At 36.6% G+C, this 72,089-nt stretch overlaps 3 protein-coding genes and 1 non-coding gene across 4 annotated transcripts; 3 read left to right on the forward strand and 1 right to left on the reverse strand.

The window, feature by feature from the left end:
• Positions 1 to 10,501: 10,501 nt before the first annotated feature.
• LOC127127417 (ammonium transporter 2) lies at positions 10,502 to 16,210 on the forward strand. Its single transcript, XM_051056597.1, has 4 exons — positions 10,502 to 11,386; positions 11,990 to 12,275; positions 12,948 to 13,051; positions 15,574 to 16,210. The coding sequence occupies exons 1-4, from the start codon at positions 10,742 to 10,744 to the stop codon at positions 16,000 to 16,002; spliced, it is 1,464 nt and encodes a 487-aa protein (XP_050912554.1). The 5' UTR covers positions 10,502 to 10,741; the 3' UTR covers positions 16,003 to 16,210.
• Positions 16,211 to 17,867: 1,657 nt separating this feature from the next.
• LOC127127418 (uncharacterized) lies at positions 17,868 to 19,451 on the forward strand. Its single transcript, XM_051056600.1, has 2 exons — positions 17,868 to 18,391; positions 18,534 to 19,451. The coding sequence occupies exons 1-2, from the start codon at positions 18,069 to 18,071 to the stop codon at positions 18,622 to 18,624; spliced, it is 414 nt and encodes a 137-aa protein (XP_050912557.1). The 5' UTR covers positions 17,868 to 18,068; the 3' UTR covers positions 18,625 to 19,451.
• Positions 19,452 to 47,008: 27,557 nt separating this feature from the next.
• Positions 47,009 to 47,114, forward strand: LOC127133959 (small nucleolar RNA R71). The gene has a single exon (XR_007807751.1). It is a non-coding gene; the product is annotated as a small nucleolar RNA R71 (small nucleolar RNA).
• A 14,984-nt stretch (positions 47,115 to 62,098) lies between these two features.
• LOC127127419 (BAG family molecular chaperone regulator 4) lies at positions 62,099 to 65,816 on the reverse strand. Its single transcript, XM_051056601.1, has 4 exons — positions 65,496 to 65,816; positions 63,679 to 63,935; positions 63,447 to 63,593; positions 62,099 to 62,361 (listed from the first exon to the last, which is right to left on the reverse strand). The coding sequence occupies exons 1-4, from the start codon at positions 65,689 to 65,691 to the stop codon at positions 62,269 to 62,271; spliced, it is 693 nt and encodes a 230-aa protein (XP_050912558.1). The 5' UTR covers positions 65,692 to 65,816; the 3' UTR covers positions 62,099 to 62,268.
• Positions 65,817 to 72,089: the final 6,273 nt, after the last annotated feature.

Below are 72,089 nucleotides of genomic sequence, written 5' to 3' on the forward strand. Positions count from 1 at the left end.
CCGACGTGCCAAAATAGGATTGTAGTTAATCCCACCACATGTACCAAGAAGAGGTACATTGGAGAATTCGCCACAAGAGTCAATAATCTTCACACCATCATACACACGGTTATACCAAGAGATATCATCATTAGTGAGAGACATGAGTCTCGTGGACCACCATAGACATCCCTTATTCTCCTTGAAGGCGATCCTCTGCGGTAAGTGAGAAATAAACCACTTATACAACAGAGGCAAACAACACACAATGGCGCCACCACCCTTTGCATTCCTCATATGCAAAGAGAAATAGGTATCGCCCAACAGAGTCGGAACGGGATTAAGAGTAAAGAAAATCCTAATAGCGTTCACATCCACAAACTTGTCGATGTTGGGGAATAATACTAGCCCATAGATGAGAAGTACAAATATGGCCTCAAAGGCGTCCTCACTCATGGCCTTCCCATACATAGTAGCTTGAGCAATGAGGAACTCAGAAGGGAGACCTTGAATTCCACCTTTGGTAGTCATATGAGCACCAACCAGAGATTCAATTATGTGTAACATGTCAGCTATCTCTTGAGAAGTAGGAATACTCTCCAAGCCACTGAACGGCAACTGGTCTAGAATAGGTATACCCACAAGGTAAGCATACTCCTCAAGGGTAGGCAAAAGCAGGAAATCCGGAAACGTGAAGCAACGGTACAAGGGATCATAAAACTGCACCAATACACTCATCAATCCTTCATCCACCTGGGTGGTCAGAAGAGGAAGAAGCTTCCCGAAACGAGCCTTGAAACCCAAGGGATCTAATACATAAGATGTCAAATTCCTTAACTCTTTCAAGTCTGGTTGTTTGAAACTGTACTTCTTTGTATTCCTTCTTTGTCTTTCCATGTCTGAAAATTTTGCAAATAAACCCCCTTAAGTTCCTTGAAAATTTTCTTATTATTTATGATATGAATGCAAATGGGTGCATGAATGCATGAATGCAACAATCACACTCAAGGATCAAGCAAAGCACACCAAACAAAGGTCATGGGATGGATCATGTTATCCTTAATATCAATCATCCATTTTGGTGGATTATGATTTACACCTTATCAACACCCAAGTTCCATTGATATTAAGGATACCTGAACGGATCAACCATGAATCAAGGGTTTGTTGCAAGTCACGAGCATGGAGTTTAGGTTAAGAACCACCCAAAGGGAGTGTACTAAGGTTTAAACCTGCCAAACATGTTCTACAAGAGGTTCCCATAGTCATCATCCCATCTTTTGGATATTATCGGAGAAACGACTACTCGTATTCCAAGAATATTCTCAAGAGAGACTCTTATGAGTGTAGTATCACGTAACAATCGTATCAAATCTTACACTTGAACGACCTTCGCACTACATCCTAAGCATAGGTCAAAATGGGTTTGGTAAACTAAGGTCCTTGGCTTCTAAGGTCTATATTGGAAAAGTAATGTCTAACCACAACTTACTTGTGTGACATTATTGATCCCAACATAACCTCCACCAAGTGAATGGACTTGCAAGTCAACTTGCTAAGGAATAACTCCACACAAGTCGACAAGACTATGCCATTCTCCTATCCTAAGTGCACTCGAGTTCGGGTATAGAACTCATCTCACGAAGATCACCAAGCATACAAGGAATTAATATTCAAACAATTCAATCATTACATACAATACAGTAATCCCAAATTGCACAAAAATATGTCACACAAAAAATATACAATACAATACAACAAATATGAAAAGTAGGCAAAACCCACTAGGCAAATTATTTGTCCCCAGCAGAGTCGCCACTTTTCTGTAGCGGGGTATTCGTTACCATTAGAGATATTGACTAAATCCAAGGTAAATCATACAAGTCGAGTCGCCACCGCACTTCTATTTATCCAAAGGAATGGTTAGAAAGCGAACAAAAACCTAAAAGTTTTATCGAATCAAAAACTAGTAAAAATGTCAGAGATCTGGGTAAGGGGGTTGGTTATGCAATGGGAAGGTGTTAGGCACCCAAAGCATCCTAGGTACTCCTAGGGAGCCCTTTTCACATTTGTTGTAAGGTTGTTATTTTTTTTTTGTGAAAATTTATTTGTGCAAACATGATTGAAGGGATGAGAAAAGAATATACAAATTTATTTACATTTTGTGTTTGAATGGATGAACCCATTGCCTACGTACCATCTTAAAAAAAGATTAGGATCAAAACCTCGTAGATCGGGGTAAAAAAATTCAAAAAAGAGTTGGTGAATTGATTGGTCCAAAAACCTTAAGGTCTTTTGTTATCAAAGGGAGAAAACTCAACCTAAAACCACAAATCCACCATGTGAGGATAGCTTCAACATGCTAGCGAGGGGTTAACCCTATAATAAGCATGGAAGACTCATTGTCCATCACTAAGGATAAAGGTGAGTATTATATCTACCTCAAGGATAATTCAAACTTAATAGCTAATGGTTATAAAAAAAAGGGTTTGATTAAGAAGGTGACCATTGAAACCACAAAAAGTATTTGAATGGGTTATATTTACCAATTAAAAGTATTTACAAAAATATGGTTAAAGTGGATTAAAAGGTTCAATTCAGAATAAGTGTTATGAAAAATAAGTTTTGAAAATCAAAAGCATAAGGCTTAGGTTTCTAATGTTGAAAACAAAAGTTATTGTTTGCACAAAAAGTTTTGGCTTGGGTTAGAATGGGGAAAAAAAAGAAAAGGGTTAAATTCCTAAACATACAAGAGATAAAGGAAAAGAAAATAAAACCACATTAGGAGTTCCCCTCTTGAGATCATATTGATGATCCAAGTAGCTCCCATCCTTTGGAATAAGCAGTCACAAACAAATATCTCAAGCCATTAAGCACAGGTAATCGGAATAAACCTCCAGGGGGTATCCCACAAATAAAGTGGAACACCAGGCCATCTCTGCAAGAGTCATGTGAGCCCTCATAAAAAAACTCAACAAAAAGGTTAGAGAAACAAGATAGGGTAATCAAGAGTTGCCCCCAAATCAAAATGTAACCACATGAATCATGCCATTAAAATTCACAAAAAAGCTCACAAAAAGCAACCAAGGGCAGGAGGCCTAAACCTCTTGTCAAACACATACATTAAAAGGGTATCAAAAAATTTCAGGTTGAAAGTATAAAGTAGTGGAAATAGGGCATACCTGATTGGGGAGGATCGATTGAAATTGAGTTGCACCCGTGAGGTTTGCAGAGCAATCTGAGGGTTTGCCTCTGGAGGTTGCTCTGAACTCTGTCAGCTCTTCTCTCACTTTCTTTTTCCTGCCAGGGTAATAGGAAATGGAATCTCCTTTTGTTTCACTGAAACTCTGAATTTATAACCTGGTTTTTGTGGACCTGTGGGCTCAAATGAGAGAGGCCCAAGTCCAAAAAAAATTTTTGTTATATTTTATTTATTTATTTATTTATTTATTTTTCGTTTTTTTTTAGTAAACAAAAGTAAGAGAAACAATGATGTATAATTCAAGCATGCTTGGTGATCTCAAACCAATCACAAGGAGTCCCACCCAGAGGCAAACGGAACCAAGATGCTCATGATCCTTGAGGCTATGCAAATGCAATGTTATGATGCCATGAGGGATCTTAGGGTCAAAATTGGGGTCTTACAGTGGGGGGTGTGAACAAAATTCATTGATTATATTTTTGTGTTTGACAAGACCTTCGGTCTTGTGCTTACGTGCCAACATAAAAATGAGGGATCAAACCTCGTAGTTCGTGGTAAAAAGTTAATAGTTGAAAAGATCTAACGAATGGGATGCGATCCAACAGACAAGAATGTCATATAGAAACCAATTTTCCTTTAGACTTTAAAGATAGCCACATCCAAGCAAATAATCCCAAATGCTAGCAGTCTTATTTGTCTTCTCATGTATTAGATGAAATATTCCTTGATCAACTTAGAGCAAAGCATCAGACACAAGATCAAAATAAAAATTAAGCATAAAGACAGAGTAGCATATGAATTCAAACATATCCCCACGCTTGTATCAGATGAAGGCTCAGTTCTCAATAGCTTGGTCTCAAAATGTTGGCATTGACCAAGTCCTTTTTGCACAGGAAATATTGCCTAATCCTAAGTCCAAAAGTTCAGATCAAGATCAACAGTCCACCAGATGTTTTTTAGGGTTTTTATTATTATTAGGTATCTTAAGGTCCTAAGACCACAAACAAAATCAAAACACACAAACAACATATATACAATCACAAGATATGGCTCAAATGAGCAAAGTGAAAATGACATAATCATAAACAAGTTATATGAAATATAAATGGCAATGAATGATAAATGACGGGAATTTAAATTTGCATAAAGTAAATGACTTGAAAGTAAAGAAATATTAACAAGAATTAGTCAAATGTTAGTTAAATGTTAGTGAAGTGTTAATGGTGATTTTAATTGATTAAGTCATTCTTTGGAGAACACTCAACCACTCACTCACAAGTATGAATCCTTAAACCAAGACATCTTCCATGAGAAGGGCTCCAACTTGGATAATTCAACAAGTATGCAACTAGATCTCATGAAAGGAAAAAAGGTCAAGTCTCCACACAATACCAGGAAGAATGAGAGACTTACAATCTCACTTACTAGAATGTTATGCCTTGAGTGTCAAATTTAGCTCTATGTTAAGCAATCGTAATTAGACTTATGTAAAAGTTACAACTATCTGAGGTCGGGCAATAAAAATTTAGGTGTTAATGCATGTTAGAGATTTGGTATGAAGAACCAAACTCCTAAAACATACCACACACTAAAAGAAAAGATCAAAAGGGAGGGACCTATCTTAATCATACTTGTATTGGTTCATCTGACACAAGGTCATTGATGAACCAATTAGCCTTTAGACATTAGAGATTTCATTGGTCAAATGAGGGAATGAGGAAGAATAAGGATGAAGATGAAGAGGGGGAGAATAGAAACACAAATTGACCAAGGGAGGACTTTCATCAAATCAAAACCATCCATTCATTTTGGGAGATGAAATGTGCATTTCATCAATCCCCTAAATCCAATGGTTTTGATCCAATAAAAGTCAAATCAATCTTGACGAAGGCCCAAACAGAAAAGTCAAACATCACAAGACCATAAAAATGGCTCCACAATATTTTTAAATGTTTAATCAATTAAAAATCCATTTAAAAATGAATTAAAATGCATTTTAATTTGGTCAAAACCTAAAATCCCTTCAAAACACCAAATAAATGGCCAAGGGATTTATCCTAGGTCAAACAAGTTCGAAGGACCTTAGACAAAAAAAAATCATGATTTTTGAAAAGTTAGAAGTATTTTTAAACAATTAAAAATATGCACAAAAAATAGTTAATTCATGAAATATTCAAAATTAATCCAAAAAATAATTTTAATTCAGAATATGGAAGAGAAAAATATTTAAAGATTTTTGTGAAAGTCCCATATTTTTTGGGTTAAAAATGAAATTTCTATGAATTAAATAAAATAAAAGGATTAAACATAAAATTAGAAATTAAAATAAAATAAGAAAAAATAAGGGTCATCAAATCTCCTCATTAATTGAGGTGGCAGATCTGATGGCCACACGCGCGCTATCCAGGTGGACTCAAGTCAAAGCAATGTACGTGTGGTAATTCAAACCAAAGGCCAAGATTATATCATTGGACCAGGATCAGATGGATGTGAAGCTGCCAACACACCACTAGAGCTAGGGCTCCGTTCTTCTTCTCTGGTGGACCTCACCGGACTGGTCCACCACCAACCACCACAAAAATGAAAAACAAGGACATGGATTTAAAGGAAAAATGCTCAAGAGCCCGAATCTGGCCTCAATTTTCACCAATTCCAAGTACATAAAAAGATACAGGGATTTGAATTTTGAGGATCATGTTGCCTACATTGGTAGGACTTCAGCCAACCAAAAATCAAAGAGAATGGTGAAGAATTGAGAGAGAATCGAAGATATGAAGTTTTTGAAAAATCACCTTCGAGGGAGCTTGAAACATGCTTGATCTTGCTTCCAATTGGCCTTGGCTTGACTTCAGATGCTTGCAGGAAGTGAATTGGATCAAGGAAGGGCTTGGATTATTAGAGTTTCAACTTCAAAACTGAAGTGAAATTGAAACTCGATTTTCAATTAAAAACCTTCAAGTTTATCCTCTAATGGTGAGAGTTATAGTTTCAGGATCAAAGCTTGGGCAAGGTGTCCCCATTTCTGAGCATGAGGGGTCTTATTTATAGGTTATGTACTTGCTTTTCACACACTTCCTTCAAAATGCCAAAAATAGAAATTTACCCTTGCATGGATGAATGGGCGTGTGATAGGACCATCAAATGATGCCAAATGATCCACAATTATGTGTTATCCAACCTCGAATGATGTCATATAACCATGCATAAAGGAAATGAATGTTAACCATAAATCTTACCAAATGAAACCTTATGAATAACACATGCGCAAGTCCCTCAATCTTGGTCCAAATGAGGTGATCTTAGACTTATTGTAAATGTGAGATAAAGGGGAACAAGTTTCATGCTGGCCACTTTTCCATTTGAAACTTGGATCATGATGAATTTTGCGGTGGAAGTTTGGAAAATCAAACATAAATGAAATTTTTCTAAGTACCAAGCCAAAATGTTCACTTCTTCCACCTTGAATAACTTTTGCTATGGGATTTAAATGGAAAACGTTCCTTCAACAAAGTTGTAGCTATTTCAAACCTCTTAAACTTTGTCACAAATTTGACCTCATTTGGATTTGACATGAAGCAGTTATGCATTTTAGAAGTTGAGGAAAATCTCTTATTCAATGGTAATGGCCCAAAGTGACATATAATGGTTCCTCTTGGCTCATGCATTTACAAGTTGAATTTGAATTTATTCAAAGAATAAAAGTCGGATAGGACATCTTGAAATTGATCATTAAACTTGGATGATCTTCATCTCATAAAAATTGAGCAAGTTATGGTCCTTGGAAGTTGATATCCTAACTAGGGTTCAGACAAAATGACCTATAATCTTTCACCATAAAAAATGACTTTCCAAGAAAACATAGATCTTGACCTAAACATGAAAGTTGTTTGAAATATCATAAGGAGTAACTTTTCTCTTGGAATGACTTTCATATAACAAAAATTATAGGAGATGGGGTCTATGGAACCCCAGTTTTGACTAGTTGACTTTCTCTGGTCAACCACCATGAACCCACTTGCAAACTTGAAGTTCTATTGATATCTTGGACTCATGGAGGATAATATATGTATAATATTATGTAATATTAAGTATAACTTGAAATATTTGATCAAATGTTGAAGAACTTGCTAAGGAAGTCACACAAGATACCCAGATGAATTAGGGCTTCCAAGGCAAACAAGCTTCAAACTCTTGAAGAATTCTTGATCAAAATGATAAATGAAGATCATGGGGATCCAATATAATTTCTAGAACCATTGTGAATCATCTCTTGATTGATCTCATTCCACTAAGGGTCTCAAACCCTATATATGAGCTTGATGAGGAGTTGGTGGATGCACACACTACCTACAAAAGAAGTCAAACTATACATGAACATATTTTTGGTGTTTTGGTTAGTAAATAATGAAAAACAAAGTATGATACAATCAAAAGTGCTTGGTGATCTCCCCCAATGCAAACCCAATGAATGAGGGGTAAGGAGGATGTCAAGGTGTGATCCCAAAGTCAATGAAAATGATGAGATATCATGAAGGATCTTAGGTTCAAAATTGGGGTCTTACAACGTCTCCATGTTGCTGGGTCTATGTATCGATGGTAAGGCCGTAAATGGTAGAGTTAACCAAGATAACTCTATATGCGATGAATTGTTGGGTGTCACTTTGTGTGAAGACACAACTACGGGAGAGACTTTTGGTCAAGCTAGGGGTCAAGGTATTAATTTAAAATATCTTAAATAATATTATGCAAGTATAACATTATTCGAAGAAGCTACCGAGTATGAAAAAATAATTAAAACTCTGTGTTATATTATGATTCTATCTGGTAATTTTTTTTCCTGAAAGTACTGGTAGTACAATAAATATCATGTATTTGTCGTTGTTACGAAACATAAATAAGGTAAGTACATATAGTTTGAGTTCAACTGTTTTGTCCCATCTATATAGTTCATTGTGTAAAAATGCCAAAAAAATACTTGTACTTTTTATTCTTGCGCCTATTTGCTACAAGCATGGGGTTGGTCAAGAATGTCGTCACTCGCCCCGGTCAACGAGAAGTCATTCATATTCCCCTTTGCAACAAAGTAAGTTTAAATTTTTACCATCTAATTTATTAGACTTTATATTACAACTAACTATAAATATTTTTTTTTCAAATCTGTTCTATCTAGGTGGTCAGTTAAAGGGATGAACTACAACAGGTGTCTAAAACACGTTGTAGTAGTCTATCACAATCTATTACACCATATTGGACCAGACGATGTAATACTACTACACAACTCTACATTTGTATTAAAAAAAAGTATCCAATTACATATCATCTAATCATGTCATATTCTTTTGTAGTTTATCTAGGGGCCATGTAAGGGTCTTGATCATCAGGTTAACCATGACGATGATGTAGTTTGGACAACAAAAACATCAATTATCCGGTTCACTATTGTGGAGATGCACCAAAGTAACCGTGTAAAACTTTAGTTCGGCATGCAACAACAAATTCCAGAACCTCTAACGTGTTTGGGAGATTGGCATCAACAAAGAGTCGATGGTCAATGGGATTATTCCGACTGGAGAGACTTCGCAAAAGAGATGTGTCGTCATTGGAGGAATCGATGACAACACATCTTAAACGGACCAGTCATACAGGGTGCTAGACCAACTCAACATTATATGGCATGGTTTAGGTCAGTTACAATGCCATAATTTGTGTCTGATCCAAGGTATTTGATTGATCCACGCCAACGAGCTTCCTCATCATACGCCCAACAACAAATCCCCGTCCAAGAATAATGTCAACCCACCCAAACCCAACGACCAACCCCACACCATCACCCTGTCATATACACCCAACAACCAAACACCCAACCTTCCATCCAATTCATGCCACACACTCAAACTCAAAACCAAGAATCAAACCCTAACCACCAACAACCATACACAGCCATCACAATAGTCTATAGCCCAGAGGATTCATACGATTCAACATCATGACATCGTAGTCCCCCATCATTGTACACCTAAACATCTCATTGTCACAACACCCTGCCATTGTTTGACTTTAGTATACCCCAGGAACCATTGCTTCGTTTCCAAAACGATTCAAGGTCCCAATTCGGCCAACCATACCGTTCACAATTCACCTAATCACAACGACCCAACTACGACAACATGGGCACCGAACTCAATTACGAAAGCACCGTTGGCGACAACGTCCATAGCTATTTGGGACAAATGATGAAAAATCTATCAAATACCGTTGGATCTTCCACATGACCTTCACACCAACCACCATTGGATCATGTCAACACTCAAAGACCTCAAACACCTCAGAAAAATCATGGGAGACCTCGAAGACAGGCTAATGCACCTGGATGTGGAACATGGGGGCGTTTCAATCAAGCGGGTCATTGAATTTCTTGTCAATTCTATGCATTTTTTCTTTATAATATAATATAATTTTTAATTTTAGTATTTCATTTAATTAATTATAATTATAACATTTAAATTTTTTTTAAATATAGATATATGAAAGGAGCATGTGTCACATGCATTGACGCATACACTATGTAGTGTATGCATGCGCCAATGCATGTGGCATCAAGGCATGCATGCGCTAATGCATGTGGCGCCTACATGCATTGACTTTTCAAGCATGCGCCAAGGCTCTAGGCGCCTCCTTTTGTAGGTTAGTTGGATGCGCCAGTTCAACTGGCGCATAAGTAGGGAAATTTTTTTTTTGAAAAACTAATTATTTTGGAATTTAATGTGAAAAAACTAGTTATTTTTATTTAAAAATCATTTCATTTGGACATTTTCTTTGTTTCAAAAAATTATTCTTTTACAATATCAATGCAACATTTATTATTTTTTCCACTATTCTCCTATTTATTAACTTTTATTTTTTCAAATAGTTTATTAACTACAATTAATAAGAATATTCTAGTAGATATACTAGATTTATCATTAAAATCAATATAACTAATCTTTTTTAAGAAGTGCGCATATATCAAATAAAATATTTTTTATGAAAAGATATTATATAAATTATTCTATATAAATGTAACAGTCATGATGAGAGTTGGAGTACAAGTTATGTCTGATAATGTCGCAATATATTATGTTATTTGATGATATAATTTGATTTTGAATAAATTAATTTTGCATTTTAAAATCAATTATATGTGTAAAACAAAAATATACTTAATATCTAAACATAAGTTTTTTTGCACTCTTTAATAAGTTGATTACAATTCAAATTCCCCTCCTAGTCTTAAACCACATCCATCATTCTCATCAAAAAGTCAAAAGATTTAGAAACAAAAAACAATAAAAACTCTACTTTCTAGATTGAGTTAAACTACTCCAACTTGTTGTGAGAACCCACCAAGAGTTTACACGTAGTTTCCAAATATTCAACCAAGTATTCAAGTTTTCAACTCCATGTAAATCAATTTCACTACATAACAATTAGCCATATATATCCCACAAAATCAAACACTAATTCATCTGAAACGATTACTAAATTTTCCACCTACCTTTTCGAGAACCAAAGTTCAAAACCATGGCAACAATAGCACCAGCATACCAAGCAAATCTTGCATCACCAGAATGGCTAAACAAAGGAGACAACGCATGGCAGATGACAGCAGCAACACTTGTTGGTCTTCAAAGCATGCCAGGACTGGTGATTCTCTACGCCAGCATAGTGAAAAAGAAATGGGCTGTGAATTCAGCTTTCATGGCGCTTTATGCTTTTGCGGCGGTTTTAATCTGCTGGGTACTCGTTGCTTATAGAATGGCCTTTGGTGAGAAGCTGTTACCGTTTTGGGGTAAAGGAGCACCAGCTTTAGGACAGAAGTTTCTGGTTAGAAGAGCAAGAGTACCTGCGAGTACTCATTATTATAAGAATGGTGTTGATGTTGAAACACCTATGGAAGAACCGTTTTTTCCTATGGCTTCGCTTGTTTATTTTCAGTTTACTTTTGCGGCTATTACTATGATTTTGTTGGCGGGTTCTGTTCTTGGGAGGATGAATATTAAAGCTTGGATGGCTTTTGTTCCTCTTTGGCTTGTTTTTTCTTATACTGTTGGGGCTTTTAGTCTTTGGGGTGGTGGCTTTCTTTATCATTGGGGTGTTATTGATTACTCTGGTGGATATGTTATTCATCTTTCTTCTGGAATTGCTGGTTTCACTGCTGCTTATTGGGTACTTCAATTTTTTCTTTTTTCATTGCCCTTGATTTTATTTTGCTTCAAAAACTTGTCTTTGTTTTTTACTAACCCTCCAAATTGAGATCCAATCCGAAATTCGGCCGAGAATTAACTAAAGTTGGACTAAACCTCCGAGAGTTGGCTTGTTGGCGAAGATCTGGAATCTGAGAATTTGTTTTTCTCAAAACGCTAACAATTTCTGCGTTGAGTTATGAGTCAGTTTATACAAAAAAAAATTCTTTGAGTTTAAATGCTACCAAGAGATTTGTCATCTTGGATTAGTCATCGTATATAAAGCTTTCAACAAAAAAAAAAGTTATGTTTGACTAAACTCTCAGGAGTTGGTCTACCGGTGAAGATTAGGTGTCAGGTTCGAATTTTGTTAGATGCTAACAATTTTTGTGTGACCAGTCCATACAGAGCTAACGGTTTCCAAATAAAGTCTCACTAAAGATTGTTCTAGACCGGATTTAAACTCGAGTTCTCCAAATTTATGTAGCTAAATTTGCAATTACATTGTGATTATTGAAGCTACGAATTGCAATTTCTGTAGCTAAAGAGTGTGCAATTTAATTGTGGTGACAAATTGTATGTGCAGGTTGGACCAAGGATAAAGAGTGACAGGGAAAGGTTTCCACCAAACAATGTGTTGCTGATGCTTGCAGGTGCCGGATTGTTATGGATGGGGTGGTCAGGGTTCAATGGCGGAGCACCATATGCAGCAAATGTTGCATCTTCAATTGCTGTGTTGAACACAAACATTTGTGCAGCAACTAGTCTTCTTGTCTGGACAACTCTTGATGTTATTTTCTTTGGGAAGCCTTCTGTGATTGGAGCTGTTCAGGGTATGATGACTGGACTTGTATGTATCACACCAGGAGCAGGTATGTTTATATGCATTACTAACAAATTAACTAATTTATAACAAACTCTAACTAACTTGTAATAAAATGTAACTAATCAATCAATCTATGGAACTAACTTCTACTCCTATATTCTAAGTAGGCATCATTCCGGGATACATGTCCCGGTCCCGGACTTTATTTTTATATTATTACTCTTTTTAGAGTAAAATTTATAGTTTTCTCACATATGATAGTTTTTTTTGTTATAATAAATTAACACAATTTTTTATAATTTAAACTCTTTTGTAATATTTTATTTTGAATTGACCAATTTAATTATCTATTTATATTGTTTTAGTTATTATTTTTTATTTAGTTTTGTACCTATATCTTAATTATTATTTAAAATATCTTCATTCTAGTACAAGGCCATATAGAATAAAAACAAAAAGAATAGGTTTTGAAGAGATTGAAAAAACACATATGAATGGTTGAAATGAGTGCAAAATGGGCAAGATAAGATAGGATTAGGATGATGAATTTTGTGTTAATGAAATCTAAGTATATGGTTGGATTTGAACATTTATTACTGAAACAATGTTTGTTGGGCAGAATTATATTATGGAAACAAAAAGTACTAGTGTCATAATGAATCCATTAGTGAGCATAGTTGCAGTTTTTGTTGACAATAAATGCATGATGATGATGTAGGGCTTGTGCAATCGTGGGCAGCTATTGTGATGGGAATACTATCGGGGAGCATTCCGTGGGTATCCATGATGATCTTGCATAAAAAATCAAGTCTTCTACAAAAGGTACATTCTCTTCACATTCAATTTTTGTCAATTTTAGTCACTCACTATGACTTAATCATGTTTAAACTCTAATGTGAACAAACACAAAGATTAGTTGAAAATAGAGAACTCACCTTAAAGTCAAAAGTTTATTTTTTAAAATATATGAATGTTAGTGAAATGGTGGTGGCTACTACTTTTACTTCTTTTCTTCTAGATTAACTTTCGTTATAAGTTTTTCTCCAGCTTAAAAATAATTATAATTAAATAAATCATGAGTCTCATGTGGTATATATATATATATATATATATATATATATATATATATATATATATATATATATATATATATATATATATATATATATAATATATATATATATATATAATATATATATATATATATATATATATATATATATATATATATATATATATATATATATATATATATATATATATATATATATATATATATATATATATATATATATATATATATATATATATATATATATATATATATATATATATATATATATAAAGGTAGGTCAGTTACGTGGACTAAAACTACTATAATGTTTTTAGTAAAAATCATGTTTTATTTAACTCTTAAATTTCTATAGTTGTTTGATTACCCTTCATCCAGTATATTCTTCTTATTACATAATTCACAGGCATTCGAGTAAATTTAAAGACTCTATTTAATATTGTCTTTTTAATTTTATTTCGTCTATTCTTAACACATATCTAATGTAACATCCTCATTTTTGTTACACTTATTTTATTTTTGTATTGATTCTTTACCATCCAACATTCTATTATGTACAACATCGTTGGTCTTATAACTGTCCGATAAAAGTGTTTCTTCAATTTGAGCAGTACTTTCGTGTCACATAAAATCCATAAATCGCTCATCCATTTCAACCACTCAACTTGAATTCGAAGATTTACGTTTTCTTTTATTTTCCCATCATTTTTTAATTAAGGATCAAGATATTTAAATTGTGTAACACATGATATAACATGATTTCTAATTTTCACCTCTAGGTTAAAAACACTTTTCCTTTAGTTAAACTTATATTTGTTAAAAACACTTCTCCTTTAGTTAAACTTATATTTGATATACTTTATCTTACTTATGATCATGTGAAAACCATACACTTCTAAGGGTGGTCTCCAACCTCTCATTTAACTCCTAATTTGAGTCTCTAGGTAGAATTATATCAATATGCAAAAAAAACACATATCGGTGTTAGCTCTTAGATTTGTTTTGAAAGTACATCCAAAACTAAAGTAAAAAATATAAGAGCTTAAGATTGAAATTTAGTGCAATCATTAGTGGAAAATCGTCTTTCTCTCCACATTATATCCTCACACTAATCGAAACCCCCTCATACGTATTTTCTCATAAATATCTTAGGAAGCTTGAATATAGGCAATCTTAATATTTTTCTTCTCTAGGGATTTTCGCAAAATCTCTATAGAAACTCTATCATACAAATTCTACAATTCAATCAAAACTAAGTGCAAGTCTGGTTGATTCATTTGTTATCTGCCCATCACACGACGTAGTAGAACGATCACTTCCATGGTCAACTTCTCACAAATTGAATATTAGTAACTTGAATCTCACTCTTTAGTCTCCAATCAATAATTATTTTTTATAACTTCACGATATGACTCATAAATTTAGGCTATTTATAATTTGCACTATTTTTGTATATCCCCTATTCTTATATGTTGTAATTAAAATGTTTCTTTTTAATTCATCCAACATTTTCTTTTTACCTCATTATTTCTTTAAATGGTTTGGTAATCGTATCTTCATGACTTTTCAACATTTAAATAAATATGTTGTCTGTCCCAACCGTCTTACTATTACTCATCATTTTCAACATTTTTTTTATCTCGTATTTTTGAATCCGCCGATAATAATTATATTTTCAATCCTTTTCTCTAATATATAGTATGTTAGAGTATGATAACATCTCATTTTCTTTACTAATAAATTATAGAAATATTTCTTCCATCTATTATTTATATTTTGTTTTTCTTCTGAAAGAGTTATCTTTTAACACACTTCAACTTTTGTCTCTTGCCATTCTTTCATTTATAAAAGTATATATGTTTCAAAAATATGTGATTCAGAGTAGATCACACCACCATTGATATTTTATTATTTTTGACCAAACACCATTGATATTTTTTAAAATAATGGTAATTGTCATTCATTTTATAATAATACATGAATAGTCTGATAAGATATTATATTCCCAAGTTAATGGATGAAGTTTAGGAGAAGGTCCCTTTTGCTAGCTCACGTGTTTGTATATCCTCATTCAATGTTGGAAAAATCGACCACTGGCCCCAGGATATACCATTTGATTCCAATTTTCAACTACCATTTTTTTTGCCTAATATATTATTTTAAATCAATATACTCCAATAATTTTCCTATAAAAATTTATGTGAAAAAGATATATGTATTATAATAAACAAATTGTAATGAAAATGACACTTTGCTTATTCTTTATATTAAGGTTGATGACACTCTTGGAGTATTTCACACACATGCTGTGGCTGGCCTATTGGGCGGCCTCCTCACCGGACTCTTCGCCGAGCCGGCCCTATGTCGACTACTATTGCCGGTGACCAATTCAAGAGGCGCATTCTACGGTGGAAGTGGTGGTGTACAATTCCTAAAGCAACTAGTGGGAGCCATTTTTGTTATTGGATGGAACATAGTCTCCACCACAATCATTCTCCTTGTTATACAAGTGTTCATACCTTTGAGAATGCCCGACGAGCAGCTCGAAATCGGCGACGATGCGGCTCACGGTGAGGAAGCTTATGCTCTTTGGGGCGATGGAGAAAAATATGATCCAACTAGGCATGGCTCCTTAAATATTGGAACCACTGGAGTTTCACCTTATGTAAATGGTGCAAGAGGTGTGACAATAAATTTGTGAGACATAGCTATAGGAAATTTATTGTGTGTGGAAGGTGTAGGAGAGTTTCGATTTTTTTAAGAAAGAATAGTTCTTAAGTTTTGAGATTAATTTGATCGTGTTTTTGTTCTTCTAATCACCTTGATTTTTCTTACATTTTGTATTTGAAAAGTGTTGTAAAGAATAATATCTTAATGTATGTATACTAATTTGTCATTTTTTTGGTTGAGTGGAAAGCATAAGAAAATTCCGTGTAGAATATTTTTTATGTAATGAATACCGAACATAATATTTAGAGTCTGAGAAAATTAAAATAGTCGATAAAACTCTTTCAAGAATATTTTTACATTATCTAGTAATTAATTTTTAAAAAAATATTTTTGTTGGTCCCTTAACTTTATCTCGGGGTCATTTTGGTCCCTTAATTTTAAAAAGTTCTAAGTTGATCTTTTAATTATTCAAATAGTGTCACGTTCATCCTTTCCGTTTGTTCTGTTAGTCAAAGTCAATATCAGTATCCAAATGGTGCACACGTGTAGCTGATGTGGAATTATTTTGCCATGTGGATAAAAGTGAGCAGCCTTAAAAAAGAAAGTCAAATGGATTGAGACATTCATCCCAACGTGCGATTTGAGGAACAAACCGTCAAACCCTAGCGAAGTCATTGTCGTTTCTTGAAGGTACACCAGCTGCGATTTGAGGCAAAGACGTTCGTTCAAAGTGAACTCAAAGTCATCATTGCTGATTAGGGGATGTTTGAACTGGTTATTCTGCAAATTTTTAATGTTGTCATTTTAGGGTTTATGGAAACTTTCTAAAATCCATCTTTTTCTTGGCTTATATTTTAGGGGATAGTTTGAAATGGATGAATATTTACATCTAAAAATCCATCACATTGGTGAATTTGTAGATGAGGAAGATACTGTGTACGAGGGGGGTGAGGTGACTAACTTGAAAATAGATGTTGATAGGTGGAGTTATTTTGACTTGTTAGGTTGTTTTAAGGATTTAGGTTATAATACTATAGAGAAGATATCATATACTACATAGATCCCACGTTTGGAATGAATGTGTTGGTTGATGACAATGGTGCTAAGTTGGATGTGAGTGGGAAGCTTATTATGCTAAGTTGCCTAATGAGGAAACTTGACAACTAAGGAAGGTAGTTGACATTCATAGTTGCAGTATAGAGTATAATATAAAGATGATGAGTACTAAATGGTTGAGCAAAAGGATTCAAAGTTCATTGAAAAACAATCCTAGATTGAAGCTTAATGACATAAAGGAAAAGGTGCAAAAGAAGTGGAATGTAGGGGTCAACAAGACCAAAACTATAAGAGTTAGACTTGCAGTTAGAGATATGGTTTATGGTTCTTTCCTAGGGAATTATACAAGGATTTATGACTATTATCATGATTTATTAACATCAAACCTAGGGTCAATAGTAAAACTAAATGTTCAACCTGCTAAAAAAGGTACTACTGATCAAAGACCCCATTTCAAAAGGCTTTACATATCCTATGCAGCTTGTAAGGAGAGCTTCAAGTTATGCAGATATTTCATAGGCCTTTATGGTATTTTTTTGAAAGGTATTTGTGGAGGTCAAATCCTGGAAGCCATAAGTAGAGATTCCATTGATCAAATTCTACCAATAGCATTTACAGTTGTGGAGAGTGAAAATCAGGATAGTTGGACATGGTTCTTGGAGCTTCTTATTGATGAACTTGGTGGAAGAGATGAGTGCCTTACATAGACTTTTATTTCTGATCAACAAAAGGTATATTTTATGTGTTTATAAATTAATTGATGTTCTATTTGTTATGTTTACAATTATTATGTTCTAATTATGTGTTTATAATATTGATGTTCTAATTATGTGTTACAAGTCTGATGTTCTAATTATGTGTTATAATTCTGATGACATGGGGATTGTTGCCTTCAATGGATGAGCTCCTGCCTAGAATTGAACAGAGATTTTGTGTCAGGCATCTTTCTAACAACTTTAGGAAGAGGTTCCTTGGTAAGATGTTGAAGGAAATCATTTGGAAGGCTGCAAATTCAACATACTCACAAGTCTGGGAAAGAGAATGAAAGGAATGAATGATGTCAATGTAGATGCATACAAACACATGATGAGCGTCCCACCAATATTTTGGAGTAGATCATACTTAAAGACACACAACAAGTTTGATGTTGTTCTCAATAACATGTTTGAAGCTTTCAATAGTGTCATTCTGAAGTCTATGGCCAAGCCATTGATAACCATAATGGAAGATATAAGTAACAACATGATGGAAAATGGTCCACTAGTAGGACGAGGTTTCAAAACATGGCAGATGTTGAAGTGTTACCAAAAAATTAGAAGGAAAATTGAAAAAAATAGCACATACAAAAACTGGTGGCTTGTCAGGTAATATACACAAGTTTTATATAACTTAACCATAATTTTTCTATTTTAGGATGTCTGGTGAACACATCTTTGAAGTGAGGCACCTTGAAAACCCAGCTGATAAGTTTATAGTTAATTTGAAAGAACACTTATGTTCATGCAGGAGATGGGAACTAACAGGCCTACCTTGTGTTCATGCACTTTCATCTATGAATAGTAGAAACTACAATGTGGATGACTACATCCCTGAGTAATACAGGAAATCAAGATATATGGAAGAATACAAACAAGTCATTTTTCCTGTTAATGGCTCAAATTTGTGGGTTAGAACAGAGTATCCTGATGTGCAACCACCTAAGTATAGGAAAATGCCTGGAAGACCTAAAAAGAGGAGGAATCTAGAGCAAGGTGAGATTGATGGATCAGATCGTAAAATGAGAAGAACTGGCTTCATTGTTAAGTGTAATAGATGTAACAAACCAGATCACAACAAACTCGCTTGTAAGGTGACACCAGCTAGTCAACAAGCACCTACTCAAGCCTCCCGATAAGCACCTACTAATGTATCCCAACAAGAATCACAACAAACATCCCAACAGGCATCCCAACAAGCATCACAACAAGCAACCTAGTGATTTACTCAAGCAGTTACTTAAGCATCCCTCCAGTCAACTCATGGAAGGGAAAACAAGAAACCATTTAAGATGGCATCTCAAACAACTAATGAAACATCCCATCACTCAACTCATGGAAGGGAAAAAGAAGCTACCAGTCAGAAGGACAACAACACCATTTGTACCACTTTGACCTACAACTAGATTGAGTGCAGCTAAGATTGCATTGGCCCGACAACAAGGAGGACAACACCAACTAAGAGATCCACACCAAACTGTAAAATTTAGTTTAACATAGAGTTGTTGTTTGTCATGTGTTTTGTAAATGTAATGTGTTTGTCTGTTGAACTCAGTTTAGAATTGTTAGTTTAAGTTTGAACATGTGTTTTGGAAATGTAATGTGTTTTGAATCTATGTAATGTGTTTTGTACCACAGTAGTAATGCTGAATATTAGTGGTTTATACCACATTAGTAATGGTGAATATTAGTGGTTTAAACCACATTTGTAATGTGTAATGCATAATATTTAAGTGCCTCATTTTATCTATTTTGGTATACAAAATTGTGCCTTGTAATGCAAAATATTAGTGGCTTCTTTTATCTGTTCTGATATAAACCAACTAATACATAATGGGCTAATACATAATGAACTGATACATAATAAACTAAAACACATTAATTGATACACAAATTAACTGATGCCAATTGCTAACATTAAGAGATATGTTCTTACAAACAGAATAAAAAATTTATGACATTCAAACTGATACAGACATATTCAAATTAATTCAATCCCATACACTTATTACAACATTATAAATACAACAACACCTAAAACAATACAAAACATGTTCTTCCAAAAAAAATCCATTTCACCATGGTCTTCATTTGAATTTGTAATTCACTCAACTGTAGCTCCAGACCCTCATTTGTAGCCCTGAGATACTCTACCTCCATTTTTGTTGCATCAAGTTTGTTTTTTAGCTGCTCCAACCTACTATTTTTCTTCTTCATAAACTGATTTTTCTCATCTACCACATCCTCATAGAACCAATCAAAATATCCACAACAACTTGTATTGGACCTTGTGTGTTTGACAAATGGTCTATATTAGAATACCCAGCAAAGAAGAAAATATTCAAATTTGTTCTTACTTTATAATGACAACATCCCCAAAACTGTTTCCCAAAGTTTGTAGCAGTTGAGGCCTTGAAAAAGGTGTTGCTTTCAAAAGATTGGAGAGATGGAAAAAGAAATATTTTTTTCAACTTTTGTGTTTGCCCAGATTTTTGGAGTCTCATGCCTACGTACCAACAAAGTGAAATGGAGGATCAAAACCTCGTAGTTCGTGGTAAAAGTAACAAAAGACGTTTGTTTTGATTCATTTTTAATGAAAAAACATTTTGTCATTTTTAGGAGAATACTCAACTAGTCAATCCACAAGTATGAGAACTTTGCATCATCATGAGAAAGGCTTCAACTTGGATAAGGATCAACAAGTATGCCACTAGCTCTCGCAGATGGAAAATAATTATCATCAATGCTATGGGGATAGGATAATTATATCTAAACTATGGAAATGACTCATGTCTACACTTTGAGAAAAAAAGTTTTAAAAGGAAAAGTGCACAAAGGGCACAAACTGATTTGAACGAGTTATTCATTTTTTTAAGTCTTTTGAAATTGATATGAATATGCTTAAGATGGATTAGCATTTATTAAGAAAAGGTTTTGAAAAATCACTCGACAAAAGTCAAGGTTTGTTGAGAAAGTGATTCAAGTTTAAAAACAAGAAGGTTTAAAAAAAGAGAGAAAATTTTGAAAATTAAAGGAGAGAAGAAGAAAAGACTATCCTAAAGCATGAAGTAAAATCTAGGGAGGAAAGATCTAACCAAGAGATAGCAAGCTTTATGATATAAGTCAAGCAATAATTCCCTCCTTTGGATTAAGTCTCAAGCAAGCTCAAATAAGCAAAAAATAATTATGCATCAGATGAAATCAAAGTAACCAAACCAAGTCTTTACAAAGAAGTCCAAAGTCAAAGGTATCAGATGAATCACAAGGTCTCAAAGCACAAGCTCCCAAAGCAAAGGTCAAGATCTTAGTCCTAAGTTCATAACTCTACAACAACGCTAAGGATATTAACCATAAGTCCATGAATCAGGAGAACCAAGTTCTTTTTTAGGTTTTTCTTTATTAATGTCTTTTTTCAATAAAATGGGAGTCCAAATGGACAAAGAATAAATAACATAAGTACAAATAATATGATATGAGATGTTAAAGCATAAAGTAAATGACATTAAAGTAAAGAGCATAAGGTAAATGACATTAAAGTAAAGAGCATAAGGTAAATGACATTAAAGTAAAGAGCATAAGGTAAATGACATTAAAGTAAAGTCAATGCAAAGATAGGTTATTAAATGTTACTGATCAAAAATGAAAAAAAAGGTTTAGTCATTTTTTGGAGAACACTCAACTATTCACCCACAAGTATGAAAATATGAACCTCTACATTACTTATGAGAAGGGCTCCAACTTGGATAAAATCAACAAGTATGCCACTAGCTCTCATAAATGAAAAGGAGGCAATATTTTCAAATAATACCATGAGGAGTAGGAGAATTACAATCTCACTTATATAAATGACTTACTTTTGGGACAAATTTAGCGCTATGTTAAGCAATCATAATTGGACTTATGTAGAAGTCACAACTATCTAAGGCTGATCAATAATAATGTTTGCGTTAATACATGCTAGAGACATAATATGTAAATCATTCCCCTAAAGTCATGCCACACAAAAAAGAAAAGAGGATGTGGATCAAACACAAAGGCTATGAGGATATTCCATTACTTCAAGCCATACTTCATAGCACATAAGACAAACTTATGCATCAATCCAAAGCACCTTAAATGATTCATGATCAATTAAGAGGTAGATTTGAAATGATGAAAGTTCATCAAGTACCAATCCATACATCATGAACAAGATGGACATAAGTCATCCAATTGATCAAGAGGAACAGAAAGAGATGAAGAAGAAGAGGACAAGAGAGATAAACACCCAAATTAGATCAAAGATTTCATCAATTCATCATCAAAATCAATCATCCATTTTTGGTGGATTAGGGTTTTCACCCATCAACACCCAAGATCCATTGAGTTTGATGAGACCTATGATCAAAACAACAATGATCCAAGGCCAACATAAGTCCATCAAGGTTAATAAAATATAAAATAAAATTAAATGAAATAAAAATGAAACAAAGGTATTTTTAAAATGAATTTTAAAATAGAAATAAAGTGAAAAATCCATAAAGTCCTTCAAAACACCAAATAAATGGCCAAGAAAATTATGGAAGGTTAAAAACAAAATAAGAAGCATATATTAATTTTTTCAGAATTTATAAATGCAGAAAAGTATTTTTAAATCAATTAAAACAAATGAGAAAAGAGAAATTCCATAAAAAATAGAAAATCAATAAAATAAAATATGGAAAAATAAAAATCAGATGGAGAAAATAAAAGAGAATTTTAGAAATTATTTTAGGATTTTTTGGATGTAAAATGAATTTTCTATGAATTTTAAAAGAAAATGAAATTAAAAATAAAAATAGAAAAAGAAATAAAATCAGAAAAAACACTGAGCGTTGGATCTGGCTTCTTTAATTGACGTGGCATATCCAACAATCCTCAGGCTGGGATGCACAGTGGAATTTAGCCAAAATAAAATACAGGATCTAATTCAAATTGGACCAATCAAAACATTCCAATTATCCAATGTGTCTTTCAAACTCAAATAACCTGAGATAAACTTCGGTCGTCTTCTCCGATGGTCCCTCACCGGAGTTTCATCATTTGGTAAATTCAGAATATGAGGCCACCACCAATGTGATCGGCTCCTCATCACGAATTCAACCTCGTGCTCCAAATTCATTTATCTAAACTGAGCACGGGGAATTTTAGAGAAGTTTTCAGAAATAAGCAAGCCACGAAAAATAAAATTAACGATGAACACGATCAATCAACACCAGATAAGTTAGGAGAAAGCATCAGAGAGTGAAGGACTACATTGTGGTAACTTGTTTGAGTTCAAAATAGTGCTCAAAAGTACCTTGTCCAAATGGTGATCAGAATTTGATGAAACTCGATCTAGTTAGAGCACTTCAGAAGGTCTCAGAGCTTGGTAATTGTTGCAAAAGCTTCAGAGGAGGCTGAAGATGCTAATAGAATCAAGAAATTAGATTTAAAATAAGTTGGAATTCAAAACATGATAGTTGAATTTTTCTGGAAAATTTCAGATTGTGGTAGGGGTTTCTTGGCTCTCCGAAACTTGGAAATGAATGCAGAAGCTTCCTCTATTTATAGGGAATGTGTTTGGATCCAAATACGTGTGAAATCAAGCTTAATTCGTCCAAAACAAATTTGATCAAGAAGTGAGAAAAGTGTAACTTGTAATCCATCAAAACTCAGCCAAATGATGTGTTTCAAGGGTCAATTAACTTCTAGAGACTTGGTTAAACATATTTAGGTCCAAAACGCGTGCTAATTTGGCTTGGAATTTAGATTAGTGAAGTTCAAATTTCGGGCAACAATGATTTCTTCAGTTCCAAGTTACCATGTTCAACTCAATGAGGCATCTTGCTTATGAGGCTTTTTGGTCCCATTCTTTTTGCAATGTGTTGATATCATAACAAAGATTACAATGTGCCAACAAAGATTTCATTTGGATGCTTGAGCACAAAGTTATGGGATGTTGAAGTTTTCATGAAAAACTGGTCATGTAACTTAGAAAAATCTAAGTCTCAAATGCTTGAAAAAGACCTGTAATGTTTCAATGAATTTCATGGCTTTCCAAGCATAATTTGATTTTGATCCTTGAAGCTAACTTATAGAGGGCATCACAAATGATATTATGCAAAAAGAATCAGACTCAAATGTTGAAAATTGAATAAGTTTTGATCCTTGAAAGTTGAGTAAAAGTCACTTGAAAATAGGTCAAATTTCACTAAGTCCACAAATGACCTATAATGTCTCCAAACTTTTGATGATCCTCCAAGCATAATTGACTTTTATCATGTAAATAGAAGTTGTATAGGATAATGAGAGGAGTCAAATTTAAATAGAATCATTCAAAAATGTTGATAATTAAAGGAGATGTGATCCTTGGAACTTTGACTTCAAATGTTGACTTTTGGGGTCAAACCACTTGGAACAAGCTTGTGCACTTGGACTTTTATTGCATTTCAAGGTACATGGATGATCATATGAACTCAAAATAAGGTGTCTTTGAATGTATCTTGATTATAATTCTCAAAGCTTGAGGTAACTTATTGAAGAAGGCATGGTAATAAACACATGAACCTTTTACTTTCTTTGAGAAGTTAGCAACAAAACTTTGAGATGTTGTAATACCCCAAAATTTACCCTTCATTTTTCCTGGAAGCATACACTTTACACCTCATGCATGCATTCATTTTTAGGACATTTCATATTGCATTTCATCATGTCAATCGGAATCGGATCCAAGAAGCTTGAACATCAACCAGGACACTTTGTGGGCTCTATTTAGATGACCAGTCAACACAAGGGAAAGACTTGAGTTACTTCCGACAGGGGTCTATTCGTCAGTCAAAACGTTAATCTTGAAGGAGCAAAGGTTTGTTCATGAGTTGTCATGCTCGCTAGGCGAAGCCCACGTGTTTTGGAAAAAAAACGAAAAAAAAAACGAAAAACGAAAATAAATAAATAAATAAAAGAAAAAAAATTTGGACTTGGACCTCTCTCATTTGAGCCCACAGGTCCACAAAAATCAGGTTATAAATTCAGAGTTTTAGTGAAACAAAAGGAGATTCTATTCCTATTACCCTGTCTGGGAAAAAGATAGTGAGAGAAGAACCCTGGGGAAACAGATAGTGAGAGAAGAGCTAACAGAGTTCAGAGCAGCCTCCAAACCCTGAAGGGAACTCAACTGCACAAAATCACCTCTGCCTCACATAAACCCTAAAGATTGTTTTGTAAACCTCACGGGTGCAACTCAATTTCAATCAAGCTCTCCAATCAGGTTCGCCCTTATTCCCATTACCTTTGAGCTTTGAATTTGAATACTCTAAATGTATGAGGTATTATGGGTGAATTTGATACCTTTTTGATGCATGTATTTGACAAGAGGTTTAGGCCTCCTACCCTTGGTTGCTTTTTGTGAGCTTTTTGTGAATTGAAAGGGCATGATTCATGTGGTTATATTTTGATTTGGGGGCAACTCTTGGTTACCCTATCTTCTTTCACTAACCCTTTTGTTGAGTTTTTGTGAAGGCACATGACTTTTGCAGGGATAACTTGCGTGGTTTCCCACTTTATTTGTGGGATAACCCCTGGAGGTTCATTCCGATTACCTGTACTGACCCACTTTCTTTGATGGTGTTTAGCTTGGAAGGATCTCAGGGTTTATCGTTCCTTTAATTGTTGTTACCTCGGATCTTCATCCGTGTGGTACTTTTACATTTTTCCCTCATTTTACTGCTTTCCTAGCTGGGAGACCTCGATAGGAGGCAATGTTTTTGTGTTTACTTTATGCAAGTTCCTTCGTCCAGGACTCCTTTTGCATGAACATCCCAAACCCTAACCCTTCATTGATTTTTCTTCTCCTAAACACACGTTTACTCCTTCTACTACAGGCGAGTAAGTCTCCAAAGGTCAAGCATCCGGTAGATTGCGTAGTAACGTCGTTCGTCCAAAACCCAATCCATAACCCCGTAGTTAGCCGAACTATGGCTTGCTCTGATTCTCATTCTAGATGAGATACGTAGGCATAAGACGCGATGTCTTAGCGAGCACACATCCCCCCAACCCATAGGTCAGCCGAGCTACGAAGACTCTGATTCTCATATTCATATGAGATACGTATGCAGTGGATGCGACATCCGCGCGAGTCATTTTCATTTAACCCCTTTTTTTAGTAAACAGCACAAGATAAACTCACACCCTTTAGACAAGAACTACAAAAGTGGATCCCGTAGAGTACTACGGATGCGTAGGGGTGCTAATACCTTCCCTTCGCATAACCGACTCCCGAACCCAAGATTTGGTTGCGAGACCTTGTCTTTTCCTTTCCTCTTTTCAGGTTTACTTCGAGCGTTTCCTTTCCCTCCTTTGGGATAAATAACGCACGGTGGCGACTCTTCTGTCATTTTCTTTCGCCGGTTGTTTTTTCGCACACTGTATTTTTCAGGTTGCGACAGCTGGCGACTCTGCTGGGGAACGAACCCAGAATCTCTGGTTTCCCTAAGCGAGTCCCTCCTAGCTTTTGTAGTTTGTTTGTTTATTGGGTGTTCATGCTTTTGTACAGTTATTTATTTACCTACTTTACCTTATTGCATTGTGTACATATCATTGTTGTATCTGTTGGCTGGCTATGGCTGCTTGGTGATCTTTGTGAGATGAGTTCTATACCCGAACTCGAGTGCACTTAGGATAGGAGAATGGCATAGTCTTGTCGACTTGTGTGGAGTTATTCCTTAGCAAGTTGACTTGAAAACCCATTCACTTGGTGGAGGTCATGTTGAGATCAATAATGTCACACAAGTAAGTTGTGGTTAGACATTACTTTTTCCAATATAGACCTTAGAAGCCGAGGACCTTAGTTTACCAAACCCATCTTGGCCTATTCGTAGGATGTAGTGCAAAAGTCGTTCAAGTGTAAGATTTGATATGATTGTTACGCGATACTACACTCATAAGAGTCTCTCTTGAGAATATTTTTGGAATACGCGTAGTCGTTCCTCCGATAATATCCGAAAGATGGGATTATGACTATGGGAACCTTTTGTAGAACATGTTTGGCAGGTTTAAACCTTAGTACACTCCTTTTGGGTGGTTCTTAACCTAAACTCCATGCTCGTGACTTGCAACAAACCTTTGATTCATGGTTGATCCGATCAGGTATCCTTAATATCAATGAAACTTGGGTGTTGATAAGGTGTAAACCATAATCCACCAAAATGGGTGGTTGATATTAAGGATAACATGATCCATCCCATGACCTTTGTTTGGTGTGCTCTTAATTTCTCTCCAGACAGTGCAACCTGACAGATGTTCAAGCAGATACAGTGATCCTGATTCCCATGCCACTGCACTGCATTCACATCATTTTGCATCACATCATTTTACATTCATAATCATTCACACATGTTTATCCATTTCTATGGGGTTTATATCTTCTACTTGATTCTAGTCGGAATTTTCTTGGTTCTCATCAACGGCTTAGTCTTTTTTTTTACATCGTTTATCTATTGAGAGACTGGAATCAAGGGGGTAGAATACCTTTGGAATTGATAAACATGTCATTGCATTTACATATTCATTAGCATGTCTTGCATAACAGGTACCGCCACAGTGTTCTCAGCTTGTTTGGTGTTCCATCAGCAGGATAGCTGACCCAGGCATTCACCGGTACGGTACCCGCAGAAACCAACAGAGAGTAATGGAAAGCCTACAGGCAGAGTTCGCCGAGATGAAAATCTGCATGAATCAATTCATGGATGTGGTTCAAGGGGTGGCTCAGGGACAGCAAGAGCTCAGGGAGATGATACAGAGGAATCCCCCTGCTCAACCAGAGACGGTGACTGATCCTCCAGCTGGAGAGGCTAATGGACCCAATGGACCGGGGCCTATCCCAATCCTACATGTCACCTCCGGTCAACAGCCCGTTCATGATGATCAGGACGATCAGTTCCCCCTGCTGCAGGAAGACTTTGGTATGGGTCATGGTGTGGACCCCATGTTTAGAAGATTGGAAGAGAGGTTGAAGGCAGTGGAAGGACAGAATCCTCTGGGAGTAGATGTTGCTGACTTGGGGATGGTCCCAGGTGTGAGAGTGCCACCGAAATTCAAGGTCCCGATATTTGACAAATACAATGGCAACTCTTGCCCGAAGACCCATGTGCAAGCCTATTTCCGTAAAATGGTTGCATACTCCGATGACGAAAAGTTGCTTATGTACTTTTTCCAGGACAGCCTAGCTGGGGCATCCCTGGAATGGTATATGAGGCTGGACAGAGCCCACATCCGTTGTTGGAGGGATTTGGCTGAGGCTTTCGTGAAGCAGTATCAGTATAATGCAGACATGGCTCCGGACAGAACTCAACTTCAAAATCTGTCTCTTAAAAGCAATGAGTGCTTCAGAGAATACGCTCAACGCTGGAGAGAAACAGCTTCCCGTGTTCAACCTCCTATGTTGGAGAAGGAAATGGCTAACATGTTCCTGAACACTCTGCCAGGACCTTATTTGGAGCGCCTGGTGGGTTACAATGCCTCCAATTTTGCTGATGTAGTCTCTACCGGAGAGAGGGTGGAGAATTACCTGAAGACATACAAGACCCATAGTGGAGATGGATCCTCATCAGGGGTGAAGAAGCCGTTCATTCAGGGACAGAAGAGGAGAGAAGGGGATGCAAGTGCCATATCTTCTTATCAGAACAGGGATAACCGGAGGAATAACTTTCAGAACTATCATCAGCAACCGTATGTTGCGGCTGTGACCATTCCAGCTGCAGCACCACTACAACAACAATAACCACAGCGTCAACTAGCTCAGTACCAACCACAACAACCGGGTAACAGACTCGCCTATCAACCGAGGCCAAGGACGATGGACCGGCGTTTCGAGACTCTTCCAATGTCGTACGCTCAGTTGCTTTCTAGTCTTCAACAACTACAACTTGTGTAGTTGCGCACTCTGGCTCCTCCCGTTGGTAGGCTTCCGGTGGGTTATGACGCCAACGCTAGGTGTAGCTTCCACTCTGGGGCACCTGGCCACAATATTGAGAATTGCAAAGCTTTTAAGCACGTAGTTCAGGACCTCATTGATTCGAAGGCCATTAACTTTGCACCAGCTCCTAATGTCGTCAACAATCTCATGCCCCAACATGGTGGAGCCAACGTTAACATGGTTGAAGGAGAAGTCAAATTAGTCTCTGCGGTCAACAATGAAGATGGGGATAGTGATTGCGACATCGATAACTGGGTGCGTCCGAGGATCCCGGGTGAAGTTCTCAACAATTGGTCTTCTGAGGAGATTGTCCAAGCCACTTGTATGGAGGAGTAATTTTCTTTGTTTATTCATGCATATCCAAGTCTTACGTTCCGTCAGGGCGTAATGACTCATTGTAGGGCTCATCTATGTGACACTTGCATTTTTTATCATAAATAAAGGACGTCTTTTTGCATTCAAATATTTTGTTCCCTGTCTTTCTATTTTTGCAGTTTTTCAAAAAAAAATGGCAATGTTTTGTTTAGTTTCCACTTTTTTTTTCACACTCATAAGCACATACCATCACTCATGCAGATGCACATCACCGGATCCTATTGATAACGGTTCTGCTATGGCTCGCTTCGACTTTGAAAACCCAATCTTTCAAGCTGAAGAAGAGGGTGATGAAGACTGTGAACCCCCTGAAGAACTTACCAGGTTATTAAAACAAGAGGAAAGGGTCAATCAACCGCATCAAGAGTTGGTTGAAGTGATTAATCTCGGCATCGAGGGCATCAAGAGAGAAATCAAGATAGGGGCTGCTTTGGAAGACAATGTGAAGAAGGGGTTGATTGAATTGCTGCAAGAGTATGTTGACATATTCGCTTGGTCTTATCAGGACATTTCAGGGCTTGACAGAGACATCGTGGTACATCGCTTGCCGCTCAAAGAAGGTTGTCCTCCGGTCAAGCAGAAGATCAGAAGAACAAGACCAGAGATGGCTGTCAAGATAAAGGAAGAAGTGCAAAAACAGTTGGATGCAGGGTTTCTAGCAGTCACAAATTATCCGCCATGGGTTGCAAATATCATTCCGGTACCTAAGAAGGATGGAAAGGTACGGATGTGTGTTGACTACCGGGATCTGAACAGGGCTAGTCCTAAAGATGATTTCCCCTTACCTCACATTGACGTTTTGGTGGATAACACGGCTCAGTTCTCGGTATTCTCCTTCATGGATGGCTTTTCTGGCTATAATCAAATTAAGATGGCACCAGAAGACATGGAGAAGACAACATTCATAACCCCATGGGGCACCTTCTGCTACAAGGTGATGCCGTTTGGTCTGAAAAATGCCGGAGCAACATATCAGCGAGCGATGGTGACTCTGTTCCATGATATGATTCAACATGAAATCGAGGTTTATGTTGATGATATGATTGCCAAATCTCAGACAGAAGAAGAACATTTGGTGAATTTGCAGAAACTGTTTGAACGTTTGAGGAAATTCAAGTTGAGGCTTAATCCGAACAAGTGTACTTTTGGGGTGAGATCTGGAAAACTGCTGGGTTTTGTTGTTAGCGGAAAAGGGATTGAGGTGGATCCGGCCAAAGTGAAAGCGATACAGGAAATGCCTGAGCCAAGAATAGAGAAACAAGTTCGTGGTTTCTTAGGGAGGTTGAACTACATTGCAAGGTTCATCTCTCACCTAACAGCCACGTGTGAGCCAATATTCAAATTGTTGAGAAAAGATCAGGCTATCAGGTGGAATGATGATTGTCAAAGGGCGTTCGAAAAGATAAAAGAGTATTTGCAGAATCCTCCTATCCTTGTGCCTCCGGTCCCGGGGAGACCGCTGATTATGTATTTGACAGTACTGGACAATTCCATGGGTTGTGTTCTCAGTCAACACGACGAGACAGGTAGGAAAGAGCATGCCATCTACTACCTGAGTAAGAAATTCACAGATTGCGAGTCGAGATACTCAATGCTTGAAAAAACATGTTGTGCACTTGCATGGGCTGCGAAGCGATTGAGGCAATACATGTTGTCTCACACAACCTTACTGATCTCCAAAATGGATCCAGTCAAGTATATAATTGAGAAGCCAGCTCTCACCGGAAGAGTTGCTCGTTGGCAAATGGTACTGACAGAGTACGACATCCAGTATACTTCCCAGAAAGCCATCAAGGGGAGTATTCTGTCGGACTATCTTGCTCAATAGCCGGTTGAAGATTATGTGCCGATGAAGTTTGATTTTCTAGATGAAGACATCATGTTCCTTAAGATGAAAGACTGTGAAGAGCCAGTTGTTGAAGAGGGACCTGATCCAGACGAAAAGTGGACTTTAATGTTTGATGGGGCCGTCAACGCCAGAGGAAGTGGAATTGGTGCTCTCATTATAACTCCGAAAGGTGCCCACATGCCTTTCACCGCTCGTCTGACTTTCGAGTGCACCAATAATGAAGCTGAGTATGAAGCATGTATCTTGGGTATTGAGCAAGCCATTGATTTGAGAATCAAGACTTTGGACATCTTCGGAGATTCATCTTTGGTAATCAATCAAGTGAATGGTGATTGGAACACTCTCCAGCCTACTTTGGTCCCCTACAGAGATTACACGAGAAGACTGTTGACTTTCTTCACGACAGTAAAGTTGTATCATATACCTCGTGACGAAAACCAGATGGCAGATGCTCTTGCTACTCTATCCTCCATGATCAACGTGATTCGGTGGAACCACGCTCCCAGGATCAATGTGATGCGCCTTGATAGGGCCGCGTATGTGTTTGCTGCTGAACCGGTAGTTGATGACAAGCCCTGGTATCACGACATCAAGTGCTTTCTGAAGAATCAAGAGTACCCTGCAGGGGCATCCAACAATGATAGAAAGACTTTGAGAAGATTGGCAGGCAATTTCTTCTTGAACAAAGACAATGTTCTGTATAAGAGGAACTTCGACATGGTTTTTCTCAGATGCGTGGACAGACACGAAGCAGACATGTTAATGCAGGAAGTTCATGAAGGCTCCTTCGGTACTCATGCCGGCAGACATGCAATGGCTAAGAAATTGTTGAGAGCAGGTTATTACTGGATGACCATGGAATCTGATTGTTTCAAATATGCTCGGAAGTGCCATAAATTCCAGATTTATGCTGATAAGGTGCATGTGCCGCCGAATCCTTTGAATGTGATGTCTTCGCCGTGGCTTTTCGCTATGTGGGGCATCGATATGATTGGAAAGATTGAGTCGACCGCTTCCAATGGGCATCGCTTCATCCTTGTTGCCATCGACTATTTCACCAAGTGGGTCGAAGCAGCATCGTTCGCGAATGTCACCAGACATGTGGTTGCCCGATTCATCAAGAAAGAAATCATTTGTCGCTATGGCATTCCCAAAAGAATCATTACTGATAATGGTTCTAATCTCAACAACAAAATGATGAAGGAGTTGTGCCAGAACTTCAACATTCAGCATCACAATTCTTCCCCTTACCGCCCTAAGATGAACGGTGCTGTTGAAGCGACAAATAAGAACATAAAGAAGATTATGCAGAAGATGGTCGTTACGTACAGAGATTGGCCTGAGATGCTACCCTTCGCCTTGCATGGGTACCGTACTTCAGTACGTACATCGACCGGGGCAACCCCTTACTCCCTTGTGTATGGTATGGAAGCAGTCCTACCTGTTGAAGTGGAGATTCCTTCTCTAAGAGTCCTGTTGGATGTCAAGTTAGACGAAGCTGATGGATTCGGACAAGGTTCAATGAGTTGAGTCTTATCAAAGAGAAGCGAATGGCAGCCATTTGTCATGGGCAGTTGTATCAAAGTCGGATGAAGAGAGCCTTTGATCAGAAAGTGCGTCCTCGATGCTTCCAGGTCGGAGATTTGGTGTTAAAAAGGATCCTTCCTCCTCAGACATATCACATGGGCAAGTGGACTCCTAACTATGATGGACCGTATATTGTCACCAAGGTTTTTGATGGTGGGGCCTTAATGCTTGCAACGATGGATGGCGAAAACTTCACTTCCCCGGTGAACTCAGAAGCAGTTAAAAAATACTTCGCATGAAATAGACCCGTTGGACAATAAAAAGAGTAGTCCAAGCAAAAATGGGCATCCCGGTGAACCAAGAAAATGAAAAAGGTTCGGGCAAAAATTAGGGATTAAAAGTGAAAAGATTGTACACCTGGTAAGTTGAAAACCTGAAAAGGCAACTTAGGCAAAAATCAGAGTTCGAGGCCAGATCGATAATCCCAATGCCAGATCCATGGTTTCTTTCCTTGACGCAGAACCTCGGTACCGTATCGGTGTTTGCTTCCCTTGCTGAGTCATCTCTCGCAGATCGTGGTTGCCAGAACCACTATCACTTTCCCCAACAACAGGTTTTCAGTGTTATTCTCTCCCCAGTCAGAATCTCGGTATTTCGTCATTGCTAGAACACCGTGTGGCGGGTCATTTCCCCACAGAATTCTTTGCGTTGTGCATCTCCAACAGCCTTGCCAGGGTCCAGAAGATGGTGATCATTTCCCCAGCGATCCCTTTGCCTCAGCTTGGCATTCTACCCAGCATTTCGCATCCCTGCATGTAGAATCATATTGCACTGCATCCTCCCAAATCACGTAGCATTTCCATTTTCATGGAGCATTACGCCATTGAAAAATTCAAACATACGCATGTAAGCATAAAACATTCTCGGTATCCCAAGTGATAAGCCAGAAGTTGTTTCCAGTACTCAGACTGAAGATTGTTCATGACTTACCTTTGTTATCCCTAGCAAGTGTCATTGGCCCATGCGCCGCCTCTATTATCGTTCCCTATTTTTGCCGATGCTGACAGGCATGAAGTTTCCGGTATTCAGACCGAAGTGGCGTTCAGGCCAGTTTTCCGATGTTCAGGTCGATGCAACTTGTGGCGTTCAGGCCAGTTTTCCGATGTTCAGATCCAAGAAGTTTCTGACGTTCAGGTCGATGCAACTTGTGGCGTTTAGGCCAGTTTTCCGATGTTCAGATCGAAGAAGTTTCCGACGTTCAGGTCGATGCAACTTGTGGCATTCAGGCCAGTTTTCCGATGTTCAGATCGAAGAAGTTTCCGACATTCAGGTCGATGCAACTTGTGGCGTTCAGGCCAATTTTCCGATGTTCAGATCGAAGAAGTTTTCGATGTTCAGGTCGATGCAACTTGTGGCGTTCAGGCCAATTTTCCGATGTTTAGATCGAAGAAGTTTCCGACGTTCAGGTCGATACAACTTATGGCGTTCAGGCCAGTTTTCCGATGTTCAGATCAAAGAAGTTTCCGACGTTCAGGTCGATGCAACTTGTGGCGTTCAGGCCAGTTTTCCGATGTTCAGATCGAAGAAGTTTCCGACGTTCAGGTCGACGCAACTTGTGGCATTCAGGCCAGCCTCTCGGTGTTCAGACCGATATTAATAATCTCATATCTCCCGATGTTCAGATCGAAGTCATTTCCAGTATTCAGACTGATGAGCGGCATTCAGGCCATGGTTATTTCTGTGTTACCATTTATTTTGGTATCCAGGTTAACATTCTTTTTCGGTATTCAGACTGACTCTCACCGTACCAGACAGATTCTTCTTTCAAGACCACCTCTTTGCCGATTCTGACAGGCATTGTTACTTCACTTCACTTCAATGCAAATTTTCGGGTTTTTATTGTATTCAATCCCTTGATACCTCGAAAGCACGAAAGTCGCTGCTATCTTCTTTCCAGGTCTCCAGTTGATTGAATAGGGGCAGTTGTAATACCCCAAAATTTACCCTTCATTTTTCCTAGAAGCATACGCTTTACACCTCATGCATGCATTCATTTTTAGGATATTTCATATTGCATTTCATCATGTCAATCGGAATCGGATCCAAGAAGCTTGAACATCATCCAGGACACTTTGTGGGATCTATTTAGATGACCAGTCAACACAAGGGAAAGACTTGAGTTACTTCCGACAGGGGTCTATTCGTCAGTCAAAATGTTAATCTTGAAGGAGTAAAGGTTTGTTCATGAGTTGTCATGCTCGCTAGGCGAAGCCCACGTGTTTTGAAAAAAAACGAAAAAAAACGAAGAAAAAAAAACGAAAAATGAAAAAAACGAAAAATGAAAAAATAAAATAAATAATTAAATAAATAAATAAAAGAAAAAAATCTTGGACTTGGACCTCTCTCATTTGAGCCCACAGGTCCACAAAAATCAGGTTATAAATTCAGAGTTTCAGTGAAACAAAAGGAGATTTTATTCCTATTACCCTGTCTGGGAAAAAGATAGTGAGAGAAGAACCCTGGGGAAAAAGATAGTGAGAGAAGAGCTAACAGAGTTCAGAGCAGCCTCCAAACCCTGAAGGGAACTCAACTGCACAGAATCACCTCTGCCTCACATAAACCCTAAAGATTGTTTTGTAAACCTCACGGGTGCAACTCAATTTCAATCAAGCTCTCCAATCAGGTTTGCCCTTATTCCCATTACCTTTGAGCTTTGAATTTGAATACTCTGAATGTATGAGGTATTATGGGTGAATTTGATACCCTTTTGATGCATGTGTTTGACAAGAGGTTTATGCCTCCTACCCTTGGTTGCTTTTTGTGAGCTTTTTGTGAATTGAAAGGGCATGATTCATGTGGTTACATTTTGATTTGGGGGCAACTCTTGGTTACCCTATCTTGTTTCACTAACCCTTTTGTTGAGTTTTTGTGAAGGCACATGACTTTTGCATGGATAACTTGCGTGGTTTCCCACTTTATTTGTGGGATAATCCCTGGAGGTTCATTCTGATTACCTGTACTGACCTACTTTCTTTGATGGTGTTTAGCTTGGAAGGATCTCAGGGTTTATCGTTCCTTTAATTGTTGTTACCTCGGATCTTCATCCGTGTGGTACTTTTACATTTTTCCTGCATTTTACTGCTTTCCTAGCTGGAAGACCTCGATAGGAGGCAATGTTTTTGTGTTTACTTTATGCAGGTTTGATCGCGACTTTATGAGTCGAATTGGGGTACAAACTGCAAGTGCACAGTTCTATCGCGTAGTTTTAAAAGATATCGATCCCACAGGGACTTATGAATCGATATACCGTTATCTAAGGTTACTTCGTAAAGCTAAGGCAGGTAATACTTTGATTGTTTGGGGAAAAGCTAAAACTAAAATAAGATCTAAAATAAATATCTAATAGGCAGATATCGGTATGTAGTTCGTCGTAATTAGGGAATCAATTCTTCGTTGGTTTCTTGGTTTTAAAATAAATCTTTTCAGTTGACACTATTGATTAAAAGTCTTATCTCAAACTCTCGCTCTGTTGAATAAACTATGATTTTATATTAACGTAGCTGTCACTTATAGTTAAGTCAAAAACCACTTTTTGAAAACAATAGAATCCGTAGAAACTCTCTTTAAGAAAACACTAATCGTTTAAACACCCTTATCTCAAACTCTCGCTCTGTTGACTTAGGTTATATAATTAAATTCAAATGGTTAACTCTCGTCCTCACATTCAATCTTTAAAAATACGTTTTGAAAAAGATTAGAATTTAATTAACTCTAAAAATTGCTCTCACCCTGATCTAGAATTAATGTCCAATTTACACTGTCCAGTCAAAAACTCAAACTCTCGCTCTATTGCTTTTAACTTCTTTATGTCTTTTACTTTCGTATAAAAACCTTGTTATTAAACCTGTAAATTGGGACCGTAAAAAGAGTGATTTTAATGATTTTAATTTTAAACTTAATTAAACCAATTTGGTTTTGATTCCTTCATTCCGCTTACTCTACATACCGATACCTAAGTAAATCAGCCAGACATGCTAAACAGACTTAAATAAATATCATGCATAAACAGATTCATCTCAGGCAAATAATATAAATAAACAGTAAAACAGGGCATATATAAATTCAAACAATAATTAAAGAACCTGAGAAATTAAATAGCAGTCTTGAACACTCCACCACAGGCCGGTTGGATTTGTTCTTGAATTCTTCAATCAAACAGAAAAATAAAAGCGAAGGAATAAAAAACTAGATTCTAACGTAAGGCTAGATCCGATAAAAGGTACACAATAGTTTCCGGTGTAGAAACTATTGTGCGAAAAAGAATTAACTAAGTGCTGAAAAAGGAAAATAGAAATTGCAAAGGAAACAATATAAAACTCGTAAAAGCAATGCTGTAAAAATGTGCTTGTACTGCTGGAAAAGAAAAATTGCGAAAAAGCGAAAACGGCGAAGAAATCTGGAAAAAGCGTGGAACCGAGAGCTTTCCAAAAAGCTACTATTTATACTGCTACTTGTGTAACTGCTTCCAAGGGTTTTCCGTGTACACGGTCTTTACGTTCCAAGGGTCAAGCGTGGAAGTAGCTTCAACGTGATCTGTTGCGTTCCTGGTGCCAAAAATATAGGGGAATGGTGTGACGCTCGTCACAGGAGTGTACAAAGCGTGATGCTCGTCACAGGAGTGTGCAAAGCGTGACGCTCGTCACAGCCTTTGTGACGCTCGTCACAGGCACAACGCCTGTGCTTTTTGGGCTGGGCTTTGGCCTTTGATATTTGCTTCTTTTCATTCCTTTTTGCACCTCCTTTTCTTCCTTTTTTACTTGTGCTTCAAATAGACCACCTGAGATAAATAGAAAGAAAATACCGCATAATATCTGATAAAATGAAATAAATTAAAGTAAATAATAATATAATATAATTAAATTGAGTCCTAGAATGTGATACTATTTCATGTTATCAAACTCCCCCATACTTAGATCTTTGCTTGTCCTCAAGCAAAATACAGTATAGAACTTGTTTTAAAAATTTTAGCCAGATGAAATTTCAAAACACACATCAATTCGTACTAGGTTGCCTGTAAACCTTGTTTAGAAGTAACTTGAGTTTAATCGCGACATCAACAACCACCGTCACAACCTCAGATAACCCCATCTTATGCAAACCAGTTCGAGTAATGCCATTATAGCTATCCTAGTTCCTTTACTCTTATTTCACCCGTTTTCATTCTAGCGAAATCACATTAAGCCCTTTATCTTTTCGCGCACATAGTGGAGTAACCGGTTAGTGATTCTGATCCCCTTTTAGCTAGAAGTTCTGGTACATAAGTCGGATAACTTCGTTATTCAGTCCATTGCAAATTGCGGGGGATCGGACCATAGTCCGCCCTACCAAGTTCAGTACCAGATACCTGCTGAACCAACTCATAATGGATCTTTCATATTATGCTTTTGTATGATCTGCAACCTTTAGATTAAATGATCTGGTAAGGATCACCTAACTTAATTAGTGCATTTCCTGATATATATATATATATATATATATATATATATATATATATATATATATATATATATATATATATATATATATATATATATATATATATATATATATATATATATATATATATATATATATTATATATATATATATATATATAATATATATATATATATATATATATATATTATGTTACTTTGGGAATCATTCACTTATATTCATCGGCTCTCCACGTAGCTTGCTATTAAGATGGTGCTGACTTCTCGTATAAACTACTCGGGGTTACTATAAAACTAAAAGTTCAAGGGATTGGTATAATAGGTATTTATCCTGATCTAACATGTTGAGGTTCTTAGAGCGTTGTTATGGTAATAATTTTTGTCTTGATTTCACTCAAGTTTTATAAAATAAGCGACCTTTATACTTATTGAGTGTGTTGAATTTTTGTTATGGCTCATGAAAATTGAGGGGAATAGATAATAGAAAGTTTTCACATTTGGGACTTAACTTAAAATAAATCTATATTATAAGAAATATTATTTTATTATATATATATTTTTTTTATAAGGGAAATAACAATGAAAAGAAAGATACATACTTGAAAAAGAAAAAGGAGGATAGAAACAACATGGTTCCCCCCCCCCCCCCCCATACTTGAATGAAACATTGTCCTCAATGTTTGAAGGGAAAAAAAATGAATTACAAAAAGAAAGAAAAAAAAACTAAAGTTAAGGTTGCCTGCCGCCTCTTGTTCTTGGACCAGGTGATCTTTGATGTACGTCTAAGTTGTCGAACCTGCTAAGCAAATCAGTGAACCGCTGGTCGGTTATGGCATTCCTCTCTTCCTGTTGTTGTTGCATTTGGCGCATCATTTGCATCATTTCGAGATTCTGTGCTTGCATACCATCAATAGCATCCATGATGTCGTCGTTGGTTGCAGGCCTTCTTCGTCGACGACGTCGGGAGGATGGGCCAGCTGCAGTATCGGAAGGGTTGAACGGGACTGATTGTTGTGCAGGAGCGTTATCACCTTGCTCCATTTCTTCGAACTCGTCTGCAGACGGGTTTGTATGTGAAGGCTCGGTAGCTTCGGGAGCATTCAGATCATAGAGGTGGCGGTTGGGATTGGTGACATCGATTAAGGCAATGTTGGGTAGAACAACGCTTGGGACAGCCTGGTTATTCACCATAAGGTAATATTTTTCGCCTACTCTGGTCTTTATTAGGCGGATGGACCGACAGTAGCTTATATCCATAAAGAGGGGAGGTAAAGATTCTAAAGTTTGGAGTCGGTCCCCTAGATTTAAGCCAAGTGCTATGGTGGTGATTAATCCACCAATTACAAAAGGTTGACGGCCTCTAGCACATAAGGTGCGGATATGATGAAATAGGAAGGAGGCGGCGTTTACCTTAGCATTCGGTTCGAAGACGCATTCGAGGAAGAATAGTTCCTTTGCGTTGACCTTGCTATTGTTCGGTCTTCCAAAAACTGTGTTTTGTAGGATGCGGATAAAGTATGGGATAGTTGGGTTATGTATATGGGAAACAAGGAGCTCTTCCTAGTTGTTGGCATCTACACCGGATATTTTCCTAAAGAGGTCGAAAGCGGCAACTGTGTTCCAGTTTAGGTTTGGAGGGATTCTGGGGTAGACTTGACCTTCTATGGGGAATTGTAGCATGGTACTCAATTGGTTTTGGGATAGGGAGTACTCGGTATTGAACATACGGAAGGTTGCGGTACCGGTTAAGAATTCGTCCTCACCGGTGGGAGTGTTGTACGCATATGAACTTAAGAATTCTAAGGTTAGGGATGGGTAGGTGGGTTGATTATGCGTGCATAGAAAGGTTAGATCGGCAAGGCGGAGCATCCACTCGATACCTTGAAGTAATCCTAATTGTTGTAAACAAGTTAAATCAGGATACCTGGTAGAAGTGACACCTCGTTGTTGGAAACGCTCGAATTGCTCCCTTTGATAATTATCATCTTCGGATCGGAAGATGATATTTCCGAAATTTTGATTTCCCGCCATACTGTTGAATGAGTTGGAAGAAGTAATTAGGAAAGAAAAGAAAATATATTTGATTGTATAGAATAGTTGTGATTTTGGAAGAAAGGTATGGTGGGTATTTATAGGGAAAAATTTTGAAGTTGGAAAGGGAGTGGTTGAAAAGTGAATAAATGTGGGTAAATGTGAATAAATGGGGAAGGTAAAAAGGTGTAGGGTTGTAACGTTCGTCTCCAACGGCTTTGTAACGTTAACAAGGCGTTACGCTCGTTACAGGGGCATGACGGGCGTCACAAGCACTTTGTGTGACGTCCGTGATAGAATGTGTGACGCTCGTCACACAGTCTTTTTGGCATGGTTCTGCTAGCGTTCTTCAGAATAACTTTGATAATTTATTTTTTTATTATTTATTTTGTTTTGCTTCAGATTATTTTATTTTGCTGATTAATTTTCCTTCATGCTATTCTACTTTGTATAATAGTGCATAAATGTATTATATCGTTAATAATTTATGTAGGCAGCAACAGTAGAGAGCATTTTTTGATAGATATTGCATAATTCATAATAAAATAGGATAATTCAATAGCTTCATAAAATAATCATAATGTAACAATGGAGAAAAATAAAAAAATGCGAAAGAGAAACAAATACGAACATAATTTGAAATAACATTAAATAATAAAACTAACTAAAACTGGATAACTAAGAAAAACGACTTCTATCCATCTGCACGAACTCTGGCCGGAGGAGCAAAGGAGTTAACACGGTATAGTAACTCGTGAAACTGATTTGTCATACTGTTCATGTATCCCAGAAATTCGTGTCTCATGCTAGTGAACTCTTCTCTGAGGGCGTCTTGTTCTGACATCAAAGCTTCAATGGCGGTGTTATAATTAGTCCCGGGCATATGATGTCTAAGGTCGGGTATTGCCGATTCTTCGGTCTGAACAGGTTGAGGAGGAGGATCAATATCATAATAACCAGATGGTGTCTGAGGGTCTGATTCAGCATAAGGAATCTGGTCATCGCAAATCTCATAGTCCTGGATGGATTCATTGGATCTAGCAGGAGAGGGGGTTTCGTTCAGATTGTAGAGCCAGTTATTGCAGTTATGAACACTAGTCCTAGGATTGGCCATGGTGAATAGGCAAAGAACTTGGTTATTAATTATAAGCTCAAACTCGTCAGATCCTAGGTTTGCTATAAACATAGTGTTGAAGAGGAAGGGTATACTCATAGTAGTAATGCCACAAAAAGGGCTTAAGTCAAGCATAGGCTGACGTAATCCGATAGCATTACCAATCATGGTTATCAAACCGCCTATTCGAATTGGTGCTCGTTCATATTGGATAAGGTGGTCTAAATTTGCCAACATAAAAGTGGCACCGTTTACTGGACGGTTCTGGGAAGCACAAAATATGATGAAGAGTTCATCACGTGAAACTGTGGTACTGTGTGGCTTCTTCCCAAATAAGGTGTGGGTCAGGATCTTATGGAAATAACGGAAGGCCGGGTTATGTATGTTTCCAGAGAGAAACTCATGTTCCTCGGGATCGTCATTTCCAGTCAAGCTTCCCCAAAAGTGTTCAAGTTCTCTATATTCAAAAAGTTCTTCTTGGCTCACTGTGAATGTGTCAAAGGATGTAGGGAAACCTAAAAGGTTGGTAAAGTCTTGAATATTAAATTGGTACTCCATGTTAAACATTCTGAACTGGATGAAACCTCTGCTTATTCCTTTTCCATGGCTGGGTAGATAGATCAGAGAACTAAGGAATTCTAGAGTCAGTCTCCGGTAAGTGACAAATTGTCTACAAATAAGAGCGGTTTCCCACCCTATCTGACTCAGCAAATACAGGACACTTTGTCTTAGTCCAAGGGCAGTCATTGCCCAGTCATCAGCATACAGACTAGGTAGCATCTCTCTCGTGGCTAGTTCCTCAAACTTTTGTTTCTGAGCTGTTCCTCTGAATTTGATACCCATACGGTCAATTTGTCCCATCAGGTTAGTGTTAGCTAGAGAAAAGAAAAATAAGAGTTTAAGTCAGGATTTGGCCAAATGCCGAAAGAAGAAGAGAAAAGTTTTTTTTTAATAAATAAAAATAAATTAAGAATGAATACTAAACAAAAATAAAAAGAATAATTAAGGAAGAAATAGAAAAATAATAATAGAAAAAAATAAAATATTTGTGGGTTGTCTCCCACTAAGCGCTTTGTTTAATGTCGCAAGCTCGACATTAAAACTGTCAATTATAATCTATAGGTTCTTGAGGCATTTCGTCTAAGTGCAAGACTTGCGAATCTTCAGTGTTTTCTGCATAGTGATAATGTTTTAGACGTTGCCCGTTTACGGTAAATGGTTCCATAGATTTGCCTTTAATTTCTACTGCTCCACTGGGAAAAACTTTGGTGATTTGAAAAGGACCTGACCATCTAGATCGTAGTTTTCCCGGCAATAACTTTAGTCTGGAGTTAAATAAAAGGACTGTATCGCCTTGTTTGAAGATTTTCCTTGATATGCGCTTGTCATGCCATTGTTTTGTTCTTTCTTTGTAGATTCTGGCATTTTCGTAAGCGTCTCTTCTGAGTTCCTCTAATTCGCTTATATCAAGGATTCTCTTTTCGCCGGCGGCTTTATAGTTTAAATTTAGATTTTTAATAGCCCAATAGGCTTTATGTTCTAATTCTACCGGGAGGTGACAGGATTTTCCATAAATTAGCTTAAATGGGGTTGTCCCTATGGGAGTTTTGTAAGCAGTTCGGTAAGCCCATAAAGCTTCTGGTAATTTCAATGACCAGTCTTTCCTTGAAGTGGCGACTGTTTTCTCTAGTATCTGTTTGATTTCTCTGTTAGACACTTCCACTTGCCCACTGGTTTGAGGGTGGTAAGGTGTCGCTACTCTATGTCTTACGCCATACTTAAGCAGTAGTTTTTCGAGTACCTTGGATATGAAATGCGATCCACCATCACTGACTACTATTCTTGGGACACCAAACCTTGGAAATATTATATTCTTAAAGAGTCTAGTTACTACTCGTGTGTCGTTTGTTGGAGAAGCTATAGCTTCAATCCATTTTGATACGTAGTCAACTGCCACGAGTATGTATTTGTTACCGAAAGAGGATGGAAAAGGTCCCATGAAGTCTATTCCCCACACGTCGAAAATCTCTACTTCCAAAACGCCCTTTTGTGGCATCTCGTCACGTCTAGATATGTTTCCTGTGCGTTGACATCTGTCACATTTCTTAATAGCTGCATGTACATCCTTCCTTATATTTGGCCAATAGAAACCGGCTTGTAGGATTTTTGAGCAGGTCTTGGATGTACTTGCATGTCCACCATAAGGAGCGGAGTGACAGTGTTGGATTATATTTTCTACCTCTTCTTCGGGTATACACCGACGGAAAATACCATCGGAGCCTCTTTTAAAAAGTAAGGGGTCATCCCAGTAATAGTGTTTTATGTCATAGAAGAATCGTTTCTTCTGTTGGTAGGATAAGGTAGGTGGAACTATTCCGGCAGCTAAATAATTGACGAGGTCAGCGTACCACGGTGTAACAGATATAGCTAAGGTGGTTTCTACCTGTTTATCAACTTTATTTTCTTCCAAAGTAGCTATAAGTTTATCGTACGAGAAATCATCGTTGATCGATGTTCTTTCCGGTTCAAGGTTCTCAAGTCTAGAGAGGTGATATGCTACTACGTTTTCAGTTCCTTTCTTGTCTTTGATTTCCAAATCGAACTCTTGTAGCAACAAGATCCACCTTAGGAGTCTAGGTTTAGCATCCTTTTTTGTTAAGAGGTATTTTATAGCAGCGTGGTCAGTGTAGATGATTATTTTGGCTCCGACCAAGTAAGAACGAAATTTATCTAGCGCAAACACTACTGCTAGAAGTTCTTTCTCGGTTGTGGCGTAATTCATTTGTGCTTCATCTAGAGTTCTACTCGCGTAATATATAACATGAAGCTTTTTATCCTTTCGTTATCCCAAAACAGCACCTACAGCGTAATCACTAGCATCACACATTATTTCGAATGGTTCATTCCAATCTGGTGTCTGCATTATGGGTGCGGAGATCAGTGCTTGTTTAAGCATTTGAAATGCTTCTAAACATTTATTGTCGAATATGAATTCAGCATCTTTCATTAATAACCCGGTTAAAGGTTTAGTTATTTTAGAGAAGTCTTTAATGAATCGTCGGTAGAAACCGGCATGTCCTAAGAAGCTTCGTACTTCTCTCACAGTTTTCGGGGGTTGAAGATTTTCGATTACCTCTATTTTAGCTTTGTCTACTTCAATTCCTCTATTCGAGATGATGTGTCCTAAAACAATTCCTTCTTGTACCATAAAGTGACATTTTTCCCAATTAAGTACTAGGTTTACTTTTACACATCGCTCTAGAACTCTCTCTAGGTTTTCAAGGCATTCTTCAAAGCTTTGTCCGCATACGGAAAAGTCATCCATAAATACTTCCATGATGTTTTCTAGAAAATCGGCGAATATTGCCATCATGCATCTTTGGAAAGTTGCAGGAGCATTACATAAGCCAAACGGCATTCGTCTATAAGCGAAGGTACCAAAAGGGCACGTAAACGTTGTCTTTTCTTGGTCATCAGGGTGAATTGGTATTTGAAAGAAACCTGAGTAACCGTCTAGATAGCAGAAATGAGAATGTTTTGCTAATCGTTCTAACATCTGGTCAATGAATGGTAAAGGGAAATGATCTTTTTGGGTTGCTTTGTTTAGTTTCCTATAGTCAATGCACATTCTCCATCCCGATTCGATTCGTTTGGTTAAAGTTTCTCCTTTTTCATTTTCAATGACTGTTACACCTCCTTTCTTTGGTACTACGTGTACAGAACTAACCCATTTGCTATCATATATAGGATATATGATACCTGCCTCTAATAACTTGGTTATTTCCTTCTTCACTACCTCACTCAGGATCGGGTTTAGTCTCCTCTGGTGTTCCCTAGAAGTTTTACAGTCTTCTTCTAGCATGATGCGGTGCATACAAATAGAGGGACTTATTCCTTTAAGATCGGTGATGTTGTAACCTAGTGCGATTGGATATTTTCTTAAGATACGCAGGAGTTTTTCTGTTTCGAGTCTTCCTAGGTCAGCATTAACTATCACTAGTCGTTCAAATTCTAAGTCTAGGAATTCATATCTCAGATTCTTGGGAAGTGTTTTCAGGTCTAAGGTTGGTTTCTTAAGGCATTGCGTAGGGTCCGGTGTTATTGCTAAACATTGGTTAAGTTTGTCTTCTACAAGATAGTCAGATGATTTGTCTTTTTCTAATTCCGTTTCTTTTATGCATTCATCGATGATATCCATGAAGTAACATGTATCTTCTATTGCAGGTGCTTTCAAAAATTGGGAAAGAATGAACTCAATTTTCTCTTCTCCTACTTCAAAAGTGAGTCGTCCTTGTTTTATGTCTATGATTGCACCGGCAGTTGCTAAGAACGGTCTTCCCAGTATAATGGGTGTAACTTCATCTTCTTTAATATCCATAATTATAAAATCAGTTAGAATGTAGAATTGACCTATGCGCACTGGAACATTTTCAAGAATTCCTACAGGATATTTGACGGAACGATCTGCTAGTTGCACAGACATTTTAGTTGGTCTTAATTCTCCCATTTCAAGTCTCTTGCATATGGATAAAGGCATAACACTAATACCGGCTCCTAAATCGCATAAGGCTTTGTCAATGACAAATTTTCCTATGTGACAGGGTATAGAGAAACTACCTGGGTCTTTAAGTTTAGGAGGCATATTCTGGATTATAGCGCTACATTCAGCGGTGAGTGTAACGGTTTCGCTATCTTCAAGTTTCCTTTTATTAGAAAGAATTTCTTTTAAAAACTTGGCATATGAGGGCATCTGCGTAATAGCTTCTGTAAACGGAATTGTGACGTTTAATTGTTTTAGTAGGTCAACAAATTTTTTGAATTGGCCCGCATCTTTGGTTTTAATAAGCCTTTGAGGGTAAGGGATAGGTGGTTTATAAGGTGGTGGAGGTACATAAGGTTCCTTCTTTTCTACGGTTTCCTTATTACTCTCTTCCTTTTCCTTAGGTTCACTTTCCTCCTCAGTTGACTTTTTAGAGTTTTGGTTTTCTATCCTTGGGTCAGATGGTCCTTCTACTTCCGTTCCACTTCTCAGTATAATTGCATGAGCGTGGCTTCTTGGGTTAGGTTGGGGTTGGCCAGGAAATGTACCAGTTGGGGCAGCAGTAGGCGCTTGTTGTTGAGCTACTTGTGAAATTTGTGTTTCCAGCATTTTGTTATGAGTAGCCAGGGCATCTACTTTACTTGCTAGTTGTTTAATTTGTTCGCCAGTGTGTACATTCTGGTTTAAGAAATCTTTATTGGTTTGCTGTTGAGAAGCTATAAAGTTTTCCATCATGATTTCCAAGTTGGATTTCCTAGGGACGTTATTGTTAGGTGTAGATGGGATCGGCTTCTGATATCCCGGAGGTATAGCTGGGGCTTGATTTGGAGATTGTCCAGGTGCGTATAAAGCATTATTACTCTTATATGAAAAATTGGGATGATTCTTCCAATTTGAGTTATAGGTGTGCGAGTAGGGGCTTCCTTGAGCATAGTTTACTTGCTCCGCTTGGATTCCTGTTAGGAGTTGACAATCTGCAGGAGTGTGACCTTGGATTCCACAGACTTCACAATTCTGAGTTATGGCAACTACGGTGGCTGGAGGTGATACATTTAAACTTTCAATTTTCTGGACCGAGCATCCACTTTTGCATTAACATGATCAAGGTTACTTATCTCGTACATGCCAGTTTTCGTTTGAGGTTTTTCTACCATTGTTCGTTCGCTTCCCCACTGATAGTGGTTTTGAGCCATGCTTTCGATAAGTTGGTAAGCGTCAGCATAAGGTTTGTTCATTAGTGCACCACCTGCCGCGACGTCTATTGTTAACCTTGTGTTGTACAGGAGACCATTATAGAAGGTATGAATTACTAACCAGTCCTCTAAACCATGGTGTGGACAAAGTCTCATCATGTCTTTGTATCTTTCCCATGCTTCGAAAAGAGACTCGTTACTTTCTGTTTAAATCCATTTATCTGGGCTCTTAACATAGTTGTTTTGCTTGGCGGAAAATATCGAGCAAGAAAAACTTTCTTCAACCCGTTCCATGTGGAGACTGAGTTGGAAGGAAGAGATTGAAGCCATCTTCTAGCGCTATCTCTTAACGAGAAAGGAAAAAGACGAAGTCGAATTGCCTCTGAAGTGACACCATTAGCTTTAACAGTATCAGCGTATTGGACAAATACGGATAAATGAAGGTTTGGATCCTCGGTAGGATTTCCAGAGAATTGGTTTTGTTGCATTGCCTGCAACAGTGAAGGTTTTAGTTCAAAGTTGTTTGCTTCGATTGCGGGTGGAGCAATACTTGAATGCGGCTCATCTTGCGATGGAGTGGCGTAATCTCTAAGAGCACGAGCTGGTTCTGCCATCTCGGGTATCGAAGGGAAAATATTTTTGAAATCGGGAAGTTCAACAGGAGGGAGATTGTTTGCAGCACGATATTCCCGAATTTGTCGTAAGACTCAGAGATATAGTTCGATATCATTGATTCGTAAGTAGAACGGCTCGCCTTGTGAGCGAGTGTGTGGCATACAAATCAACGAAATAAAGAAAAGAAAAAGAAAAGCCTTAGTCTCTACAGCGTAACAGAAGAGTTACGATATCGACTAAATAAAAGTCCCCGGCAACGGCGCCAAAAACTTGATCGCGACTTTATGAGTCGAATTGGGGTACAAACTGCAAGTGCACAGTTCTATCGCGTAGTTTTAAAAGATATTGATCCCACAGGGACTTATGAATCGATATACCGTTATCTAAGGTTACTTCGTAAAGCTAAGGCAGGTAATACTTTGATTGTTTGGGGAAAAGCTAAAACTAAAATAAGATCTAAAATAAATATCTAATAGACGGATATCGGTATGTAGTTCGTCGTAATTAGGGAATCAATTCTTCGTTGGTTTCTTGGTTTTAAAATAAATCTTTTCAGTTGACACTATTGATTAAAAGTCTTATCTCAAACTCTCGCTCTGTTGAATAAACTATGATTTTATATTAACGTAGCTGTCACTTATAGTTAAGTCAAAAACCACTTTTTGAAAACAATAGAATCCGTAGAAACTCTCTTTAAGAAAACACTAATCGTTTAAACACCCTTATCTCAAACTCTCGCTCTGTTGACTTAGGTTATATAATTAAATTCAAATGCTTAACTCTCGTCCTCACATTCAATCTTTAAAAATACTTTTTGAAAAAGATTAGAATTTAATTAACTCTAAAAATTGCTCTCGCCCTGATCTAGAATTAATGTCCAATTTACACTGTCCAGTCAAAAACTCAAACTCTCGCTCTATTGCTTTTAACTTCTTTATGTCTTTTACTTTCGTACAAAAACCTTGTTATTAAACCTGTAAATTGGGACCGTAAAAAGAGTGATTTTAATGATTTTAATTTTAAACTTAATTAAACCAATTTGGTTTTGATTCCTTCATTCCGCTTACTCTACATACCGATACCTAAGTAAATCAGCCAGACATGCTAAACAGACTTAAATAAATATCATGCATAAACAGATTCATCTCAGGCAAATAATATAAATAAACAGTAAAACAGGGCATATATAAATTCAAACAATAATTAAAGAACCTGAGAAATTAAATAGCAGTCTTGAACACTCCACCACAGGCCGGTTGGATTTGTTCTTGAATTCTTCAATCAAACAGAAAAATAAAAGCGAAGGAATAAAAAACTAGATTCTAACGTAAGGTTAGATCCGGTAAAAGGTACACAATAGTTTCCGGTGTAGAAACTATTGTGCGAAAAAGAATTAACTAAGTGCTGAAAAGGAAAATAGAAATTGCAAAGGAAACAATATAAAACTCGTAAAAGCAATGCTGTAAAAATGTGCTTGTACTGCTGGAAAAGAAAAATTGCGAAAAAGCGAAAACGGCGAAGAAATCTGGAAAAAGCGTGGAACCGAGAGCTTTCCAAAAAGCTACTATTTATACTGCTACTTGTGTAACTGCTTCCAAGGGTTTTCCGTGTACACGGTCTTTACGTTCCAAGGGTCAAGCGTGGAAGTAGCTTCAACGTGATCTGTTTCAACGTGGTCTGTTGCGTTCCTGGTGCCAAAAATATAGGGGAATGGTGTGACGTCCGTCACACCATGTGTGACGCTCGTCACAGGAGTGTGCAAAGCGTGACGCTCGTCACAGCCTTTGTGACGCTCGTCACAGGCACAACGCCTGTGCTTTTTGGGTTGGGCTTTGGCCTTTGATATTTGCTTCTTTTCATTCCTTTTTGCACCTCCTTTTCTTCCTTTTTTACTTGTGCTTCAAATAGACCACCTGAGATAAATAGAAAGAAAATACCGCATAATATCTGATAAAATGAAATAAATTGAAGTAAATAATAATATAATTTAATTAAATTGAGTCCTAGAATGTGATACTATTTCATGTTATCAAGGTTCCTTCGTCCAAGACTCCTTTTGCATGAGCATCCCAAACCCTAACCCTTCATTGATTTTTCTTCTCCTAAACACACGCTTACTCCTTCTACTACAGGCGAGTAAATCTCCAAACGTCGAGCATCCGGTAGATTTCGTAGTAACGTCGTTCGTCCAAAACCCAGTCCATAACCTCGTAGTTAGCCGAACTACGGCTTGCTCTGATTCTCATTCCAGATGAGATACATAGGCATAAGACGCGATGTCTTAGCGAGCACACATCCCCCTAACCCATAGGTCAGCCGAGCTACGAAGACTCTGATTCTCATATTCAGATGAGATACGTATGCAGTGGATGCGACATCCGCGCGAGTCATTTTCATTTAACCCTTTTTTTTAGTAAACAACACAAGATAAACTCACACCCTTTAGACAAGAACTACAAAAGTGGATCCCGTAGAGTACTACGGATGCGTAGGGGTGCTAATACCTTCCCTTCGCATAGCCGACTCCCGGACCCAAGATTTGGTTGCGAGACCTTGTCTTTTCCTTTCCCTTTTCAGGTTTACTTCGAGCGTTTCCTTTCCCTCCTTTGGGATAAATAACGCACGGTGGCGACTCTTCTGTCATTTTCTTTCGCCGGTTGTTTTTTTGCACACTGTATTTTTCAGGTTGCGACAGATACCCTTGATCAAAATGAGGTTGAAAGGTGATTTAGAACCTTAGAGGTCATGCCTTGGAATATAGCCCCTTGAGAATCAATGGTTGACCATATTTTGACTTGAGGAATCAACACAAACCCTAGCCGAGGAGCCATGCTTTGCGCTCTTGATGTGAAACCCTACCTTGCACAATAAACTTAAAAGAAACATGACATATTTTTGCTATTTTGATTAGTGGTTAGATGGATAATTAACATATAAACACAAGAGTAAAACACTAATAAATAAGTGTTTGATGATCTTTGCACAAGGCAAACCCAAAGATTAGAGGGAAAAGACCAATAGGTGATCTTGTTTGTGTAGCAAGGATGCAAATGATGTAACACCCCGATAATAATATAATAATTATTTAAATTAAGTTAATAATATGTTTATTAATTTAATTAGATAAATGAATTATTATTATTATTATTTTGGAATAATAATTATTGGGATAATTATTTATTTGGAATAAAATAAGTTGGAATAATAAAAAGTCTCATTTTTGGTAAAAAGGGTTGCACGTGAAAAGGAGAACACAGAGAAGCGGTTGAAAGTGGAAAAAGGGCAAAAAGGCAGAGCAAGAGAAGAGGAAAAGCTTGGAGATCAGAGATTGCTGGATTAACTCAGGTAAGGGGGGTTATCATCGGTTAAAGGGCATTATGTGATAATATGTACTGGGTAGTGATAACCATTGTTTTACCTCTGACTAGATTGATGCATGATGAATTGTGAAATCTTTGGATGAACGAAATTGGAGTATAATTGAGAGAGAATCCGTAGGAATTAGATGTAAAAGTGTCAAATTTTGTGTAATCGAATAAGATACGAATTGTGTTGAAAATATGAATGATTTCTGTGTAGAAATTGGACTGTGGAAGGTTGGTTTGAGTAGATCTCGTAGCAGAGAAAGCCATTGCAGATCTGAGAGTTCTGGTTTCTGGTCATACGCGTATGGCACTAGGCAATACGCGTATGAGATGGCTGGTACGCGTATGGCACTAGGCAATACGCGTATGGATGAGGAAGATGAAATTTTGAACGTGAAATGGTCTCTGGTGGTACGCGTATGGGGAAGTGATACGCGTAGCATACGCGTATGGGAATGGCCAATACGCGTATGGATTTGGTTAGGCGTGGGCAATACGCGTATGGGCATAGGCAATACGCGTATGGGCAGAATTGTGAATTTTCTGTGCTGTTGTTGTGCAGTTTTTGGTTGTTTAGGCTGAGTGTTGCAATTCAGCTGATGTATTACATATTAGGGATCATTTCCCGTGGCTTTGAGTAGTATAGGTATTAGTAGAGTGTACTAATACTGTGGTTGTTGTTTGGCATGATCTGATATGCTTATGTGATAAAATATTGATGATGTATGATGATATGCATGTTGTTGTGAATGTATATATTATGCATGTAATTGTGAATGGACTGTTGTATGGCTTAGAGTGTGAGCACAGGTCCATTGTGGATTGTTGTTGATGCTGCATTTGCTAGATGATTAGCATGCATGGCATAGCCTGTGGGGCTGTAGCTAATTCCCATGGTGAGGAATTAGTGAGTGAATTGTTATGGAATTGTTGTTGATGTTTGCATACTAGATAATTAGTGTGCATAGTCTAGCCTTTGGGGCTGTAGCTAATTCCCATGGTGAGGAATTAGTGAGTGAGTCATTAGATCTCAAATGAGTGGGACTAGTGAGCTTAGTAGCCGTATCTGGAGTTGATCGGTGAGCTTGAACTGTATGTTCAAGAATAGTCGGTACCGCATATGTTGAGTCTCATTGCATAATGAATGTATGGCATATAATATGAATGGATGTATTCCAGTATTATATGGTTATTATGTGTTGTGTTGTTGATGATTGAGTATGGTTTGAGATTATACATATGATATATGTTATTGTTGGGTATGATGTTGAGTTGGTACTGCCGTTGCTGAGTGTGTAGTCTGGTTAGGGTGAACAAATGCGTATTTACTTAACATTACATAATGTTGTATAATGCTTATTATATTGATTGAGAAACTCACCCTTACATCTATTTTTCAGGTAACGAGCAGTGAGTTGAGTAGAAGCTAGTGCTATGGAGTCTAGTGTCGTCCTTAGTGGGTCATGCTCTGGTAGATGTAACATCGGGAGGGAATGTTTGACTATGTTTTAATTTAGTTGTTGATTCAACTTTACATGTAATGTAGTACATGATTTGAATGTCGATGTTTTGTACCCGCTGCGAATTATGCAAAAGAGTCTTATTTTGATTTAATAAATGAGCATGACAGGATATTTTGATAATTGTTGTGAAATGATTGTGTGACACCCTTCGGGGCATAATTACTCTGATTGATATGTTATTATTTTAATTAAATATTTTGGGGTATTTAGAAGGGTGTTACATTAGTGGTATCAGAGCATAGTCGGTCGAGTCGAGTCGTAGTTATTCTGTTTCCCCTGTACGGTATAGGTGTTGTGTAACCCTATCAGTACTCATTGTTTCAGTTTGTTTGGGTTTTCAGAGTAGAGATGGCTGGAAGAGGTAGAGATGATGCTGCGATTGCTGAGGCTCTGGGTATGCTAGCTGGAGTACTTGGAGGAAATCCGAATGTTGTGGGAATGGGAGCTGCTCGTCAACTGAGTGAGTTCCAGAAGAACAATCCTCCAATGTTTAAGGGAGCATACGATCCAGATGGCGCTCAGAAGTGGTTGAAGGAGATCGAGAGAATCTTCCGAGTAACTGAGTGTGCCGATAACCAGAAGGTCAGGTTCGGTACGCATATGCTGTCAGAGGAAGCTGATGATTGGTGGGTTGCTACCCGCACTGAGTTGGAAACTGCTGGGAATGCTGAGACTACTTGGGCAGTGTTCAGAGAGAGATTTCTGAGGAAGTACTTTCCAGAGGATGTCAGAGGGAAGAAAGAAATAGAATTCTTGGAATTGAAGCAGGGTAACAGGTCTGTTACTGAGTATGCTGCTAAGTTCACAGAACTGTCAAAGTATTATACTCCCTATAGTGAGGCTACTGGAGAATTTTCCAAATGCGTGAAGTTTGAGAACGGGTTGCGTCCCGAGATCAAGCAGGCGATTGGATATCAGCGGATCAGGGTGTTTTCTGATTTGGTTGACTGTTGCAGGATTTTCGAACAGGATTCCAAGGCTAGAGCAGAGAGCTATCAGCAAAGGGTTGATAGGAAAGGTAAGAATCAGATTGATCGTGGGAAACCGTATGCAACTGGCAAAGGTTTCCAGAGGCAGAGTGGGATGAAGAGGCCTAGTGGGGGAGACTCTAGTGCTCCTGTTAAGTGTTACAGATGTGGTCGAGCTGGACATCGTGTTCATGAGTGTACCAGTGCTGAGATGAAGTGTTTCAAGTGTGGAAAAGGTGGTCATTTGGCTGCAGAGTGTCGGTTGAAGACTGTGACTTGTTTCAACTGTGGAGAGTTGGGTCATATCAGTCCACAGTGTCCTAAGCCGAAGAAAGAGAATCAGTCAGGAGGCAAGGTCTTTGCTTTATCGGGTTCTGAGACTTCTGCAGATGATCGTTTGATCCGAGGTACGTGTTATATTAATGGCTTTCCTCTTGTAGCTATTATTGACACCGGTGCTACTCATTCTTTTATATCTTTGGATTGTGCTGTGAAACTTAAGTTAGAGATATCTGAGATGCGTGGTAGTATGGTGATTGATACTCCTGCGAATGGTTCAGTGACTACTACGTCAGTTTGTTTAAATTGTCCTTTGAGTATTTTTGGTAGAGATTTTGGGATAGACCTTGTGTGTCTTCCACTAGTGCAGATTGATGTTATCTTGGGAATGAACTGGTTGGTGTTTAACCGAGTCTATATCAATTGTTTTGATAAGACTGTGATTTTTCCTGAGATTGAAGAAGGAAAGAGTTTGTTTCTATCAGCAAGGCAGGTGAATGAGGAAGTAGCTGATGGGGCAGAGTTGTTTATGCTGTTAGCGACTATGGAAGCTAAAGATAAACTGGTAATTGGTGATCTAGCTGTGGTGTGTGATTTTCCTGATGTGTTTCCGGAAGAGGTGAATGAATTGCCGCCAGAGCGTGAAGTTGAGTTCTCGATTGATTTGGTACCTGGTACTAGACCGATATCGATGGCTCCATATCGTATGTCTGCTGTTGAGTTAGCTGAATTGAAGAGTCAGTTGGAAGATTTGTTGGATAAGAAATTTATTCGTCCGAGTGTGTCACCGTGGGGTGCACCAGTGTTATTGGTTAAGAAGAAAGAAGGTACTATGAGGTTGTGTGTGGACTACAGGCAACTGAATAAAGTGACGATCAAGAATCGGTATCCTTTGCCGAGGATTGATGATTTGATGGATCAATTGGTTGGTGCGAGTGTGTTCAGCAAGATAGATTTGAGGTCTGGGTATCATCAGATACGTGTAAAAATTGAGGATATTCAGAAGACTGCTTTCAGAACAAGGTATGGACATTATGAGTATTCTGTGATGCCTTTTGGTGTGACTAATGCGCCTGGAGTATTTATGGAGTATATGAATAGGATTTTCCATCCGTACCTAGACAAGTTTGTGGTAGTGTTTATTGATGACATTTTGGTGTATTCGAAATCTGAAGAAGAGCATGCTGAGCATTTGAGAGTGGTTTTAGAAGTTCTCCGAGAAAAGAAGTTATTTGCTAAACTGTCTAAGTGTGAATTTTGGTTGGAAGAAGTTAGTTTTCTTGGTCATGTAATTTCAAGAGGTGGTGTTGCTGTTGATCCTTCTAAGATAGAAGCGGTGTCTAAGTGGGAAGCTCCGAAGTCAGTTTCTGAGATAAGGAGTTTTCTTGGACTTGCAGGTTATTATAGAAAATTCATTGAGGGATTTTCCAAGTTGGCGTTACCGTTGACGATGTTGACTAGAAAGGGGCAAGCGTTTGTTTGGGACTCGAAATGTGAAGAAGGTTTCCAAGAGTTAAAGAAAAGGTTGACTACTGCTCCTATCCTGATATTACCGAGTTCGTCGGAACTATTCGAGGTTTATTGTGATGCTTCATTGTTGGGTTTAGGTGGTGTGTTGATGCAGAATAAGCAGGTTATAGCTTATGCTTCGAGACAACTGAGAGTTCATGAGAAGAACTATCCGACGCACGATTTAGAGTTGGCAGCCGTGGTATTTGTCCTGAAGTTGTGGAGGCATTATTTGTATGGATCAAGATTTGAGGTTTTCAGTGACCATAAGAGTTTAAAGTATTTGTTTGATCAGAAAGAGCTGAATATGAGACAGAGGAGATGGTTAGAATTCTTGAAGGATTATGATTTTGGTTTGAATTACCATCCGGGTAAAGCAAACGTAGTAGCTGATGCCTTGAGTCGGAAATCATTGCATATGTCTATGCTAATGGTTAAGGAATTGGATTTGATTGAGCAGTTTAGAGACTTGAGTTTGGTGTGTGAGAGTACTCACAATAGTGTTAAATTGGGTATGCTGAAGTTAACAAGTGGTATTTTGGATGAGATTAGAGAGGGTCAGAAATCCGATATGCTTTTGGTTGACAAGTTGACTCTAGTGAATCAAGGTCAAGGTGGTGAATTCAGAGTTGACGAGAATGGTGTTTTGAAATTTGGTAATCGGGTGTGTATTCCGGATGTTACTGAACTTAAGAAGAGTATTCTTGAGGAAGGACATCGTAGTGGCTTGAGTATTCATCCTGGAGCTACGAAGATGTATCGTGATTTGAAGAAGTTATTTTGGTGGCCGGGAATGAAAAGAGAAATTGCGAGTTTTGTTTATTCCTGTTTGACTTGTCAGAAGTCAAAGATTGAGCATCAGAAGCCGTCTGGGCTAATGCAACCGTTGGCTATTCCAGAGTGGAAGTGGGATAGTATCAGTATGGATTTTGTTTCTGGGTTGCCGAGGACAAGTAAGAATTTTGAAGCTATTTGGGTGATTGTTGATAGATTGACGAAGTCGGCTCATTTCATTCCGATCAGAATGGATTATCCGTTAGAGAGATTAGCCGAGTTGTATATTGAGAAGATCGTAAGTTTGCATGGTATTCCGTCGAGTATTGTGTCGGACAGAGATCCTAGATTTACATCGAAATTTTGGGAAGGTTTGCAGAGAGCTTTGGGAACTAAGCTGAGATTGAGTTCTGCATATCATCCGCAGACTGATGGTCAGACTGAGAGGACGATTCAGTCATTAGAGGATCTTTTGAGAGCTTGTGTTTTGGAAAAGGGAGGTGCTTGGGATTGTTATTTACCTTTGATTGAATTTACCTACAACAATAGTTTTCATTCGAGTATTGGTATGGCGCCGTTTGAGGCTTTGTATGGTAGGAGATGTCGGACACCGTTATGTTGGTATGAGTCCGGTGAGAGTGCTGTGGTTGGACCGGAGATTGTTCAACAGACTACAGAAAAGATTAAGATGATTCAGGAGAAGATGAGAATTGCTCAGAGTCGTCAGAAGAGTTATCATGATAAGAGGAGGAAGTCACTAGAGTTCCAAGGGGGAGATCATGTGTTTCTTCGTGTTACTCCGATAACTGGTGTTGGTCGAGCTTTGAAGTCGAAGAAGTTGACACCTCGTTTTATTGGTCCTTATCAGATTTTGGAGAGGATAGGAGAGGTAGCCTATCGTATCGCTTTACCGCCGTCGCTTGCGAATTTGCATGAGGTTTTTCATGTGTCTCAGTTGAGGAGGTACATTCATGATCCGTCACATGTAGTCCAAGTAGATGATGTACAGGTGAGAGATAACCTGACTGTTGAAACATCACCTATGAGAATCGAGGATCGAGAGTTGAAGCAATTGCAGGGTAAAGAGATCGCCTTGGTGAAGGTAGCTTGGGGAGGACCAGCAGGTGGCAATGTGACTTGGGAACTTGAGAGTCAGATGAAGGAGTCTTATCCGGAGTTGTTCGCTTGAGGTATGTTTTCGAGGACGAAAACTCTTTTAGTGGGGGAGAGTTGTAACACCCCGATAATAATATAATAATTATTTAAATTAAGTTAATAATATGTTTATTAATTTAATTAGATAAATGAATTATTATTATTATTATTTTGGAATAATAATTATTGGGATAATTATTTATTTGGAATAAAATAAGTTGGAATAATAAAAAGTCCCATTTTTGGTAAAAAGGGTTGCACGTGAAAAGGAGAACACAGAGAAGCGGTTGAAAGTGGAAAAAGGGCAAAAAGGCAGAGCAAGAGAAGAGGAAAAGCTTGGAGATCAGAGATTGCTGGATTAACTCAGGTAAGGGGGGTTATCATCGGTTAAAGGGCATTATGTGATAATATGTACTGGGTAGTGATAACCATTGTTTTACCTCTGACTAGATTGATGCATGATGAATTGTGAAATCTTTGGATGAACGAAATTGGAGTATAATTGAGAGAGAATCCGTAGGAATTAGATGTAAAAGTGTCAAATTTTGTGTAATCGAATAAGATACGAATTGTGTTGAAAATATGAATGATTTCTGTGTAGAAATTGGACTGTGGAAGGTTGGTTTGAGTAGATCTCGTAGCAGAGAAAGCCATTGCAGATCTGAGAGTTCTGGTTTCTGGTCATACGCGTATGGCACTAGGCAATACGCGTATGAGATGGCTGGTACGCGTATGGCACTAGGCAATACGCGTATGGATGAGGAAGATGAAATTTTGAACGTGAAATGGTCTCTGGTGGTACGCGTATGGGGAAGTGATACGCGTAGCATACGCGTATGGGAATGGCCAATACGCGTATGGATTTGGTTAGGCGTGGGCAATACGCGTATGGGCATAGGCAATACGCGTATGGGCAGAATTGTGAATTTTCTGTGCTGTTGTTGTGCAGTTTTTGGTTGTTTAGGCTGAGTGTTGCAATTCAGCTGATGTATTACATATTAGGGATCATTTCCCGTGGCTTTGAGTAGTATAGGTATTAGTAGAGTGTACTAATACTGTGGTTGTTGTTTGGCATGATCTGATATGCTTATGTGATAAAATATTGATGATGTATGATGATATGCATGTTGTTGTGAATGTATATATTATGCATGTAATTGTGAATGGACTGTTGTATGGCTTAGAGTGTGAGCACAGGTCCATTGTGGATTGTTGTTGATGCTGCATTTGCTAGATGATTAGCATGCATGGCATAGCCTGTGGGGCTGTAGCTAATTCCCATGGTGAGGAATTAGTGAGTGAATTGTTATGGAATTGTTGTTGATGTTTGCATACTAGATAATTAGTGTGCATAGTCTAGCCTTTGGGGCTGTAGCTAATTCCCATGGTGAGGAATTAGTGAGTGAGTCATTAGATCTCAAATGAGTGGGACTAGTGAGCTTAGTAGCCGTATCTGGAGTTGATCGGTGAGCTTGAACTGTATGTTCAAGAATAGTCGGTACCGCATATGTTGAGTCTCATTGCATAATGAATGTATGGCATATAATATGAATGGATGTATTCCAGTATTATATGGTTATTATGTGTTGTGTTGTTGATGATTGAGTATGGTTTGAGATTATACATATGATATATGTTATTGTTGGGTATGATGTTGAGTTGGTACTGCCGTTGCTGAGTGTGTAGTCTGGTTAGGGTGAACAAATGCGTATTTACTTAACATTACATAATGTTGTATAATGCTTATTATATTGATTGAGAAACTCACCCTTACATCTATTTTTCAGGTAACGAGCAGTGAGTTGAGTAGAAGCTAGTGCTATGGAGTCTAGTGTCGTCCTTAGTGGGTCATGCTCTGGTAGATGTAACATCGGGAGGGAATGTTTGACTATGTTTTAATTTAGTTGTTGATTCAACTTTACATGTAATGTAGTACATGATTTGAATGTCGATGTTTTGTACCCGCTGCGAATTATGCAAAAGAGTCTTATTTTGATTTAATAAATGAGCATGACAGGATATTTTGATAATTGTTGTGAAATGATTGTGTGACACCCTTCGGGGCATAATTACTCTGATTGATATGTTATTATTTTAATTAAATATTTTGGGGTATTTAGAAGGGTGTTACAAATGATGTGTGAGCTCTTAGGATTAAAAATTAGGGTATGACACTATTGATAGGAGTTTGTATGGGCCTGATCAAGGAGATCTGTTTGTGAGGCTTAACAATGAATAGTCCAAAGTGTGAAAAGTTTACACGAGGAAAAAGAAGAGAGTGTAAGGAAGGTTTGAAGGGTGAGTGGATAGTTAGTTAGAATATTTCCCTATTAAGGGGGAGTTTGGAAAAAAGAGAAGTTTCAAGTTGTGAGAACCTTTACGGTTAGACAATGAGAGAAACGCCTTTTATTTGCTTAGGAGCTCTAGCTCTTGAATTGTATTAAGTTTTTACTCACTTTCCACCATAATTAAGTAACATTCCTCCATTGATTCCATATTTGTTATATCTGCTCTATCAATTGTCTTGAAAAAGAAATGTAACTTGCAATTAAATGATGTTGTGTCTAAATTAAAACAGTTAACCAATGATTTACTCATCAGTAACAAGGTGTTAGCCAATGATAAAAATTGAGGTACAACTGAATTGTTCACCAAATTGCAAAGGGGGACTGAAGAGTTCTTAAGTGTCATGTTTTGCTCATGGTTTAAGAAAAACTTGTAAATTATCTGAAAGATGGAATGCTATTTTTATTCCGACATTACCGATTCTTGTAGTATGTGTCTTGATAAAAAAAATTGTTTGTAAACTTGTTTTGTTGTATATTCTAAATTTTTGTGTCTAACTTCATTGTCGATTTCGTAAAGTTTTATACTCTCTTAACAGTAGAGACATTAGTTTTTGTAAAAACAGAAGTTGGAGTTGTAACTTTGGAGTATGAGGAGGCATTCTCCACATTCTTATTTAGTTCATTGCATAGTTGATGAAAGAAAAATGAATTTAATATCCTTCAGCAATAATGATTTCCAAAAAATTCCATAATTTTTATGAACATGATACTATATTTTTAAGTTCTAATTATATGGACTTACAAATTCCATTCAAAGTTATTATTTGTTATCATGACTTATTTTATTTATGCCTTTTTACATAGATTCACATATTTCTTTTAGTATTATGAAAAAGTTTATAAAATTTGATTAAGTATCCGGTATTGTATAAGTTGTTTGAGATGGAGGTGGGTCGTAGAAAGGTAAGCATATTTTACAATGAAATGATGGGTGTTAGATCCTGAATATTTTTATAAGATTTTAATTAATTAAATATCAATTCAAATTATTAATTATCTAAAAAAATATTTAAAATATTAAATTAATTAATTAAAAATATTTAAAATATTAAATTAATTAATTAAAAATATTATTAAATATTAAAATATCATAATTATCAATGACAGATAATTAAAAATAATATATTTTTCTAAAATTTTAATTAATTAAATATTAATTTAAATTATTAATTCTCTAAAAAGTATTAAAAATATTAAAAAAATTAATTAAAAATATTATTAAATATTAAAATATTTTAATTGATAAATAATTAAAAATAATTTTTTATTTTAATTATCATTACGACAGACATAAAAATGGAGAGAATCACACAAATTCACGCTCAAATTAGACGATGAAAAACATAATACATACTGCATTTGAATTTTGAGTTCATCACATTAGCTTCTATGTTTTCCGTTACAATTTCATTGCTTAGTTTTTTACCTATTAAAAAAAATAGATATTATAAATATCATTTTTATACCTCATCCAATAAACGATATACATTCAGTGTCTCGATATAGATAATTTAAAATGATTTGAATGATTTATCAAATTGATAATTTTTTTATCAAATGATTGAATAAAATATCTTTGAGCATGTCTATTAAACTTAGGTTTTATCTTAAACTTTCCATTGAAATGAATAAATAAACATTTGGAGCGACAATGCCACAACCTATTTTTTCATCCTTGTGATTTGTGAAAAAAAATTCTTCTTTCATTTTCATCTTTGGTGATTTGTAATAGTATCTTTCTCCTCTGTGGTTTATACAACGATTATTCTTTTATTATCTTTCTCCTTTATAATTTGTAAACTAATTAACATTTTAATTATATTCAATTATTCTACTGAGTATAATTAATAAATATGTTATAGTAAATATTATTAATTTTATTTTTAAAAATCAAGATATCTATAACTATATATAAATAAAAAGAGATAGATGATTTTAGCTGACCTATTTTCATTATCAATTTATCCTTTAAAATATATATAATTTATTTAATTAAAAAAGAAAATATTAATAAAAATTTATAATTTTTAAATATGAATAATTATCAAAGTTAGTTTTTATAATTTTTTACGATCCTCTTAAAATCAAATAAAAATTATATTTATATTTTAACGTATGCATATATTTTAAAAAGGGGATAAACGGTCAGTCGCTAGGCTAATATAATATTTTTGGCATATAAATTATAATTTCGCAAGAGTGGACAACATTGATAGGTTGTTCACAGTTGACTAGCACTTGAAATTTCAAAGACGAATCAACGATTCATAGCTTAAATTACTCCATACTCCATAGGGGAAGCTAATAGTACTCCTAGTTGGTTGGAATCTTTGGACTTAAATTAAATAATTGAAGAAAAAAGCATCACCACAAATGGTTTGTTTTTATCAAGAAAATATTGAATGTGAATGCGAGTTCAGCTGTCAGTTTGTGGGACTACAAATGTCTTTTCACTCATTTGTAATTAGGAATCTTTTGATTTTAAAGAAATCTTAATTAGAGCAGTCTCTTTGGACTTTTAGGTCACACTATTTCACTTTATACTATCCATTAGTATCATGCTACAAACAAACAATCATAATCATACTTATAGTACAAGTTTACTTATTTCTTAATTGCATTGTATATATCTAGAATATGAATCTCCATTTTCCTTTCACTATTCTTTATAAAGTCGGAAAAAATGTTTAAAATTGGACCTTAAATGAAGAATCAAGGTCCAAAAATATATATTGTAAGTGCTTTGTAATTTAATGTCACACAATAATTTCTGAGCTAATCAAACCACTCCCAATTTTGAATTACATTTGGAGAAGATGACAAGGTTGAAGCATTCAAGCTTCAAAAGGTCTTGTTACAAGACTGACTTACCAATGTTGCTAAAAGGTTTGGAGTTTCTTGCCTTCAGGGAATCTAATGTATCCACGGCGTTCTGCACACGACGCACCTGTATGAAGGAGAATAAACCATTTTTCAGGCCTTCAAAGATAATATGAATGATGCAATTATAGATTATGATTACGAAAATAGGAAGTCCATTTACACCGAGTTAAGGAAAATGAGAAAATTTGTTGTGTGAAAGTTTTGAATTTTTATAAAGAAACTTCAATTTCCAACTCCCAACACAAATCAACTTTGTAACCACTAAGACATCGCGTGGTGATATTGGTGTACTGTAATGGGATCAAGTTTACAGAATAAAGCAATGGTGGGAAGGGTAAGACCAGAGAACATCATAACACATGTAGAGGGCAGCTTAATGGCAATAATTCACAAATGGATTTTGCACAGAACAATTCAAATTTCCAAATGAAAATGGAAAATTGCAGTACCCTATTAGTGATAAAAAATATGCTTGAAGGAAAAGCAGAGAAGATTGAACCAAGTCCACTATATCTTTATCAAGATCAAAATTTTGGTTAACAAACTAAATCGGAAAGGTTGAAACTTGAAAGTAGGAATGCAACAAGTCCCAACACTCGGTTTGTAAAACAAATCGTTAACAATTTTTATTCCAAATCCAATTCAAATGCCTTTATTCTTGATGACAAAAGTCTCATTACTTGATCAGCAAGAACCCTGGGCATTTTCAAACTAAGAGTTTTCTAGTGCTTCTTATTTTAAATCTGCTAGCTAATGAATTTTCTTCGGAGAGGTTAGAAAATATTGAAGCCATATTGCATCAAAGAAAACTCCTTTAAGAGAGGAATCTCAAAGAACAACATTTCTTGGTGTATACTAGTGTCGTCAATGGCGGATGGCATTGAACCAAAATCCCGCCATACTGGCTTCTTTGCGGCGCCATTATAGCAGATTATGGTGTAAAAACTCGCAATATTGGCCGATATTTATCATTCCGGCGAACCCAAAAACCACCACTTTGCAAAAATTATAGCAAATAATCCAAGTACTGCTTTAAAATTAATACAGCAAAAATGAGAGAAAGAGAAATCATTTTCCATGACCTATCACAAACATTAATGACACATCATTAAACTGTGAAGTCAGTAACTCTTAACACCAAAAACTTACCTCAGCTTTTCTCTGCAACTTCGCTTCACCTTCAGCCTTAATACCATCCAGCTTCAGCAATTGCCTCATAAGCAACTCTGTGGACACAACAAACTCTTTGTCAGATACCATGGTCCCTCCATCCACAGCCACCTCCAATGCCGACACCTGCAAAATAAGTAATATATTCAATTCTCTAGTTCTGGTTATCACGTTTCTATAATGAACAACAATGTGGGAAACATGGGCTCACCCTCTCACAAAGCTTGTCCACCTCTGATCTGACAGCAGCAACAGCTTCAAAAGCTTTTAACATTTCATTGTGTTTTCTAACTTCTTCAAGATAACTCTCTTTGCTAGCAGCATCCTCCAAAAGCAAAAGCTTTGACTTGTCCTTCACACCTTCCATGTGCAAATATTCTTCATTCTCCTTTTCTTTTCCTTTAAATAAGAGTCTTTGCTGTTCGGGCTTTAAACCAGTTTCGTGTGCAAGCATTTCCTTAACATCCCCTGTTATTAAAGACTAAATTAAGAGAGACGCATACCAATGGAAACAAAGGTCTTCTAAAGTATATGCTACTTATAATCTGTAACATAAAAAATGAGCTAAGTTTCCCCAAACATATTCCTTATCCAGATACAATCGATTCATGCAAAACTTAAAGCAGTTATTCTCACAGTATAAAAATAAATCATATAATTTGCTTAAGGTTCCAAGCTTTCAAATTAATCAACATAATTCTTTTACTTTCTCAGATAGCTAGCTTGTTTCATACTAAGGATATCAATTGTGTGTATAAAGCACATAAACTAATAAATAAATAAAGATAAATGTTAATTCTCAATGCAAATTAAATGGAGGGGCCACTCTTTGTAACATAATAATACCTACAGTTTACCATCGAAATTCAAAATTCTGCAAAGATAATATCATATTATCTCTTTCTAAATATTTGTTTGGGAAGAACAAAAGATAGATAGATGAATGGCATCACATTATATGCCGTCACTAATATGTATTAGCTAACATCAAATTAAAGGACTTAGCTCACTCAGGCAAAAAGTTTAAAACTTCAAAACCCCTAGTATTGTCATTACAAGTTCCACTTCCACTTTAGAAAAGCAGTTTATCAATAAATCTAACCATTTAGGATTCCACAATCAATTTGCAGCAGAGTCCAACTTTTTCAACACAATCCAGTATTATTGTGCTAAAATGCACACGCAATCACAAATAATAACACCACCCTCAAAACAGCAATTCAACAACCAAAATCCAAAACCTCTTATCCATTGAATCTCTCCACCACCGTCAACTCACATAAGATGAACCAAGTACACCATGTATTCACCAAGACAACATCAACTCCAATTTCAACAAACATCAAAGTAAATAATAGTCAAATTAACTCAGAAATACTGTCTTGTTTTGATAAACAATTTAATTAAGCATTTGTATTTGTAGCATAAACGCTTATCATTTACGAGCCTAAAAAGTTATAAATTATTTTTATAGGCTATCTTGGCAAGCTTATAAAAATAAACCGAAAACAACTCATGACTGTGTCATAAGATTTAGCCTATCCAAGTTCTCTTTTTCCAATACAACGGAAGCAACAATATTTGTAACCTATGACGCACGGACATCGGGTAATAACTTTAAAAATGAATGAACTACTCATAATCATAAGTGTCGATGTCAGTTTTGGACACCGACCCTATCACACTTTTTTTCAGAGGTATCAATGCTACCTAGTTTGTAACTAAACCTTAATGCAATATCCAAGCTCATCGTCATTAGATTTAGCCTATCCAAGTAGCTAAGTAAAATTTACACTACACAATGTATCTTTTCTATCAAATCATTCTTCATTCCACGAATTCTAAGAACAAATCCAACAACAAAAAACAATTCCGCATGAATATGACTAAGCCTCTCCATTAGCTCAATTTCAAAATCATCATACAACAATCACCAAATTCAATATCAATAATAACCAAAATTAAACGAAAACTCAGCCACAAAACCAGCATACAGAATCGTAGTGTGAAAAGAGAAAAGAATCTCACAGAAAGTAGATTGAGCTGGAAGGAAAACTTCGTGGTGAGAAGAACCATGAGCTACACTGATGTTGATCATCTGTCCATCGACGTAATCATCGTCACCTGCTTCGCGTCTCTGTACGAGCATACCGCCGGGACGCATCTCCCATTCGACGTCGTCCTTCGTCGGCGAGACTCCGGTGAAATGCGCTGCGCTATTCATGGGAAGTTGCAGTGGTTTCAAAACGCAACCAATCGGTGCGTTTTGATGAACGACGAAAGAGAAGAGGAGAATCACACAATGGTTGTTCCTCTCATAATACCCACCTTCTGCCTCTTCTTTTTCATTTCACATCCTCTTTATTCCACTTTTTCTTATTTTTTTGTGATTTTTTTTTTTACATTCTAGTAAAATATTAAAAATAAAGTTTTTTTTTTATTTTTGTTTGACTGGTTTATTTTTTAAAATTATATAAAAAATAATAATTTTATTAGAGATTAATTGAAAAATTCATGCATAAGGCCACCTTAAAAAAAATATGTTCAATTTAATAATAATTTTTGAATAAAAAGAGTTACTCTCAAAAGACTAAAGAAATAAAAAAAAACTTAAATTTTTTTTTGAAGGAGTGAGTGAATTTTTAAGAGCTAATAAAGTATGAGACACAAAAATTTGTTTAATTTAAGAGATTATTTAATATATACGGTCAACATAAAATATAAAAAGTTTTATATTATTAAGAGTGTTCAAATTAATCCATTATTTAAATTATTTATATCTAAATTCGATTAATTATTAATATGATTTTAACCAAATCTATATTTTGGATATGTTATAGATATGTTTTTAATCAAATCTATATTTTCCACGTCTATTAAAAAAAAGAGTTTAATTAAAAATTTACACTATTAATTTAAAATTTAAAATTATGTCATGTCATACAAATAATTTAAAATTTTCAGTTTGACTTGACGGAATATATGATCGCCATTGGTTGATAGTGTAAAATTAATTTACACTATTAGTGCATCACCTCTTTTCTCAATTATTAATAGTTTGAAGTGATTTTGAGACAAAAGCTCATTTAATACAAAGATAAAACTATTCATGGTTCGGTTTAGGATAATTAGCTTAAAAAATCAACTCGATATAATCAAATTTTATGCAAAAAAAATTGTGTCCCCAAGGGAGGGCTAAAAACCCAAAGGAGAAAAGAAACTACAACATAAAAACACGGGGATAGCCTTTCCATCTAAATCAGCGATGAAAATAGAATGAATCTCCAGTGGACAATCATCATAAAACATTAATTCTGAATCATGATGGAGGCTCAAACTTGTCATTGCGTCTGCGCGTCTATTCGATTCTCAGTAGATACGATTGGAATTGACCTCTTAATTCCGGTTGAGGAGTGAAATTATATTCTACAAAACGCCTTTTTTTGCATTAATCTTGATGGCATTCTTATTGATTGCTTGAAACACCTTCTTGTTGTCTGTATGGAGTTCAATTTTTCTAAAACCTCTATCGTAAGCATAATGTAAACCATCTTGAATTGCTTTCATCTTTGCAACAATAACTGTGTTAGTTCCCATATTGTTAGAGAAACCTCCACACCATATTCCATTAGAATCCCCTAAAACTCCCTAATAACATACTTTTAAGTTTTCTTTGATCACTTCATTCATGTTAAGCCTTATCCAGGGATCATTAGGAGAGGACCAACATATTAACTGAGTATTCTTCTTCTTCATATGAACATTCTGAATCATGCTTTGGCTTATTTTATAAGTGTTAATTTTCTGCTTTATATCATTCAAAAGGTTTGAAGGCATGACATACTCTTCATTGTGCTTTCTTTGATTCCTCCAACGCCATAACATATGATAGTTGGTCACCCATAGCTCCTTCAAATGCTGCACATTTGGAGAGTTCAGGTTGAAGATGATCCAATTCTGCAATTCATAAACAAAGAAATGCTCTCACCTGTAAACATTCACAAGATCGTTCCAGATATTTTTAGCAATAGTACGGTCTCGCATCACATGTATAGTTAATTCAACCTCATAAGGGAATTTTGGACATCAAGGTGTACCAATGTGTCTTTTAGCAAGCCACTGGTTGAGGGTGAGGCAATTATGATCTACCAACCAAATGAAAGTTCTTATTCTCTCGGGGACCTCCAACTTCTAAATCATTTCCAGTTTCCTGAATTGTCATGGAATTGGTTGAGCTAATAATATCATAAGAGTTTGAGATTGTGAAGTTTCCTGAGGTATTTCCTCTCCACATACAAATGTCTTCCCCATTCTCATCTTTTTGAGGGTTTGTGGAAATCAAATCTTCCATAGTATCTATAGGAAAAAATCCGTTAATGTAATCTACATTCCAATCTCCATTATCATTCAACAAACTAGATATTTTATTGATTTTATGAATCCCATCTGGATCATTTCTCAAATGTTGCAGATTAAAACCAGGTTGGATCCAATTATCCTTCCAACGATCAATTTTGGTATTGTGTCCAATCTTCCACTAAACCATGTTATTCATGGTCAGAATTTTAACAATATATTTCCAAAGATTAAAGTTACAAACCTTTTCTTCTGTGTCAACAAAATAGTTATGCTTCCTGTCGTATTTCCCTTGCAACACCTTTCACCATATAGTGTTAGCTTCATTCTCTAAATCCCATCCTATTTTAGACAAGCAAACTTTGTTCATGGAAGTTAAGTTCCTCAAACCTAATCCTCTCATGTTCCTAGGCTTGGTAATACATTCCTAATTAACTATGTGTGTCTTTTTTTCCTTCTTTAGATTCTCCCCATATAAATTCCCTCTGGACCTTCTGAATCTCATTTAGACTTACTTTTGGAATAACACATGACATCATGGAATAAGTTAGGATTGCTTTCATCACTACTTTGGATAGAGTAACTTTGTCTGTAAAGGACAAGTGCTTACTGTATCGGGAAATTCATGATCATCAAGCTATGGATAAGCTAGAGATCAACTAACAAGAGTCGCCACCGCGCTTTTATTGTTTCCAAGAGAAAAGAGAAAAAATACAAACAAAACCCAAAAGTAAGAAGTTTTCAAATCAAAACTAATAAAATGTCAGAGATTACAGGTAAAGGGGTTGGTTACACAGAGGGAAGGTGTTAGCACCCAAAGTGTCCTAGGTACTCCTAGGGAGCCCTTTTTGTGTGAATATGTATTTGGTATAAAGTGATGTTTACAAACAAATAGAATGGGGGGATGAGAAAAGAATTCATTAATTATATTTTTGTGTTTGAGAAGACCTTTGGTCTTGTGCCTACGTACCAACATAAAAATGAGGGATCAAAACCTCGTAGTTCGTGATACAAATTTCAAAGTGGATGCATTGTTTTTAACAAAAATTAAGTTTGAAAGGCACAAAGGCCTAAAAATGGTTTGAATGAGTTAATTCTTTTTGGCTTTTTGAAAGTTTAAGTCAAGTATAGTTAAGTATATTTACAAGTTTGTTTTAAGAAAAGAAGTTTGAAAATGCAATGGCATAAGGCCAAAGTTTCTATCTTTTTGCAAAAGTAGTCTAAGTTTAGAACAAAAGTAGTTCACACAAAGAAGATTTTGAAAAATGGAGGGAGAGATTTTGAAATTAAAGAAATTGGGAGAAAATGAAGAGACTATCCTATGTACAAAATTAAAAGTTTTAGAGTTGAAAAGATCTGACCAAATGGGTAGCAGTCCAATAGACAAGAATGTTAATAGAAACCCATAATTCCTTTGGACCTTTAGAATAGAGCAACACACAAATGCACAATTATATTATCTTGAAGAGCAAGGCATCAAATAAAGATGACCACATCCAAGCTTATCCATTCCATGATCTTCTCCAAAATGGCCCATACAACAGATGAATACCATAAGTCACAGGTTCAAAATAACAGCTTCACAATGATCATGTTGCAGATGAACTCAACAGGATCTTGAATGATGTATTAGATGAAGTTTCAAATTGCAAGCACTTGGTTCTTCAACAAGTTGGCATTGGCTAAGTCCATTAGCATAGGAAGGTTGCCTAGATTCTAAGTCCATTTGTCCAAGATCAAGCCAACAATCCACACAAAAGTCTTTTAGGGTTTTTGTTGTTATTATGTACATTAATGGTCAAAGACCACACAAACAAGCAAAGTATACACAAACAAAATATATCACACAATATGGTCCAAATGGACAAAGTGAAAATTGCATTAACATAAACAATTAGAATGATATGAACAATGGCAAGTGAATAGAAACAAAAATTAAATGACATTAAAGTAAAGGGCTTGAAATTAAAAGTTAGTAGTTAATAGGTTAGAAGTTAGTATTGTTTTGCTTTTGCTTTTCATTTTAAGACATTCTTTGGAGAACACTCAACCCACTTATGACAAGCATGAATCCTTGAGCCAAAACATCTTCCAAAGGAAGGAAAGAAGGCCAAGTTTCCACATAATACCATGAAAGAGGGGAGACTTGCAATCTCACTAACTAGAATGCTTATGCCTTTTATGTCACAAATTTAGCGCTATGTTAAGCAAGCGTAATTGGACTTATGTAGAAGTCACAACTATTTGAGGTCGGGCAATAAAATTTTGGTGTTAATGCATGTTAGAGATATAGTATAACGGACTATGCTCATGAAACATACCACACACAAAAAGAATATGCAAAAGGTGTGGCCTAATCTCATCCATACTCATGTCAATTTTTCAATCAACTAGCCTTAGGATTATGAGATATCATAGGCCAAATGGAATGAATGAATGAAGAAAGGGAATAAGATGAAGTGGGAGGGAAATGGATCAAAATACAAATTGGTCAAAGGAGGATTTTTACCAAATTAATATCATCCATTCATTTTGGGAGATGGAATGTACATTCCATTAATCCCCTAAATCCAATGATATTAATTTGACAAAGTCAAATCAACCTTGACCAAGGCCCAACAACAAGAGTCTAACATAAACAAGTCATCACAACTGGTCAGCAAATTTATTTGGCATTTATTAAAATACTAAAATAGTGCATTTAAATTAAATATGGTTTGTCCAATTCCTAAAATCTCATAAAAACACTAAAGAAATGGCCATGAGATTTATCATAGGTCAAACAAGGTCAAAGGACCTTGGAGAAAAAATTTCATAATTTGGACATTTAAAATTATTTTTAAACAAATTAAAAACAAATTCAAAATCAATTAATTCATGAAAAATATTAATAATGATCCAAAAAATAATTTTAATTCAGAATATGAAAGAGAAAAATATTAGAATTTTTTTGGTGAAAGTCCCATATTTTTGGATCAATATTGAATTTAATATGAATTATTGAAAATAATGCAATTAAAATGAAAATTAAAATATCAGAAAAAACGTGGACCACTTGATCTCCCTCATTAATTGAGGTGGCAGATCAAGTGGCCAGAAACGCGTTATCCACGATGGACTCAAGTCAGCGCGCTACACAGTTGGTAATCACAATGGACGCGTGAGATTAGAACAAAATAACAAGATCATGTGGCTGTGAGATATGTCAGCGCATGGCCGGAGCTGTAGCTCCGGTCTTCTTCTCCGGTGGACCTCACCGGATTGGTCCACCTTCAACCATCACCAAAATTAAAAACAAGGACATGATTTCAAAGTAAAAATGGCACTGAGTTCGAATCTGGCCTCAATTCACTCTAACTCCAAGTATATTGAGAGATACATGGAGTTGAAATTTGAGGTACATGAACTGAGTTGCTTCGATTTGGCCTCTAAGCAACTCAACCTTCTGGCCTACATTGGTAGGACTTCAGACAACCAAAGAATCAATAGAATTGAGCAAGAATTAGAGAGAATCGAAGAGATCAAAATTTCTGTAAAATACCTTCAATGGAGGTCTGGATTCAACTGATCTTGCTCTTGCTCGTGCTGGATCTCACTCCAAATGCTTGTAGAAGAAGGATTGAATGCTCAAAAGGTTGTGGATTCCTGGAGATTTGAATTTCAAAACAGTGGAAATTCAAACTCAAATTCAAGTGAATTTCTCAGGTTTATCCTTTGCAATGTGAGGGTTAGAGTTAGGGGATCAAAGTTGGCGCCCATGTCTGTGAACTTCTGAGCATATGAGGCTCTATTTATAGCTGAATCCATTCCTTTTTGCACACTTGAATTCACTTTCCAAATTTGGTCATTGATGATGCATGGGTGCATGGGCGCGCATAGGCCCATAAAATCATTTCCATAAGTCCATAAATGAGTGTCAGATGATCTGAATTCAGCTTGGATTACAAGGCAATTGTACATTTTGATTTGAAGTTTGATCCTTGCCAAGTGATGACACCATGTTCATGCCATGCGCAGCCTATGCATTCCTTGTCCAAAATGAATGAATTTGAGCTCTTTGGAAAGGTGAGATCAAGAGGAATAACTTTAATGTTCAACACTTTTACATTTGTAGTTTGTAACTTGAAGAAATTTGAGGTGGAAGTTTGGAAATTTTTGACATATCAAAGTTTTTCTAAGTGTCAAGTCATATGTCTCAATATTCCACCTTGCTTAACGTTTTATATGAGATTCAAATGAGAAACGTGTCTTCATAAAAGTTGTAGC

Source organism: Lathyrus oleraceus, chromosome 3 (genome assembly GCF_024323335.1).
Source record: "Lathyrus oleraceus cultivar Zhongwan6 chromosome 3, CAAS_Psat_ZW6_1.0, whole genome shotgun sequence".
In the NCBI taxonomy this organism is placed as follows: Eukaryota; Viridiplantae; Streptophyta; class Magnoliopsida; order Fabales; family Fabaceae; genus Lathyrus; species Lathyrus oleraceus.

Excerpts from the sequence above, each read along its gene's own strand:
- LOC127127417 (XM_051056597.1), top strand. The coding sequence starts at position 10,742 with ATGGCAACAATAGCACCAGCATACCAAGCAAATCTTGCATCACCAGAA. Across the intron at positions 11,387-11,989 it reads GTTTCACTGCTGCTTATTGG|GTTGGACCAAGGATAAAGAG; the intron begins GTACTTCAATTT and ends TTGTATGTGCAG. Across the intron at positions 12,276-12,947 it reads ATGTATCACACCAGGAGCAG|GGCTTGTGCAATCGTGGGCA; the intron begins GTATGTTTATAT and ends ATGATGATGTAG.
- LOC127127418 (XM_051056600.1), top strand. The coding sequence starts at position 18,069 with ATGAAAGGAATGAATGATGTCAATGTAGATGCATACAAACACATGATG. Across the intron at positions 18,392-18,533 it reads AAAAACTGGTGGCTTGTCAG|GAGATGGGAACTAACAGGCC; the intron begins GTAATATACACA and ends ATGTTCATGCAG.
- LOC127127419 (XM_051056601.1), bottom strand. The coding sequence starts at position 65,691 with ATGAATAGCGCAGCGCATTTCACCGGAGTCTCGCCGACGAAGGACGAC. Across the intron at positions 63,936-65,495 it reads TCCAGCTCAATCTACTTTCT|GGGATGTTAAGGAAATGCTT; the intron begins GTGAGATTCTTT and ends CTTTAATAACAG. Across the intron at positions 62,362-63,446 it reads AGTTGCAGAGAAAAGCTGAG|GTGCGTCGTGTGCAGAACGC; the intron begins GTAAGTTTTTGG and ends TCCTTCATACAG.